Source organism: Triticum aestivum, chromosome 7D, assembly GCF_018294505.1.
Source record: "Triticum aestivum cultivar Chinese Spring chromosome 7D, IWGSC CS RefSeq v2.1, whole genome shotgun sequence".
NCBI lineage: Eukaryota > Viridiplantae > Streptophyta > Magnoliopsida > Poales > Poaceae > Triticum > Triticum aestivum.
Genome location: NC_057814.1, coordinates 493,763,886 through 493,835,974, shown reverse-complemented (window position 1 = coordinate 493,835,974; position 72,089 = coordinate 493,763,886). Strand labels below are relative to the sequence as shown.

General features: G+C 46.9%; 1 protein-coding gene and 2 long non-coding RNA genes across 9 annotated transcripts; 2 read left to right on the top strand and 1 right to left on the bottom strand.

The window, feature by feature from the left end:
• The first annotated feature begins 42,330 nt into the window (after positions 1-42,330).
• On the top strand, positions 42,331-44,290 carry LOC123167614 (uncharacterized). The gene is made up of 3 exons (XR_006484005.1): positions 42,331-42,987; positions 43,235-43,363; positions 43,593-44,290. It is a non-coding gene; the product is annotated as an uncharacterized lncRNA (long non-coding RNA).
• Positions 44,291-44,378: 88 nt separating this feature from the next.
• On the top strand, positions 44,379-46,186 carry LOC123167613 (alpha-amylase type A isozyme-like). 2 transcript variants are annotated; one of them, XM_044585453.1, is made up of 3 exons: positions 44,379-44,529; positions 44,835-45,598; positions 45,740-46,186. In XM_044585453.1, the coding sequence occupies exons 1-3, from the start codon at positions 44,442-44,444 to the stop codon at positions 46,163-46,165; spliced, it is 1,278 nt and encodes a 425-aa protein (XP_044441388.1). In that variant the 5' UTR covers positions 44,379-44,441; the 3' UTR covers positions 46,166-46,186. The 2 variants fall into 2 exon arrangements, with proteins under 2 accessions (XP_044441388.1, XP_044441387.1); XM_044585452.1 differs by having other exon boundaries at positions 44,835-45,649.
• Positions 46,187-52,362: 6,176 nt separating this feature from the next.
• On the bottom strand, positions 52,363-58,755 carry LOC123164791 (uncharacterized). Of its 6 annotated transcripts, none has more exons than XR_006482642.1 (3): positions 56,857-58,755; positions 56,545-56,623; positions 52,363-52,853 (listed from the first exon to the last, which is right to left on the bottom strand). It is a non-coding gene; the product is annotated as an uncharacterized lncRNA (long non-coding RNA). The 6 variants fall into 6 exon arrangements; XR_006482643.1 differs by having other exon boundaries at positions 56,564-56,623; XR_006482640.1 differs by having other exon boundaries at positions 58,352-58,755.
• Positions 58,756-72,089: the final 13,334 nt, after the last annotated feature.

Sequence of the window (72,089 nt, the reverse complement as noted above, 5' to 3'; positions counted from 1 at the left end):
CTCCGTTTCGCCCGGACACGCGTCCAAGCCAACGGAGCATGCAGCGCCATGTAGGCTGGCAAGCTGCTGAGTTGTCGTGGTGGTAGGGTCTTCACGAAGATCTGCATGCCACCACGTAGGTGATTGACTAGTTGGATTAGTACCCACGTACCGCCACGTGGGTACTTGCTTTAGTTGGTGGGTCGGCCGCTGAGCTGGGGCGGCGATGGGGTGGCTAGGCCTTGCCGCGGTCTTGCGTATATTCCCGGCAAGAGTCTTGCCGGGGCCTTGTGAGCGCCCTCGGCAAGAGCCTTGCCGGGGCCTTGCGGGCGTCTTCGGCAAGGAGCCTTGTCGGGGCCTCGTGGGCATCCTCATCAAGGAGCCTTGCAGTTGTCTTGTCTTATGGTTCTCATCTAGGCTTCGTAGGCCTTTTGTCTTCACAAAGATCTGCATGCCTCCACGTAGGCACCTCCTGAGCCTTGGTTCCAATGTTGTCAATGGTGTCGGAACTCTCAGGCTCAAGGGTGGCTGCTATGTTGGTGTTTGGATGAGCTGCCCCGGCAAGGCTCTTGCCGGGGCTGCCTAGGCCGCCCTAATGTCTCCTACGCAACCTTCTTCTTGTAGACGTTGTTGGGCCTCCAAGTGCAGAGGTTTGTAGGACAGTAGCAAATTTCCCTCAAGTGGATGACCTAAGGTTTATCAATCCGTGGGAGGCGTAGGATGAAGATGGTCTCTCTCAAGCAACCCTGCAACCAAATAGCAAAGAGTCTCTTGTGTCCCCAACACACCCAATACAATGGTAAATTGTATAGGTGCACTAGTTCGGCGAAGAGATGGTGATACAAGTGCAATATGGATGGTACATATAGGTTGTTTTAATCTGAAAATATAAAAACAGAAAGGTAACAAGTGGTAAAAGTGAGCGTAAACGGTATTGCAATGCGTTGAAACAAGGCCTAGGGTTCATACTTTCACTAGTGCAAGTTCTCTCAACAATAATAACATAATTGGATCATATAACTATCCCTCAACATGCAACAAAGAGTCACTCCAAAGTCACTAATAGTGGAGAACAAACGAAGAGATTATGGTAGGGTACGAAACCACCTCAAAGTTATTCTTTCCAATCAATCTGTTGGGCTATTCCTATAAGTGTCACAAACAGCCCTAGAGTTCATACTAGAATAACACCTTAAGACACAAATCAACCAAAACCCTAATGTCACCTAGATACTCCAATGTCACCTCAAGTATCTGTGGGTATGATTATACGATATGCATCACACAATCTCAGATTCATCTATTCAACCAACACATAGAACCTCAAAGAGTGCCCCAATGTTTCTACTGGGGAATCAAGACGAAAACGTGTGCCAACCCCTATGCATAGGTTCATGGGCGGAACCCCCAAGTTGATCACCAAAACATATATCAAGTGAATCACGTGATATTCCATTGTCACCACAGATACGCACGGCAAGACATACATCAAGTGTTCTCAAATCATTAAAGACTCAATCCGATAAGATTACTTCAAAGGGAAAACTCAATCCATTAGAAGAGAGTAGAGGGGGAGAAGCAACATAAGATCCAACTATAATAGCAAAGCTCCCGATACATCAAGATCGTGCCAAATCAAGAACACGAGAGAGAGAGAGAGAGAGAGAGAGAGAGATCAAGCACATAGCTACTGGTACATACCCTCAGCCCTGAGGGTGAAATACTCCCTCCTCGTCATGGAGAGCGCCGGGATGATGAAGATGGCCACCAGTGAGGGTTCCCCCCTCCGGCAGGGTGCCGAAACAGGGTCCCGATTGGTTTTTGGTGGCTACAGAGGCTTGCGGCGGCGGAACTCCCGATCTATTCTGTTCCCCGATCATTTTAGGGTATATGTATATACATAGGCGGAAGAAATACGTCAGGGGAGCCACGAGGGGCCCACGAGGGTGGAGGGCGCGCCCAGGGGGGTGGGCGCGCCCCCCTGCCTCGTGCCTCCCTCGTTGCTTTCCTGACGTGCACTCCAAGTCTCGACTCCGTTTCAACTCCGTTTGATGTTCCTTTTCTTCGAAACATTGAAACAAGGGAAAAAACAGAAACTGGCACTGGGCTTTGGGTCAATAGGTTAGTCCCAAAAATAATATAAAAGTGTTTAATAAAGCCAATAAACATCCAAAACAGATAATATAATAGCATGGAACAATCAAAAATTATATATACGTTGGAGACGTATCACGCCCTGGCAAGGGTCTTGTCGGGGAGATGCCCGTTTTGCTGCTCCGTCTTCTGCACCCCTGGTTGGAGCGCTGCTCTGGTATTCTTGTGCCTTTGCTTCCCTCTTCTGCCCTGCTGAGTGTGGTCGCAGGCGCGGCTCCGACTGCCCGTGCACAAGTAAAGGGGTACAAAGAGAGCCCCTACTTTTGTACACCGACAGGAGCCCCCGGGCCTGGGCCACACATAAGCGCAACGCGTTGTTGGGCTGGGCCCAGAACGGTGCATGGGCATGTGGGGCAGAGTTTTTACCGTAGTAACTTCCTCGTATGTTGCGCTTCCCCACGACCCGTGTTGAATGTGTGACGTGGGGGTCGTGCGTGGAGCGACCTCAGCATGCTTGCGTCACTCCGTGGTTTCGATAGTAAAGAGGCGGTACGCGTTCTCCTCACAAAGCTAGAGGAAACTGCAGAGGCGCGGCTCATTTACTAAGTAGACTTGGGTCGAGGCCATCATGGCACCCGCGCCCTACGATCACGGGGCGCGAAACAGCCGCTCCACTTGCCATCTGAGTCTTGGTTCGCCCGCCACGTGTCCTCCATGCGTCGGGAAGGGCAGGCGGTGGACACAGAACGCGTGGGCTTTAATGCCGGGGCGGGGGGCTGGGCGCCGCTGATTGGGGCCGCGGGTCGGCCCCGTCCCCTTGTGCCTCCGGTGGCTGGATTGGTTGATTGGGGCGGTCGCGTTCAGGCTCGTTCGGCCTCGTCCCTCTATATAAGGGGAGAGGGACAGCGCCTTCTTGCACCCATCTTCTCTCAATCTGATCTCTTTTCTTCCCTTTGTCATGGCGAGAGGGCGTGGTCGGGGCCATGCCCCTGCGGAGGCCACCAGGTCTTCCTCCCGCCAGAGGGCGGCGGTGGTCAAAGAAGAGCCGGACGCCCAAGATGAAGGCCACACTAGAGGCAGAGGCGCCGGTCGGGGACGCGGTCGGCGAGGTGGTTGAGGCAGAGGCGGGCGTGGACGGGGGACACCCGTGTCGTCATCATCCCCGTCTCCATCTCCTCCGCTGTCTCCTCCTGCTTCATCGAGCGGCCACGTCGGGGATACGGCGCTAGAGTTCATCCTGCAACTGCGCGGGCCACTGTGCAGTCGCCTTCGTCTTCCCAAAGCGTTTGCGATGGTGCTGGAGATCGACCGGCCACCAAGGCTAAGGCTTCACATGGAGGGGTGTTGGCATGGCGACATGCGGGTGAACACAGGGTTCCCCGCCCCTCACGTGATGCTTCTTCGTCGGGGCTGGAAGACCTTCGCACGTGCCCATTGCTTGATGGATGGGCACGTCCTCTACTTCAAGCTAGCGGAGAGCGACCTGCTCTCCGTTAAGGTCTTCGGGCGCTCGGGACACAGGCTAGGGTGCTGTGCCGGGAGCTTGACCAATGGCGAAGCTCCTCTTCCGGCGATAGTGACAAGGAGGACAGCGACAGCGACGACGAGGGTAGTGGGCGGAAGGATGACGGGTCCGACTAGGCGTCGGACATACCGTCCCTGGGCGATGCTGGCAGCACCATCATCTGCATCGCAAGCTCCTTGAACTTCTCGGGGTCGCCTCCTTGGGCGGTTGGCGTGGGAAGGCCAGGGAAGGCGAAGAAGGCGGGTGGCGGGCCGTCAAGTCGGAGTACGCGGGCACCGACGCCTTCTTCGCGTATTGTCGGCCCACTGCCTCATCTTTCGGCTCTTCTCCCGGCACCATCATCACCAGCCCTCTTCTGGACGGCCACCGGGATGTTCTTTTGGTGTCTTCTGCTGCTTTTGCCCTTCTGCCTTCTTGTTCTATTTCCTGAGGAGAGGGACAAGAAAGGGATTACAGGCACCTAATCTCTTTTTAGTTTTTAAGCCTACAGGCCTTAGTAAGATTTAAACCTTGTAACCCCCTTGCCCATGTATGCATTCTGTATGAATTGTACTTGTTAACAAAGTATTAATGAAGAGAAGGGTGTTTGTCGGGCTTCTCTTGCGTGTGGGCGAGGCCCGCACCAAGGAACAAGTCCTCGTCATGCACCCTGCGAACCAAAAAGGACGGGAAGGAACAGAGAGACGCATACTCGACCTCTATGCTAGGGGTTAGTCGCCGCTAAGCACTATCAACCCTAACAGAGAGAGACTCAACCTAGCATGCATGCTAAAACTTAGGGCACCAGCGCTTCATTTACTTATGCTCAGGGTCAGCGCCTGGCTTTGTACAAAGGGTTACATGCCTTGCCCGCAAGGCTTGTACAAAAAGGTGGTCTGCCGGGGGGCCCGGCAACCGCACCTTACGGGTAAAACTTGCGAAGATGTTCGATGTTCTAGGAATTGCTTACTGGAATACCATCTTCGGCCTCCAGGCGGACTGCGCCGGGCCTGGTGACTCGTATTACCCGATAAGGGCCTTCCCACTTTGGCGTCAACTTGTTGGAATTCTTGGCTGATTGAACGCGTCGAAGAACAAGGTCGCCTTCCTCAAAGCTTCGGGCATGAACCTTGCGGCTATGGTAGCGGCGCAAGGCTTGCTGGTAGCGTGCTGCTCGCACAGCCGCCCGAAGACGATCTTCCTCAAGTAGCGTTGCATCATCTTGCCGCAATTGCTCTTGCTCAAGCTCATCATAAGCGACTACTTGGGGTGACCCGTACGTGAGTTCTATGGGGAGAACTGCTTCTGCCCCATAAACGAGGGAGAAGGGTGTCTGGCTGGTGGCTCGATTTGGTGTCGTTCTGATTGACCAAAGAACCGCCGGCAATTCATCAATCCAGCGCCTTTGATACGTCTCCGACGTATCTATAATTTTTGATTGTTCCATGCTATATTATATTCTGTTTTGGACATTATTGGGCTTTATTATACACTTTTATTTATTTATGGGACTAACCTATTAACAGGAGGCCCAGCCGAGAATTGCTGTTTTTTGCCTATTTCAGAGTTTCGCAGAAAAAGAATATCAAACGGAGTCCAAACGGAATGAAACCTTCGGGAACGTGATTTTCGGAACGAACGTGATCCAGAGGACTTGGACCCTACGTCAAGACATCAACCAGGAGGGCACGAGGTAGGGGGCGCGCCTACCCCCCTGGGCGCACCCTCCACCCTCGTGGGCCCCCTGTTGCTCCACCGACGTACACCTTCCTCCTATATATACCTACGTACCCCCAAACTACCAGATACGGAGCCAAAAACCTAATTCCACCGCCGCAACCTTCTGTACTTGTGAGATCCCATCTTGGGGCCTATTCCGGAGCACCGCTGGAGGGGGCATCGATCACGGAGGGCTTCTACATCAACACCATAGCCTCTCCGATGATGTGTGAGTAGTTTACCTCAGACCTTCGGGTCCATAGTTATTAGCTAGATGGCTTCTTCTCTCTTTTTGGATCTCAATACAATGTTCTCCCCCTCTCTTGTGGAGATATATTCGATGTAATCTTCTTTTGCGGTGTGTTTGTTGAGACCGATGAATTGTGGGTTTATGATCAAGTTTATCTATGAACAATATTTGAATCTTCTCTGAATTCTTTTATGTATGATTGGTTATCTTTGCAAGTCTCTTCGAATTATCAGTTTGGTTTGGCCTACTAGATTGATCTTTCTTGCAATGGGAGAAGTGCTTAGCTTTGGTTTCAATCTTGTGGTGTCCTTTCCCAGTGACAGTAGGGGCAGCAAGGCACGTATTGTATTGTTGCCATCGAGGATAACAAGATGGGGTTTATATCATATTGCATGAGTTTATCCCTCTACATCATGTCATCTTGCATAAAGTGTTACTCTGTTCTATGAACTTAATACTCTAGATGCATGCTGGATAGCGGTCGATGTGTGGAGTAAAAGTAGTAGATGCAGGCAGGAGTCGGTCTACTTGTCTCGGACGTGATGCCTATATACATGATCATACCTAGATATTCTCATAACTATGCTCAATTCTGTCAATTGCTCAACAGTAATTTGTTCACCTACCGTAAATACTTATGCTCTCGAGAGAAGCCACTAGTGAAACCTATGGCCCCCACAATTTTTATGAACAAATTACAACATGGCGCTCCCACCCCCCACCACGGCGATGTCCCCATCTCCGACGATCTCCTTCCTCCTCCACTAATCTGTGGATCCTCTCCGATCATCTACTCCGGCGTCTTCTCTAGATCAAGGCAATACCCATCTTCTATGGGTTCTTCTGGTGGATCTACCCTTGGCTTGGATTTCTCCAAGGGTAGGGTTTTTTCAGATGAGGTTTTCAAATCTACTGGGCAAACGATTCATCCTTTGGGGCACAGAAGGCCTTTTATCTTAATTGTTTCATTCAGCCGCCATGCCTTCCCTCTCTCGGAGGATTCTGTGGCAGCGGCTTTGGAAGCGGCAATTGGAGGCTCGGCAATTGATATCCATGTTGATCACATCAAAGACAAGGTTTACTCTTTCCAAGTTTCTTGCAAGAAAGTTGGTTTTATTATTATGGACCTCCGTTCCTTTTCTTGTGATCTGTTCAAGTGCTATTTTCATTTGTGGGGTAATGGGGGCCCTAATTGGATTAGAGAGCTCAGGATCTGGAGGAAGGAATGTGATGCTGAATGGATTCTAGTTAGTCCAACTAAGCGTCGATCATCTTTAGTTCTTTTGGCCATGCATAAACCTCCTATTAGATCAGCTATCAAGTCTACTGCATCTGTTAAGAAAAAGCTTTCTTTTGCCACTTTTGAGCGATATTCTGCTTGCAAGGGATATAGATATCCGGCTACGCAAAGGTGTATTGACACTATTAGGGATGCTGGGTATGATCTTCCTGTTCATGAGCGTGTAGTCATACATCAATCCCCTCCCACGGATTTGCTTTGGATGGTGGCTCGTCCACCCATTGTTTTTGGTACAGTCACTCCTTTGCCGGAGTTGAGCCGGCCGGCATCATCTGCGCCGGTGGCTGATCCGGTTTTTGAGGAACTATCCCCCGTGCATGCTGGGATTACGCCCGCACGTTTCGCGGAGGCGGGTTTGCCTCCTATTCAAATCAATTGTCAGGTTTCTGACCCAGTTGCTTTGGAGGCCCACCAGGCCTCTAGCCCACCTATGCTGCTTAGCCCAATTTCTTCTGGGCCTTCCACGCCTCCGGGTCCGAGCCCTCTGGACCATTGTCAAGATATCCCCTCATCACAAGAGGCCACGAGGCAGTTTGAAGCTATGGTCGATGACATGGTGGACCGTGTGGTTACATGCACTATTTGCTCACAGAGGGGCCACTTGTCAACGGCATGTGGAATGCGAGCGGTCTGTTCGGCTTGCTCCCGCCCAGGTCACTCTAGCCGCGACTGTAATGATTTCACGCGCTCCAATGGATTGGTTTGGAAGCCAATTTCGGTGCAACAAAAAACGATTTTATCGGAATCTGCTACTTCTCATGGGAACAGAGCCAGAGTTATTGGGATAGACTGTCCAGTCCCATCGCCGCCGCCCCCATTACATCTTCCCTCTCCCCAAGCCAAAGAAAACCCCCGACAAGCTTCTGGCTCTTCCATGGCGAACTATGAGCTCGATCCTCAGCGCTTTGTGCCTGCTGGCCACCACATCATTGATGGCGGCGATCGTCGGCTTCCTCGCACCTTCTTCACGCCTGCTGCTCGTCCGCCCCGTCGTCATGAGGACTTCATGGTCGTAGAGGTGATGCCTACGCCTGAGGGGCCGCTCGGCCCGGTGCAGGAAGAGGTTGTCTAGTTTCTGCAAAATAAAGGTATTCTGGTCCGATTTGCTCAGCCGTGGTTTCATGGGGTGGGTTTGTTCCAAGTCAGGGATCCGACAGTTAGATACACCTTGATTCAGCATGCACCTTTTCCATTGGGCAACGATCGTTTTGTTAGATTTATGAAGCATGATGAGGGCGGAAATTTCAAGGGAACACATGGTTTTCGTAAGGGCTGGTTAATGTTCATTGGGATTCCTCTGGATTACCGCACTACAGAATACATCTCGCAGGCTGTAGGCACTTTAGAAAATTTTATTTCTTAGGACAGTGAGGATCCTTACCTTGTCCGGACTTTGGTTGAGGCTAGCTTTCCAGATACACCGTTGGTTCCAAGAGATGTTGTTTTTGGTGATTATGCGGAATGGGGAGGTGCTCAAGTGTCTTGGACTGCTGCATGCTATGTTCTTGGTGCGGATTTTGCAGATCAGATGCCAAACGACGAAGACCCAATGCCTCTGGATGGAAACCCCCATCCGTTGCCTGGTAATCTGGTACCGGATAACTTGCCGTTTGTTTTGCCACCATACCCAATGTTGGGATGGAATGATGCACCTGTCGTTCCTCCCCCTCCACCTGTGAATGTTGAAGCGCCTGGTTGGGGTAATGCCATGTGGGGAGATGAAGCAGAGGATGAGCAGGCCCTGCAGCCGGCTGCTCCTGAACAGGATCAAGTTTCTATTGTGATTGATCAGCCGGAGGGATCAGTTTCTGTGGACCAACAGGAGCAGGGCATTGATATCCAACAGCAACATGATTTGCCTCTCCCAGATCTTCAGCAGCATCCTGTCTTCGAGGGGAATCAGCTGGCAATTGTGCCTTACCAACCTCCTGTGATTCAGCAACATGAGATCTTTATCGGCATGGCACGCATTGTGGCTGGACGTCCTCTCCCTCCGGAGATGATTTGGAAGAGGTATTTCCAGAACCTCATGTTTGATTTTTCAGTTAAGGAGGTGCCAAGGTCTATCTTCTTCAAACCGATGGGCACAATCATTTATTCCAAGAGGTCTTGGTCCATTGCTTTTGATGAATCCAGAAAGATGTCTTATTTGACTGCTTCCTTGCCCATGGTTGCTGCTGTCAGAAGACCTGTCATGGTGAAGCGCCCAGTGGCCAGAGCTTTATTTGAGGAGCTGCCGGCTGATTCAGTTTCTGTTTCTGAAGAAGTTGCATCTGGTAATTCTGCTGTCTCTGTCTCTGCTGAGTCATCACCTGTGGTTTTCTCTGTGGATCAAACTACCGCGAGAAAGCGGAGAGAGAAGAAGAAGGCTGCTGTTGTTGATACGTCACTGAGACGTTGCACTCGGAGCGCGGCAAAGTTAGATGGCTTCAAAAATGTGGTTTTCGAGCAGCTCTCGCTTCAGCCATCAAAGAAGCGCCCCCGTGCCAAGCCCATGGAGGACAAGGCCCAGCCCACTTCTGCGGATGGCCCTGAAGATGCACAGCCTCTTGAACCACCGCATACCCCAATTCATGTTCTTCAGGCTGCGGGCGCGGAGCTGGAGATTGATCCTTCCCTTCTATCGGTGGACAAGCTTATGGCTAATCCACAGGAGGATTCTTCTGCATCTTCAGCTTAATGATTATGTTAGCTACTATGTCATGGCCTAGAGAGCCTGTTATGTTTGCTTTCTTTATTGTTGAACTGCGTCCGGCTCGGGAAGTGGCACATTGTGGTACTGAACTCTGTTATCTTTTGGGTGGTATGGCATTGTGTGTCATGCTATATCTGTTCTTCTATTCCTCGGTGATTAATGAATCGTGTGTCAACGTGTAGTTGGAAAATTTTATGTTGGAATGTTCGCGGTCTGAATTCTGATGCTAGACAGCGTTCTGTCAGGGAGAAAGTGACTGAAAGTCAGTGTTCTGTGGTTTGTCTTCAAGAAACTAAGCTCTCCTCATGCTCGCGTACAACTATGAAAAGCATCTGTCCCTATGGCTTTGATCATTTTGTTGAGTCCCCCTCTAGAGGTGCCTCTGGGGGTCTTTTAACTGCGTGGCGATCTGACGTGTTTCATGGCACTCTGCTAGAAGTTAAACCCTACGCTATTGTTATGCAGTTTACCTCTGTTCATAATAACGAACAGTGGTTTCTGGTTAATGTTTATGGCCCCTGTCAGGGTGAGTTGCGTGATGAGTTTGTTTCCTGGATCTACAATTTGGACATCGACCCGGGCCAGAAGTGGATGTTGATGGGGGATTTCAACTTTATTCGTTCCACTAAAAATAGGAACCTCCCTGGTGGCGATATCAATGATATGTTTATTTTCAATGAAATTATTGGCCATTTGGGACTCCTGGAACTTCCTTTAAAGGGAAGAAAGTTTACTTGGTCTAACATGCAGGACACGCCTCTTCTGGAACAACTAGACTGGGTTTTTACCTCCGCCAGTTGGATTAACCTATACCCCATGACGCAAGTGACTCCTTTGGCTAAGACTGTGTCTGATCATGTGCCTTGTCTGGTTAACATCAGTACATCAATTCCAAAGGCGCATATTTTCAGGTTTGAAAATTTTTGGGTCCATCAGGCTGGTTTTATGGATTGTGTGCAGGAGGTTTGGACTCGTCCTTCTCATAAGACCCATATTTCAGCAATTATTGTTGATAAATTAAAGGCTTTGCGGTTTGCATTGAAGAAATGGCAGAAAGGTTTATCACATATTAAAAGGTTAATTGAGAAATGCAACTAGGTAATTCTTTGGTTGGACAATCTTGAGGACATGAGGTCTCTTTCCAGACCTGAGAGCAATTTCAGGAAAGTCACTAAACTGCACCATGAGCATCTGCTGCACATGCAATATCTATACTGGAGGAAGAGATGTACCATCAGGTATATCAAAGTGGGAGAGGAAAACTCCAAGTTCTTTCAGGCCATGGCAACTGAGAGATATAGAAAGAATTCTATTGCTAGCATGTTGTTGTCTGATGGCTCTGTCATGTCAGATCATGAGGAAATGGCCAAAGAGTTCCTGTCTTCCTTCAAAAGCAGAATGGGGACGGTTCGGCCAATATCTTTGGATGAGAACATATTGTCTTTAATACCTAGGGTTCAGGGCTTGGAGGTGCTCACAAAACCTTTTGATCTAAAGGAAATTGAACAGGTTATTAAAGAAATGCCTACTGATAAGGCACCTGGGCCTGATGGCTTCAATGGACTTTTTTTTAAGTGTTGGCACATAATATCTGCTGATTTTATTTAGCTGGTACATGAGTTTCATGCTGGAACAGTTCAGTTAGAAAATCTCAATGATGCATACATTACTCTGATCCCAAAGAAACAGACACCCGAGAGTGTGGGAGACTTTAGGCCTATTTCACTCACTAGTGTTGGTCTGAAATTTCTTACAAAGCTTGCTGCTAACAGATTTCAACAGGAGATCATCAAATGTGTGCATAAAAATCAGTATGGTTTCATAAAATCAAGAACAATCCAGGATTGCCTTGCTTGGACCTTTGAATATATCCATCAGTGTAATCAGTCTAAATGGCCCATCCTTTTGCTTAAGTTAGAATTTGAAAAGGCTTTTGATTCTATCCAGCATGAGGCTATCATAAGGATTCTTGTTGCAAAAGGTTTTGACAAAAGATGGATTACATGGATTAAGCAGTTGTTGTCATCAGGCACTTCTTCTGTCTTGCTGAATGGAGTTCCCGGTAACCATTTTAAATGCAAATGTGGAGTTAAGCAAGGAGACCCAATCTCTCCCTTGCTCTTTGTTATTGCGGCTGACCTCTTGCAGACATTGATCAATGATCTTCTTCAGCAGGGTTTAATAAGCAGGCCACTGCCAACCCATGATCCTGATTTCCCTGTTGTCCAATATGCTGATGACACACTACTTTTCTTAAATGCTGACAAGGGTCAATTGGGGGCACTGAAATCAGTGTTATATTCTTTCTCAGAGGCAACTGGTCTTCAGATTAACTTCCATAAATCCTCCATGTATCCTATTAATGTGATTGACGAGGTTGCTACTGATCTTGCTGCCTTTTTTGGATGTAAGTTAGGCAAAATGCCTTTCACATATCTAGGTCTACCAGTGGGGAGTACCAGGCCCAAGATTGTGGATCTACTTCCCCTAGTGGATTGTATGGAGAGAAGATTGACAGCAAGTTCTTGGTTTTTGCCTCAAGGGAGTAGATTACAATTAGTAAACTCTGTCATTTCTTCTTTTCCTATCTTATTCCTTTGCAGCTTGTTAATTCCTCAGGGTATTTTGAAGCAGTTGGAAAGGATTCAGAGGCAGTGTTTATGGAGGAAATATGGTCAGGAGAGGGGCCATTCACTGACTGCCTGGCCACTTGTTTGCAGGCCTAAGTCGAAGGGGGGGCTTGGAATCTTAAACCTCGGTTTGCAAAATGAAGCTCTCCTTCTGAAACATCTAAATAAATTTTATAATAAGATGGATGTGCCTTGGGTTCAGTTAGTCTGGGATTCTTACTATTTCCAAAGGATTCCACATGATACTATTCTTTGTGGCTCTTTTTGGTGGAGAGATGTCTGCAAGTTGATGGATAATTTCAGAGCAGTTACTTCGGTTGATGTTCATAGTGGAGATACTGTGTTGTTCTGGTCTGATCATTGGCAAATTGGAAACAGTTATGTCCCTCTTCAAGATCGATTTCCTAGGCTCTATTCCTTTTGTCTCCACAAAAACCTCTCAGTCAGGGAAGTCTTTCAGGCTAGTAGTTTCCAAGACCTTTTTTACTTGCCTCTTTCTGAACAAGCCTTTCAGGATCTACAGCAGCTCTTGTCTTTAATGGGGTCTTTCCATATCGACAGTAGCTGTCATGACTCTTGGGGGTGGAGGCATGGCAAGAAGTCTGAATATACTGCAAAAAAGTTGTATGACTTTGTCTATCAGACAATGGTAGCAAACCCCATCCTGGGGTGGATTTGGAGGAGTTGATGTACAATGTCGACCAAGATGTTTGCTTGGCTTGTTATAATGGACAAGGTTAACACTAAGGACATGATCCAGAGGAGGCACTGGAGGATTAATGATGGGCCTGAATGTGTACTTTGTCGAACTGGGATACTGGAGGACAGAAACCACCTCTTTTTCCAGTGCAATTTAAGTGTTCGGGTGTGGATTTATCTGCAAATTATATGGAAAGACAGTGATGACATGGTGGAGATTGCAAGCCATGCTAGAAAGGATTTCAACAAACCTTTCTTTGGGGAGGTGGTATTCACTGCCTGGTGGAATATTTGGAAGGTCAAGAATGACAGAGCTTTCAGGAATATCAAACCATCTTTCAGGCCGTGGAGAAATGGCTTCATTCATGATCTCACTCTGCTCTCTCATAGAATCAAACGGAAGTATAGAAAGGCCTTACTTAAGTGGATTGATTTCCTACCTCCTTGAGGAGAGTTGGTTAAGTGTAACTTTGTAATTATTAGGTATAGTACATCCCTCCCTTGTATAGCCTTCTTTAGGTTCTTGTTTTATTCTTCTTTTTATTTTTCCTCAACTTGAGGAAGCACTGTATTGTTCCTGCTTTTATCATTAATAAAATGATGTGGGGTGTAAGCCCTACAGTCTTCAAGGTCAAAAAAAACCTATGGCCCCCGGGTCTATTTTCCATCATATTAATCTTCCAACACTTAGTTATTTTTATTGCCTTTTATTTTACTTTGCATCTTTATCATAAAAAATACCAAAAATATTATCTTATCATATCTATCAGATCTCACTCTCGTAACTGACCGTGTAGGGATTGACAACCCCTTATCGCGTTGGTTGCGAGGATTTATTTGTTTGTGCAGGTGCGAGGGACTCGTGCGTGGCCTCCTACTAGATTGATACCTTGGTTCTCAAAAACTGAGGGAAATACTTACGCTACTTTGCTGCATCACCCTTTCCTCTTCAAGGGAAAACCAACGCAGTGCTCAAGAGGTAGCAAGAAGGATTTCTGGCGCCGTTGTCGGGGAGGTCTACGCAAAAGTCAACATACCAAGTACCCATCACAAACCCTTATCTCCCGCATTACATTATTTGCCATTTGCCTCTCGTTTTCCTCTCCCCCACTTCACCCTTGCCGTTTTATTCGCCCTCTCTTTTCCGTTTGCCTCTTTTTGCCCGTCTCTTGTTTGCTCGTGTGTTGGATTGCTTGTTTGTCTCGATGGCTCTACCAAGATTTGGTGATCCTCACCTTAAAAGGCTAGAAGAGATCGAAGGCAACATTAGGAGTTTCATGGTCTTACAATTTGAACATAACAATTTCTTTAGAAACGAGCTTAAGGAACAAAAAAGCTTGAGTTATATGAATAAAGAGCTCGATGATATGTCTAAAGAATTTGATGGTTTGAGATCCCAAATTGCTCATCTTGAGAAGTTAACAGCTGAAATTTCGGATAAGCAGGCCACCTTAGTTAATAAGATGGCCGCTAAGCCGGATAACATTGAAAATAAAGATGAAGATCTAAAGGTTATTGATGTGTCCCCTATTAAATCTTTGTTTTGCAATATGAATCTTGATAATGATGGGACTGAATATGATCCACCTTTACCTAGAAGGCGTACCAAAAATTCGGAGTTCTTAGATCTTGATGCTAAAATCGATAAAAGTGGGATTGAAGAGATCAAAACATTAGATATTAATAAACCCACTATTTTGGATTTCAAGGAATTTAATTATGATAGTTGCTCTTTGATAGATTGTATTTCCTTGTTGCAATCCGTGCTAAATTCTCCTCATGCTTATAGTCAAAATAAAGCCTTTACCAAACATATCGTTGATGCTTTGATGCAATCTTATGAAGAAAAACTTGAGTTGGAAGTTTCTATCCCTAGAAAACTTTATGATGAATGGGAACCTACTATTAAAGTTAAAATTAAAGATCATGAATGCTATGCTTTATGTGATTTGGGTGCTAGTGTTTCCACGATTCCAAAGACTTTGTGCGATTTGCTAGGTTTCCGTGATTTTGATGATTGCTCTCTAAACTTGCACCTTGCGGATTCCACTATTAAGAAACCTATGGGAAGAATTGATGATGTTCTTATTGTTGCAAATAGGAACTATGTGCCTGTAGATTTTATTGTTCTTGATATAGATTGCAATCCTTCATGTCCTATTATTCTTGGTAGACCTTTCCTTAGAACGATTGGTGCAATTATTGATAGGAAGGAGGGAATATTAGATTCCAATTTCCGTTAAGGAAAGGCATGGAACACTGCCCTAGAAAGAAAATAAAATTACCTTATGAATCTATTTTGTCTGAATTTTTGGAGTTCCAGAAGTTTGTGTTAGTTACAGATTACTACAGACTGTTCTGTTTTTGACAGATTCTGTTTTTCGTGTGTCGTTTGCTTATTTTGATGAATCTATGGCTAGTAAAATAGTTTATAAACCATAGAGAAGTTGGAATACAGTAGGTTTAACACCAAAATAAATAAATAATGAGTTCATTACAGTACCTTGAAGTGGTCTTTTGTTTTCTTTTGCTAACGGAGCTCACGAGATTTTCTATTAAGTTTTGTGTTGTGAAGTTTTCAAGTTTTGGGTGAAAGATTTGATGGATTATGGAACAAGGAGTGGCAAGAGCCTAAGCTTGGGGATGCCCATGGAACCCCAAGATAATCTAAGGACACCTAAAAGCCAAAGCTTGGGGATGCCCCGGAAGGCATCCCCTCTTTCGTCTACTTCCATCGGTAACTTTACTTGGAGCTATATTTTTATTCACCACGTGATATGTGTTTTGCTTGGAGCGTCTTGTATGATTTGAGTCTTTTCTTTTTAGTTTACCACAATCATCTTTGCTGTACACACCTTTTGAGAGAGACACACTTGATTCGGAAATTGTTAGAATACTCTATGTGCTTCACTTATATCTTTTGAGTTATATAGTTTTTGCTCTAGTGCTTCACTTATATCTTTTAGAGCACGGTGGTGGATTTGTTTTATAGAAACTATTGTTGTCTCATGCTTCACTTAGATTATTTTGAGAGTCCTACAAAACAGCATGGTAGTTTGCTTTAACAATAATAGGCATTCAAGATTAGTAAAGAAAAAAATTCTTATAAGTGTGTTGAATACTATGAGAAGTTTGATGCTTGATAATTGTTTTGAGATATGAAGATGGTGATATTAGAGTCATGCTAGTTGAGTAGTTTTGAATTTGAGAAATACTTGTGTTAAAGTTTGTGATTCCCGTAGCATGCACGTATGGTGAACCGTTATGTGATGAAGTCGGAGCATGATTTATTTATTGATTGTCTTCCTTATGAGTGGCGGTCGGGGACGAGCGATGGTCTTTTCCTACCAATCTATCCCCCTAGGAGCATGCGCGTAATACTTTGCTTTGATAACTTGTAGATTTTTGCAATAAGTATATGAGTTCTTTATGACTAATGTTGAGTCCATGGATTATACGCACTTTTCTTCCTTCCACCATTGCTAGCCTCTCTAATACCGCGCATTTTTCGCCAGTATCATATACCCACCATATACCTTCCTCAAAACAGCCACCATACCTACCTATCATGGCATTTCCATAGCCATTCCGAGATATATTGCCATGCAACTTACCACCGTTCTGTTTACTATGACACGCTCCATCATTGTCATATTGCTTCGCATGATCATGCAGTTGACATTGTATTTGTGGCAAAGCCACCATTCATAATTCTTTCATACATGTCACTCTTGATTCATTGCATATCCCGGTACGCCGCCGGAGGCATTCACATAGAGTCATATTTTGTTCTAAGTATTGAGTTGTAATTGTTGAGTTGTAAGTAAATAAAAGTGTGATGATCATCATTTTTAGAGCATTGCTCCAAGTGAGGAAAGGATGATGGAGACTATGATTCCCCCATAAGTCGGGATGAGACTCCGGACGAAAAAAAAGAGGCTATAAAAAAAGGAAGAAAAGGCCCAAAAAAGAAAAAAATGAGAGAAAAAGAGAGAAGGGACAATGTTAATATCCTTTTACCACACTTGTGCTTCAAAGTAGCACCATGATCTTCATGATAGAGAGTCTCCTATGATATCACTTTCATATACTAGTGGGAATTTTTCATTATAGAACTTGGCTTGTATATTCCAATGATGGGCTTCCTCAAAATGCCCTAGGTCTTCGTGAGCAAGCGAGTTGGATGCACACCCACTTAGTTTCTTTTGTTGAGCTTTCATATATTTATAGCTCTAGTGCATCTGTTGCATGGCAATCCCTACTCACTCACATTGATATCTATTGATGGGCATCTCCATAGCCCGTTGATACGCCTAGTTGATGTGAGACTATCTTCTCCTTTTTGTCTTCTCAACAACCACCATTCTATTCCATATATAGTGCTATGTCCATGGCTCACGCTCATGTATTGCCGGAAGATTGAAAAAGTTTGAGAACATCAAAAGTATGAAACAATTGCTTGGCTTGTCATCGGGGTTGTGCATGATTTAAATACTTTGTGTGGTGAAGATAGAGCATAGCCAGACTATATGATTTTGTAGGGATAACTTTCTTTGGCCATGTTATTTTGAGAAGACATAATTGCTTAGTTAGTATGCTTGAAGTATTATCATTTTTATGTCAATATTGAACTTTTGTCTTGAATCTTTTGGATCTGAATATTCATACCACAATTAAGAAGAATTACATTGAAATTATGCCAAGTAGCATTCCACATCAAAAATTCTGTTTTTATCATTTACCTACTCGAGGACGAGCAGGAATTAAGCTTGGGGATGCTTGATACGTCTCCAACGTATCTATAATTTTTGATTGTTCCATGCTATATTATATTCTGTTTTGGACATTATTGGGATTTATTATACACTTTTATATTATTTTTGGGACTAACCTATTAACCGGAGGCCCAGCCCAGAATTGCTGTTTTTTGCCTATTTCAGAGTTTCGCAGAAAAAGAATATCAAACGGAGTCCAAACGGACGGAATGAAACCTTCGGGAACGTGATTTTTAGAATGAACGTGATCTAGAGGACTTGGACCCTACGTCAAGACATCAACCAGGAGGGCACGAGGTAGGGGGCGCGCCCTCCACCCTCGTGGGCCCCCTGTTGCTCCACCGACGTACTCCTTCCTCCTATATATACCTACGTACCCCCAAACTACCAGATACGGAGCCAAAAACCTAATTCCACCACCGCAACCTTCTGTACTTGTGAGATCCCATCTTGGGGCCTATTCCGGAGCTCCGCCGGAGGGGGCATCGATCACGGAGGGCTTCTACATCAACACCATAGCCTCTCCGATGATGTGTGAGTAGTTTACCTCAGACCTTCGGGTCCATAGTTATTAGCTAGATGGCTTCTTCTCTCTTTTTGGATCTTAATACAATGTTCTCCCCCTCTCTTGTGGAGATCTATTCGATGCATTCTTCTTTTGCGGTGTGTTTGTTGAGACCGATGAATTGTGGGTTTATGATCAAGTTTATCTATGAACAATATTTGAATCTTCTCTGAATTCTTTTATGTATGATTGGTTATCTTTGCAAGTCTCTTCGACTTATCAGTTTGGTTTGGCCTACTAGATTGATCTTTCTTGCAATGGGAGAAGTGCTTAGCTTTGGGTTCAATCTTGCGGTGTCCTTTCCCAGTGACAGTAGGGGCAGCAAGGCACGTATTGTATTGTTGCCATCGAGGATAACAAGATGGGGTTTATATCATATTGCATGAGTTTATCCCTCTACATCATGTCACCTTGCTTAAAGCGTTACTCTGTTCTTATGAACTTAATACTCTAGATGCATGCTGGATAGTGGTCGATGTGTGGAGTAAAAGTAGTAGATGCAGGCAGGAGTCGGTCTACTTGTGTCGGACGTGATGCCTATATACATGATCATACCTAGATATTCTCATAACTATGCTCAATTCTGTCAATTGCTCAACAGTAATTTGTTCACCTACCATAAATGCTTATACTCTTGAGAGAAGCCACTAGTGAAACCTATGGCCCCCGGGTCTATTTTCCATCATATTAATCTTCCAACACTTAGTTATTTTTATTGCCTTTTATTTTACTTTGCATCTTTATCATAAAAAATACCAAAAATTTTATCTTATCATATCTATCAGATCTCACTCTCGTAACTGACCATGTAGGGATTGACAACCCCTTATCGCGTTGGTTGCGAGGATTTATTTGTTTGTGTAGGTGCGAGGGACTCGTGTGTGGCCTCCTACTGGATTGATACCTTGGTTCTCAAAAACTGAGGGAAATACTTACGCTACTTTGCTGCATCACCCTTTCCTCTTCAAGGGAAAACCAACGCAGTGCTCAAGAGGTAGCAGCCTTCCGCACTTGTGTAGCCTGTCAAAAGTCCTTGTTCGGAGACCACGTAGTACTTCAGCATTTGCCCTCTTTGCTTGGCCATTGCTTCGTGGATGTGCAACAGAGGCAAAACAGACCTTGCTGCCGAGGTCTTGGATGTACTGCATGAAGGTGCGGCTTGTGAACTGCGTGCCGTTGTCGGTGATGACCCTGTTGGGCACACCAAAATGGCAGACTAGCCCCTTGAAGAACTTGACGGCTGACTGCGCTGTCACCTTCCTCACTGCTTCCACTTCCGGCCACTTTGTGAACTTGTCGATTGCAACATACAAGTACTCAAAGCCTCCGACGGCACAGAGAAAGGGGCCCAGTATGTTGAGCCCCCAGACCGAGAATGGCCAGGAAAGAGGGATTGTTTGGAGAGCTTGAGCTGGTTGATGAAGCTTCTTTGAATGGAACTCACACGCTTCACACTTGGTTACTAGTGCCGTTGCATCCTAGAGGGCAATGGGCCAGAAGAAACCTTGCCGGAATGCCTTGCCGGCAAGGGCCCTCGACCCTATGTGGGAGCCACATATGCCTCCGTGTATCTCTGCCAACAGCTCCAATCCTTCCTCCCGGGGGATGCACTTCAATTTCACATTGTTCGGCCTTTTTCTGTACAGAACGTCGTCGCCGAACCGATACATGGCAGACCGACGGGCTACTTTCTCCGCCTCTTCCTGCTCCTCAGGAAGCTCCCCTGTTTGGAGGAATCGAACGGTATGATGTGCCCATGCTGGAGCCTGAGGCTCGACGGAAAGGACCAAAGGCATCTCTTCTGCCATGGGAGCGGCTGTCTCTACGGCCAGGGCTTGACGCCTTGCCGGAGTCTGCTCCCCCATGGCAGGCTCAGTGTCCTCGGCAACATCTTTGCCGGTGGCTCTTGGGAGCTCGGCAGGAAAGTACTTGTCGGGGCCTGATTTCCTCCGCTTGTTCTGCTCTCTTGATGGTGCAACGGATGGTTGAGTTAATTGAAGCACAAAGGTACCTAGTTCCACAGGCAGTTTGAGGGCCGCGCGTTTCGACAAGTAGTCGGTGATGCCGTTCTCCACTCGGGGGACATGCTCCGCTTGTATACCGTCAAAACGCTCCTCCAGCTCCTCACTTCATCTATGTAGGCCTCCATCAACGGACTTTGATAATCCTTGTTAACTTGCTTGACGACAAGCTGTGAATCACCCCTAATGATGAGCTTCTTGATTCCGAGGTCTGCCGCGATCCTGAGACCGGCAAGCAACCCCTCGTATTCGGCAGTGTTGTTTGTTGACATCTCCCTGGGAAAGTGCATCTGGACTACATACTTGAGGTGCTCTCCAGTGGGTGCAACAAGCAGCCCACCAGCACCGGCGCCTTGCAGCGAGAAAGCCCCGTCAAAGTACATAATCCAGTTGTGACTTGTTTCCTTGCCGAGGAGAGTGGTCTCCTGGATCTCTTCGTCGGGCATTGAGGTCCATTCTGCAATGAACTCTGCCAAGACTCTACTCTGGATTGTCGAAGTGCTTTCAAACTTCAAACCAAAGCTCGACGGTTCCAAGGCCCATTCCACAATGCTCCCGGTTGCGTCTGGGTTATGCAATATCCGTTGCAACGGGAGGCGGGTGACGACGGTGATCTCGTGTGCTTGGAAGTAATGACGCAGCTTCCTCGAGGCCATAAGGAGGCCGAAGAGAAATTTCTGCACACCGGAGTACCTTGATCTAGCCCCCTGCAAAAAGGAGCTGACAAAGTAGACCGGGTGCTGCATCATCTTCTTCTTCTGCACTACTTCATTTGGTTGCGTTGCTTCCGCCCCGGTGGCGTCGGGCTCTACCGGGCGCTCTGCCTCGCCACTGGTCAGCCCTGCTGTTGCCATCACTTCCGCATTGACCTCCCTTTGCGCCACTAGCGCAGCACTAACCACTTGATTTGTTGCCGCTAGATACAGCAGCAATGGCTCTTGTGGTTTAGGTGCAACTAGTATTGGCGTAGAGGAGAGGTATTTCTTCAAATCCTGCAGCGCTGCCTCGGCCTCTGGGGTCCATTCCATTGGGCCTGCCTTTTTCAAGATTTTGAAAAAGGGGAGGGCGCGTTCAGCAGACTTGGAGATGAATCTGCTCATGGCGGCAACACAACCAGCAAGCCGACGCACATCCTTGATCCGCCTGGGAGCCTCAATCTGCTCAATGGCCTTGATCTTGTCTGGATTTGCCTCGATCCCACGCTGTGACACAAAGAAACCGAGAAGTTTGCCAGACGGAACGCTGAAGACACACTTCTCAGGGTTCAGCTTGAGGTTGATCTTGCGCAAATTTGCAAACGTCTCTTCTAAATCTTGTATGAGTGTTGCCCTCTCCTTGGTTTTGACCACTATGTCATCCATATAAGCTTCCATATTTCTATGTAGCTGAGGCTCAAAACCAATTTGGACTGCTCTTGCAAATGTTGAACCAGTGCTTTTCAACCCAAAAGGCATTCGTAAAAAACAATACGTACCACATGGGGTGATGAACGCAGTCTTCTCTTCGTCTTCTCTTGTCATGAAGATCTGGGGGTATCCTGAGTAAGCGTCAAGAAATGATAGCAAGTCACACCCGGCCATGGAGTCTACAATCAGGTCGATGCACGGCAAAGGGAAAGGGTCTTTTGGACAAGCCTTATTGATGTCCGTGTAATCAATACATAGCCTCCATTTCCCATTTGCCTTGCGCACCACTACCGGATTGGCCAACCACGTTGGGTGGAGCACTCCTCTGACCAAGCCTGCCGCTTCCAACTTTCTGATCTCCTCTATGATGAACTCTTGCCGCTCTAAAGCTTGCTTCCTGACCTTCTGCTTGACGGGTCGCGCATGAGGACAGACAGCAAGATGGTGCTCAATCACCTCCCTGGGAACGCCAGGGATGTCGGATGCTTGCCATGCAAACACATCGACATTCGCCCGCAGGAAGGTGACGAGCGCGCCTTCCTATTTGCTGTCGAGGGTGGCGCTTATAGTGAAAGTCACTCCCGTGCCATCCTCCTGGACGGACACCTTCTTGGTCTCTGGTGGTGCAGCTCTGGATTTCTTGCTCTTGCCAGTGGAGCTCTCTGGCACGTCCTCGACGGGAGCACAGCACTCCAAAGAGGTGCGCTTGCCGGAGTGGGTGCGAGAGGTCTTACCGGTCTTCTTCCCTCGCGGGGATTCAGTGGCAGGAGCAAGTGCCTTGGCGGCAGTTGCTGCAACTGCCTCCCGGTAGAGTTGGTCGGCTCAGATCAGCGCGTCTTTCTTGTCAGAGGAGACGGTGATGATGATCATCGGCCCAGGCATCTTCAGCGTGTCGTAGGCGTAATGTGAGGCCGCCATAAACTTGGCTAGTGCTGGGCGGCCGAGGATCCCATTGTAGGGCAAGGGGATCTCGGCGACATAAAAAACAATCCTCTCTGTCCTATAGTTCAGGTCACCTCCAAATGTCACGGGTAGCGTGACCTTACCCTTCGGCTGGCTTCTTCCCGGGCGAGATCAAGTTCAGACCGGCCCCGCCATCAACTAGCATTTTTGCCACCTTGAGGTTGCGTATTGTTGGGGGAACCAACAACGGCAAGCACCCGACCGCAGTTGTGCGATCAGGATAGTCCTCGATGTCAAAAATGATAGGCGTGCTGGACCACTTCAGTGGCTTTTGAGCATCGAACGATGGTTCCGCTGCTGTGATCTCACGCGCCCACCGCTTGAGCTGGCGGTGAGAGGTGTGCAGCGAGGCGCCACCGACGAAGCACATGGCCTCTGTAGCTTTCTGGAACTCATGCTCGCCGGACTCGTCGTCCTCGTCATGATCATCGTCTTCTTGCTTCTTGTCGCGGCCTCGAGCGGGCCTTTCTTGTTGATTATCTTTGCCGCGGCGACCAACCTGGCCGCCACGCTTCTTCCCAGATCCCTCAGCACCATCCTGGCCCTTATCCTTGTCCCGCCTTTCATATTCGGCTTTCTGCTTCTCTGCGAGCTGCTCGACTTGTTGGCAGTTCTGGAGGTCATGGCCCTTGGTGCGATGGATCATGCAGTACTGCTTGTCGGAGCCTCCTGGCTTGTCGGCAGCCGCCAAGGCCCGGCAGGCGGCGCACCCGGCAATTTCCTTGTCAGGGTCGTCTGCCTTGGTCTTCTTGGCAGCGCCGGCATCGTCGGAACCCTCGACAGCAAGCACGGCTTTTCCCTTGCGCTTCCTGTTGCGGCGTCGGCCTTTCCTTGCCAGGGTGATGGCGTCTTCGTCTGAGGAGTCGGTTTTCCGCACCGGCGTCCTCGCCGGGGTACTTCCTTCCCTCTTCAGCCCGAGCACATCTATCGGCTAGAACATAGAGTTCCGCCACATCCTTGACCTTGTTCATTGCCAGCTCTTCACGCATCTTGCGATTACGCACATTCTGATGGAATGCGCTGATGATAGCGGCGGGATGAACGTCCGGGATGTTGTATTGCACTCGGCTGAACCTCTGTATGTACTTGCGCAGGTTCTCGCCTTCTTTCTGGGGGATGATATGCAAGTCGCTTGCCTGGCCATGAGCTTGGTGGCCTCCCGTAAAGGCGCCAACAAACTCATGGCACAAATCCGACCAAAAAGTAATAGAATCCACTGGCAAGTGCATCAACCATGACATGATGTTGGGTTTAAGTGCCAACAGGAAGTAATTGGCAAGCACCTTGTCGTCGCGAGCTCCTGCAGCTTGCATCGCGATGGTGTAAATGCTAAGGAACTCTGACAGGTGGTCTTGCCGTTCTACTTCTCGCTGATGCCAGGCTTAAACGTGCGGTGAGTGGGCCACTGGAACTGCCGCAGCTCACGGGTAAAGGTTGGGCAACCCACCTCGTAAGGTAGGCCACCAGAGCCCCCTGGTGCTGGGTGGTCCATAGTGGGCCCCGCCCGCCTATCTGACTGATGGCGCGCGTCGTGCCGTCGCTCGATGGTGGTTCGAGCATCTTCATGGGCTCGCTCCCGAAGAACTTGGCGCTGATCGCGGTGGGTTCGTGGGTCGGACGACGCTATGGAAATTTTATCACAAGCGTTGTCCCGACGGACCGGCACCCGCGGTGACCAGCGTGGAGGAGGAGAATGCACCGTGGCTGCAGCACCTCCGGTCCTTCCACCACTGGCATGTGGTGGCTCGACAGAGCGTCGGCCTGAGGGCCCAGCTGGCTGCAGCTCATCTTGGTTGGCGACACCGACGAGGCTTCAGATGGTGGCTCTCCACTCGTCGAGCTTTTCCGCAGCAGCAGGGAAGTCGAGGAGCAGCTGTGCGCGCGCCAAAACTTCTGCTGGCGTGGGTGGCGGCGAGAGCTGCGTGGACCGTGACGCGCTCCGACTTCTAACCATGTTAGAAGGATCTCTATCACGGCCTTGCGGCTGCGCGCCATTTTCGTCAGTGCCTCGGCGTGCATGCTGGTCTGGTGTGTCCCGTGAGTGGTGCACAGGACTCTTCCCGCGGCGACGCCCGGGGTCGCTAGCATGGTGGCGCTGCTCATCGTGCACGGCCTGGGAAGAGCGCATTGCGGGCGCCGGCGCAGGCGTCCTGGAAGTCGCCGCGCCACCCTTGGAGGGCCTCGCACCGCCTGCGGGGGGCACGGCTCCTTCTTTGGATTTGGTGGCGTGCAGCTCGTTGCCTCGTGCGCGAACGACGCCGCTCGCCAGGCTTTGGCTGCCAGAGCGATGTGGGTGCTCGCGGGCCGTGCCTCGGCCTCCGTCCGCGACCGCCCCATTGCTCGCCCGCAGTGGTATGGGTCGTTCGGCCCCAGATGAACCGATCGCCGTGATCATCTTCTTCTTGGGAGCCATGGTGACGAAGAACTGCTATACTAACCGCTAGACCGGATTTTCACAACTGTGCCCCCTACCTGGTGCGCCAGAGATGTCGGTGGAAAACGACACCTATGGGGTCACAGGAATCCCTTCTAAAGTGGCGGGCGCGGGGTTGTGCAAAGAGCAGGTCTAGAAGCCAGCACAAGGATCATTTACCCAAGTTCGGGCCGCGAGGATGCGTAATACCCTATTTCTGCTTTGGTGTATATTTGAGTGTTCTTGAGCTCTTGAACTAGCTACGGTATGCGCGCTGTCCAAAAGATCCGAATCCTACCTCAGTACGCTGCGGGCCTCCTTTTATAGTCAAAAAGGGGTTGCCACAGTGGCACACAGGAGGTGGAAAGGTATACAGTGTACAAGCTTATCGCCTGTCATTACAGGACAAGGCGCATTAAATGCGCTACTTAGGTGTCCTCTCGCTTTATCGGGGATGGTAACGAGGCCCGTCCCATCCGTCGCCGCTCCATTTTGCCCTGACACGCGTCCAGGCCAACGGAGCATGCAGCGCCATGTAGGCTGGCAAGCTGTTGAGTTGTCGTGGTGGTAGGGTCTTCACGAAGATCTGCATGCCACCACGTAGGTGCTTGACTAGTTGGATTAGTACCCACGTACCGCCATGTGGTTACTTGCTTTAGTTGGAGGGTCGGCCGCTGAGCTGGGGCGGCGATGGGGCGGCTAGGCCTTGTCGCGGTCTTGCGTATATTCCCGGCAAGAGTCTTTTCGTGGTCTTGTGAGCGCCCTCGGCAAGAGCCTTGCCGGGGCCTTGCGGGCGTCTTCGGCAAGGAGCCTTGTCGGGGCCTCGTGGGCATCCTCATCAAGGAGCCTTGCGGTTGTCTTGTCTTCTGGTTCTCATCTAGGCTTCGTAGGCCTTTTTTCTTCACAAAGATCTGCATGCCTCCACGTAGGCACCTCCTGAGCCTTGGTTCCAATGTTGTCAATGGTGTTGGAACTCTCAGGCTCAAGGGTGGCTGCTATGTTGGTGTTTGGATGAGCTGCCCTGGCAAGGCTCTTGCCGGGGCTGCGTAGGCCGCCCCGGCAAGGGTCTTGTCGGGGAGAAGCCCGTTTTGCTGCTCTGTCTTCCGCACCCCTGGTTGGAGCGCTGCTCTGGTATTCTTGTGCCTTTGCTTCCCTCTTCTACCCTGCTGAGTGTGGTCGCAGGCGCGGCTCCGACTGCCCGTGCACAAGTAAAGGGGTACAAAGAGAGCCCCTACTTTTGTACACCAACATTTTATGATTTAGTTTTGCTTATTGAATGCTCAAATTGGAGAACTACTCCAATTTTGAATACTCAAATTGGAGAGCACTATGCAAGGCGTATGCATTTAATTAGTTGATAGCTATAGGGTTCCACTAAGTCCTAAGATGAGGATAATAATGTTTTTGTTTATATTTTGTTTTTGCAGAAATCAAGGAGCCGTCGTCCCCCTCACCGACCCCCTCCGACCTCGAGGTGAGACCAGCCAAATCTCCATGTCAATATGAGTTCTATAAGATATTTTGAAATGTTTTTGTTCATATTTTCAACCATTGAAATGGAATGACCATCAAGTTTGAATACTCATATGATGTAGATATAAACATGTATTTCTTGTGTTTCTCAAATAGGATATGTGCTTGCCCAAGTGGCTGGCTATGTTTGCAGGTAACGCCTCCGAGTGGCCTATTTTTTGCCGGAGTGTTGATTAATTTCTGTTCAGGCAAATTTCAGGCGCTCGATATGACCTTTTTTAGCAAAGGTCATGCCGGATTTTTCCATGAATTTTGGCATGACTTGTGCTAGAATATGTAGGAAATATCGAGTGGCCTGGATTTTCTAGAAAGATAATTAAACGACATTTCGTGTTAACTTTGAGCCTGTCGAGACTCCACCATATATGAGAGAAGAAGAATGCCGACTGTTCTCGTGGGGGTCGCTTCTCCTTCGTTCCCGTGTGCTAGACATTTTGGTTTAATGCACTCAGGGACGAGGGAAGGAGCGACCATCACCAACGGTCGAATATATACACCACATGAGATGAGAGTTTTCCAAAAAAAGACTCGACGGACCGATAGTCAACCCGTGATGAATAATAATGATCTAATTTAGTTTTTGTAGTACATATATTGAATTTTAGAAATTTAATCTTTGAATTATGAAGATAGGAAATGTCGTCGTCGGATGACGAAAGTCTCCCAGCAGAGTGCGACTGGTGCGGCGACGACCGGGGTCTATACGACGGGACTCACCTGGTAGAAGGTCGGCGCTTCAGCATTAAGCTTTAGGAGACCTTCGTTGTTGAAACGGTACGCAACGACGACAAGTGTTTTTTCATAATTAAGCATGACTTCTGCTTCTTCAACGTGTAAATATCATCTTTTACAATTCGACTATAGCTTATCCCATGCCATGCAAGACGCTATGTCTTGGAGAGGATGGATTTTAAAGATCATGAAAGTATGGAAACAAAGATAGTTCAGCTAAGGACCCATCATGGATATGATTTTGCTGTAAATCTATACAATTCTGAGAGCGTATCCCATTTTGGTTGCCCGAATTGGGAAGCACTTTGCAAGACGTATGATTTTCATGAGGGTATGCTTGTCACCATGGATCTTGGTGATCCTGACATCGACAAACACAATATGAACATTTGGGTCCTTGTTGATACGCTTCCAATTCTACCGCAATGTGAGTTTCTCAAACATAGTTATTAAGTAATTTATATTGTTTATTTCAAAATAGTTGACAGCTTATTTCCATTGATAGCTTATTTTCATTCTTCAAAGAATGTGCGGAAGATGGTAGACATAACCTACTACACCGATGGCGCTGAATTAACTTATCGGGAGAAAGATCATCTGACCTCATTTATTAATGATCTTGAGAATTACAATATCTATTATCAAACTCCTGCACATTATGGCATGGTAAGATTTTTTACTATTATGACATTCGTGCATCTTTTGCAGAAATTCTTCTAAAACTTAACTACATTGCTAACTACGAAGTTATTACTATGTTTTTCAACAGAAAATCCTGAAGGATTGTGTCCCTCATCTGATGTTTCCGAAAGGTTGCCTTGATGTTATGAGCTTATGGCCAGGTCATCCTACGCATCACTGATGTTCATACCGGATTTCTAAAACCGATGAAGACATGACAATCAAAGATTGGAAAAAATGTATGGTCAATCATAAGGAGCTACTTGGAAGCAACATTGTGCGAAGCGCAAGAATTGGAGACAGGATAATCTCCATTCTCCATAATGGGGAGTCAGGGCATATCTTGTTTTATGCTATTTTACCTAAGAGAAGTTAGTTAGGTCCTAGCTAATACTCATGATCATGTGCTAAGAACAATTAAGTAGGGTTGGTTAGATGACTATGATGATGATGAGTATGACTTGTTATTATGATAACGAGTAGAAGTTGTATGATGATGATGAGTATGACTTGTTACTATGATACCAATGATGAGTTATTTATTATTATGATGATGCATGATGTTAAGTTGTTATATGAGGATGAAGAGTTATTATATATATCAGTGGGTGAAATGAACATGGATTAGGTTCAGGTGGAGGCAACATGTGGTTCACATTGAAAGTACTACTAATCCAAACTAGATCAAGTTTGGATTAGTAATATACTTTCGACATGCACCACATGTTGCCTCCACTTGAACCTAATCCACATTCGTTTCACCCACTATTGTATATACTAACTAATCATGGTCATAAAATCATATGATGAAAGTACTGTATATAAAACCTATACAAATACAGCGAAAATAGGCTGCAATTTCAAAAATACAGGAAAAATAAGTAGTAGCGCTTTTCAAAAGAAACGCTACTGCTACTTACTACTATCAGCAGCGCTTTTCCACCATGAGCGCTACTGCTAACAAGTTAGCTGTAGCGCCTTACAGGTAGCGCTTGTGCAAGCGCTACTAGTAGCTATAAAACTAGAGCTACTACTAGGGTTTTCCCTAGTAGTGTCCTATTATTATTGTAAGAAGAATTACCATAGGAATTACCATAATTATTAGAGGAATTTCTAGGAAAAGTCCTAGAATTAAAATTACCTCCATAAGCATTGTTATTGAAATTGTTTCGCAAGACAAAATTCGCATCTACGGGATCACTATTTTGCTCAATCAAAGTAGACAAAGGCACATCATTAAGATCAATAGGAGCATTTTTACTAGCAACCATTTCATAAGAGCATCAACTTTTTCACTCAAAGTACTAATTTCTTCAACCGAATTAACTTTTTTACTAGTAGGTGCTCTTTCGGTATGCCATTGTGAATAATTTGACATGCTATTATCTAGCAATTTAGTAGCTTCACCCAAAGTAATCCATACAAATACCACCCTCGACGGAATCTAAAAGATTTCTAGAGACAAAATTCAATCCTGCATAAAAAATTTGTATGATCATCCAAAGATTTAAACCATGAGTAGGACAATTTCTTAGCATCAATTTCTTCTTTCCCAAGATTGTGCAACATGTTCATACTCAAGTTGCTTAAAATTCATGATCTGAGTTCTAAGGGAAATAATTTTCGCGGGAGGAAAATACTTAGTAATAAAAGCATCCTTGCACTTATCCCAAGAATCGATACTATTACAAGGAAAAGATGAAAACCAAATTTTTGCACAATCCCTCAAAGAGAAAGGAAATAATTTCAACTTCACAATATCATTGTCCACATCTTTTTTCTTTTGCATATCACACAATTCTACGAATGTGTTTAGATGGGACGCGGCATCCTCATTAGGAGTACCGGAAAATTGCTCTTTCATAACAAGATTCAACATAGCGGCATTAATATCACCAGTCTCCGCACTAGTGGCGGGAGGAGCAATCGGAGTACTAATAAAATTATTGTTATTAGTATTGGAAAAGTCACACAACTTGGTGTTTTCTTGAGACATTGTGACTACGCAAACAAGATTGCACACAAAGAAGAGATCTGGTGAAAAAAGGCAAACGAAAAAAGGAAAATATAACGGCAAATATTTTTGTGATTTTTGCAAAAAAAGTTTTAGAAGTGGGGGGTGAAAACGAGAGGCAATGGCAAATAATGTAAATTGCAAGGAGATGAGATTTGTGATTAGAAACCTGATAGATGTTGATGATGTCTCCCCGGCAACGGTGCTAGAAATTTCCTTTGACGTGGCTCCAACCGCGTTGGTTTTTTCCCCAAGGTGGAAGGGATGATGCAGTACAACTACGGTAGGTATTTCCCTCAGTTATGAAACCAAGGTTATCGAACCAGTAGGAGAACCAAGCAACACTATGTAAACGGTACCTGCACACAAAGAACAAATCCTCGCAACCCAACGCGTAAGAGGGGTTGTCAATCCCTCCCGGTAAAAGATAGATTAAATAGTATGAGTTTGGATAAATATATCTGGATAAAACACGAAATAAAATATGCAAATAAAACGTGCAGCAAGGTATTTTTGCGTTTTTGGAATAATATATCTCAAAACAAATGCGGTAAAAGATAGATCGGAAAGCAATATGATAAAAGATAGACCCGGGGGGCGTAGATTTCACTAGTGGCTTCTCTCGAGAAAATGGCATACGACGGGTAAACAAATTACTGTTGGGCAATTGATAGAAGATCCAATAATCATGACGATATCCAAGGCAATGATCATTGTATAGGCATGACGTCCAAGATTAGTAGACCGAAACGATTCTGCATCTACTACTATTACTCCACACATTGACCGCTATCCAGCATGCATCTAGTGTATTATGTTCGTGGAGAAACGGAGTAATGCAATAAGAACGTTGACATGATCTAGACAAGATCTATTCATGTAGGAATAGACCACATCTTGTTATCCTTAATAGCAACGATACGTACGTGCCTAGCTACCCCTTCTGTCACTGGGTGAGGACACCGTAAGATCGAACCCATCACAAAGCACATCTTCCCATGGCAAGAAAAATCGATCTAGTTGGCCTAACTAAACCAAAGATTCGAATAAGAAATGCGAGGCTATAAGTAATCATGCATATAAGAGATCAAAGAAGACTCAAATAATATTCATGGATAGAAACTGATGATAAACTCGATCTTCATCAGATCCCAACAAACACACCGCAAAAAGTCATTACATCAAATAGATCTCCAAGAGACCATTGTATTGAGAATGAAAAGAGAGAGAGAAAGCCATCTAGCTACTACCTACGGACCTGTAGGTCTATGGTGAACTACTCACGCATCATCGGAGAGGCACCAATGAGGATGATGAATCCCTCCGTGATGGTCTAGATTGGATCTCGTGGTTCTGGAACTTGCGGCGACTGGAATTGTGTTTCGTCTGCTCCCCTAGGGTTTCTGGAATTTCTAGGGATTTATAGAGCTAAGAGGCGGTGGAGAAGACCCCTGTGGGCCCCATAACCCATCAGTGCGCGCCAGGGGCCTCTGGCGCGCCCTGGTGTCCTGTGGGCCCCATAACCCATCAGTGCGCGCCAGGGGCCTCTGGCGCGCCCTGGTGTCCTGTGGGCCCCACAGGGCTCCCCCCAGGTGCTTCCTTGGCTCCCAAGTTGTCTTCTAGTCAAAAAAAGCTCCAAAAAGTTTAGTAGCATTTGGACTTTATTTGGCACTGATAGTGTGCGAAGTAAAAAAGCAAAAAAACAGCAACTGGCAGTGGGCACTATGTCGATAGGTTAAAAAATGATATAAAGTTGCTATAAAATGATTGTAAAACATCCAAGAATGATAATATAACAGCATGGAACAATAAAAAATTATAGATACGTTGGAGATCTATCACTTATTGCTTCACTTCGGTCCCACCAAGTTGATGCAATCGGCACCACCGAGATGATGGTTGCCCTAAGCCCTAGCACATCGGTCCCACCAAGTTGTTCCAGTCGGTCCCACTGAGATTCCTAAAGTTCACATTTTTGAACTGATCGGTGCCACCGAGTTTAACCATTTGGTCCCACCGAGATGAGTCAAATGTGTGTAATGGTTGGATTTTGTGTGGAGGATATATATACCCCTCCACCCCCTCTTCATTCGTGTTGAGAGCCATCAGAACATGCCTACACTTCCACCTTTCATTTTCTCAGAGAAAACCACCTACTCATGTGTTGAGATCAAGAGATTCCATTCCTACCATTTGAACCTTGATTTCTAGCCTTCCCCAAGTTGCTTTCCACTCGAATCACTCTTCCACCGTAGCCAAATCTGAGAGAGAGAGAGAGAGAGAGAGAGAGAGAGAGAGAGTTGAGTGTTGGGGAGACTATCATTTGAAGCATAAGAGCAAGGAGTTCATCATCAACACACCGTCTGTTACCTTTTGGAGAGTGGTGTCTCCTAGATTGGTTAGGTGTCGCTTGGGAGCCTCCGACATGTTGTGGAGTTGAACCAAGAAGTTTGTAAGGGCAAGGAGATTGCCTACTTCGTGAAGATCTACCCGAGTGAGGCAAGTCCTTCGTGGGCAATGGCCATGGTGGGATAGACAAGGTTGCTTCTTCGTGGATCCTTCGTGGGTGGAGTCCTCCGTGGACTCGCGCAGCCGTTACCCTTCATGGGTTGAAGTCTCCATCAATGTGTACGTATGATAGCACCACCTATTGAAACCACGTCAAAAATCTCCATGTCTCCATCGTGTTTGCCTCCTCCAAACCCTTCCCTTTACCTTCATATGCAATGTTTTACTTTCCGCTGCTATACTCTTAGAATTGCATGTGTAGGTTGATTGCTTGACTTGTGCTAATAGCTAAAATTTGCCCCACAACTAAAATTGGGAAAATAATATATTTTTATTTGGTCAAGTAGTCTAATCACCCCCTCTAGACATACTTTTGATCCTACATTGTGGTGGCGGCGGCGTTCGTGGCGGCAGCACTCCCCGGCTGCGGCAGCTGCTTCTCCCCTTCTTCTTCGACTCCGTCTGACCATCATCGTCTCAGGCATGTCCCCCCAACACCGAAGCTGGTGAGATATCCCCTTCTCCTCTGTTGTGCCGTTCGACAGGACCGTTTAGGTTCGATTGCGCCATTGCTAACCGCACATGGATGTCGCTTAGGTTGTGGACGAATGGATGAAGCTTGTAGTTCAGGCATTAGCGCTAAAAGTTGTGGTTCAGGCCTGGATCCAGTTGGTTCATAAGAGAGCTATTCATCGGAGTGAGAAACCTCTCATCTTGTATGGTCCGATGTAATCCAAGATTGGTAGAGGTTAGCGAATCTGAACTACATCTACAACTACAATGACACAGAGGCTCTGGGATGCTTCGAATGAAAAGAGCACCTTTCGCAAGGCTTGTGCAGACGTTCATGAGCAGGGGCTGCTAGAAGATATCATCCACACCTCTGTGGTAGAGCAAGTAGCCATGTTCCTCCATGATGTTGGTCATAACAAGAGGTTCAGGATTATACAAAACACCTTCAGGAGGTCAATGGAGACCATCTCCAGGTACTTCAAGCAAGTGTTGTATATTGTTGGGGCACTCAGAGGAGAGATGATCGTGTCACCAACCGGCCAGACTCCTACCAAGATTCACACTAGCCCAAGATGGTATCCATACTTTAAGGTGAGCACTAACCGTATGTAGATCATGCCTTGATATGCTCTTATTGTTCTACTGTAGCCATAACGCCATCTTGTAATGCCATTTCAGGATTGCATCGGGGCAATAGATGGTACTCATGTCACTACCAGAGTACCGATGTCACAATTTGCAACATATAGATTGAGGAAGCACTACACAAGCTAGAATGTGCTTATTGTTGTTGACTTCGATCTGAAGTTCACATATGTGCTGGCTAGCTATGAAGGATCAACACATGATGCTAACATTCTCAATGACAGCATGTGTAGACCTGATGGCATCAACATACCAGATCGCAAGTTCTACATAGGAGATGCTGGCTATGCATGCCGGCCAAGTGTTTTTCCACCCTTCAGGAAAACCAGGCACCATCTGAACAAGTTCTGTGGTAGGAACTATCCTAGGACTCCTCAGAACTATTCAATCTCAGACACTCTAGCCTTAGAGTAACAGTTGAGAGGGTATTTGGAGCTCCCAAGAATATGTTTAAGATCCTGAATCATAAGCCATTCCATCCTTACCCTACCCAGGTTAAGCTTGTTCTTCCATGTTGTATCGTTCATAACTGGATCCTACAATGGGGAACTGGCGAACTTGTATCAGAGGAGGAATATGTGACGCCAGATGATGTGATCAGCTCTGGCCTTGGTGTGGAGGTGTTTGACAACGAAGCGTGGAAGAACAAAAGGTTGGAGTGGGCTCAGGCAATGTGGGATAACAAAGGTCAAACAAGGATCTGAAGAAGAAGAAGAAGAAGAAGCAGAAGGGGCAGCAACACAAGAGAAGAATAAGAAGCAGCACAACAACAGCAGAAGAAGAGGAAGAGGATGGACTTCCACCTAGTTAGCATCATTGAACTTTCCTCTATTCAGCCATATTTTGGCTCTTAATAACTTGCACTGCCATTTGCTAGTAGATATGATAAACTACTATTTGTTTCTTAGTTAGGACAAGACGATGTTCAGTGTGTGGTAAGGTCACCACTAGTGAGAAGTGGTGATCACACCTTATGACGTCTGCAACCAATTAAACAACGTGCTCTTTGTCTAACAACAGGGACGCATGCAACCAAATAACGTGGTAGAAATTTTTCCTCATGCACGAAAACTAATGTAGGCAACCAAACTACATGCAAATGTTGTTTTTTAGCCTGCATTAGCTCAAACAGGCCCAACTGAAACAAGTATGCAAAATGCCATAAAATAAAGATATAAACCAAACACATCCCAAAGGTTCTAGTAAATATAAATGAAAAAAAGCTTAATACAAAGGTGTGGCGAGCTACGGAAGATGCCTAAGAGCATCTATAGCTGGGCGTCTCAAACCCGCCTCATACATCCTGGCGAGCCGCCCGGTCACTGTCCAGTCATGATTTTTTGACACAGGCGGCCCCTTCAAACGACCCTCAAACGCTCAGGTTGACCGACACCCCCTCATATCCAGCCGAAATATAGGATAGATATGGGGGCCCGGGTGCGCCTGGGCACGCCCGCCACGTCAGACCCGGCCCACGCTGGCCCACCCGGCCCCACATATATTCCTTCCCATCCGCTCGCCGGACCAAACCCTAGCCATTTGACTCCCCCTTTCACTCCCCTCCACCACCTGAACTCGTCTCCGGCTTCTTCCGGCCGTCTCCGGCATGGCGGACAGCGGGTCCGAGTCCTTCACCTCCAGATCCGTCGACCCCGAGCTCATCCCACGCGGCCCTGAGGAGGAGATGGTCGTCCGGCTTGCGCTCCGCCCCGCCCGGGAGGAGGCCCGTGCACGACAGCGCTCGAACTCCTTCAGTCGGGAATCCATTGCGTCCACCCAAATGGCGCATGGATCCGGCGCTAGGCCAGTCGTAGCTGCCTCGCCGGAGGCCGTGCGGTTCGTCTGGCGTCCGAACGCGCTGGCGGACACCCAACCCCTCCGTTGGCGCGCCGAGCATCGGGACGCACCATGGGCCTCGTCCGACGAGAACATGGCACGGCGTGGCCGCCGTGCAAGGCACCGGGCACGGGAGGCGGCGGTGGACATCGGCGAGTCGGAGTCGCCTTCTTCGACACCCGTATGGCGCATCAGTCCGGGCGCCGCAACCGCATCGTGGTGGACGTCGGCGGCTCATCCCAGGACGGATCCGTCATCGCTCTGACGTCCACCGTCACCCAACGGGTTTCGGGCTCCGACGAGGAAGAGTAGGGCATGGGGCACGGCCGACTCGTGCCCCATGCCCTACTCTACCTTGCCGGCGACCGGACCAACACTCTAAGGGGCGTAGCCAGCTGCCGGACATGGCCACGACGGAGCCGGGCAGGCGGGGAGCGAAACCGAACGAAGCTCCACTCAAAGATCACTGTGTTGCATCCAATAATATGGATTTAAGGTTTCTAATTTGAGATATCCAGATGTAAAATGCATTTTTGAAGACATGACCGGTCACTGTCTGCGGATGTTTGAAGGGTCGGATTTGTCCTCCTGTAGATGTTCTAACTTTTGTAGCTTCGACAGATACTAGCATCGCGTCCGGCCGTTAGGCGGGAGAAGGAGGTGACACGCTGGCGATGCCACCGGCGACCGTGGTCCAGACGTAAACAATCTCAATATATGTTGTTTGCTGACAATACGCACGTACCCTGATCAATTAATTATCCCTCGATCGTGTGCTGCGGAGCGTGAACAACATCGAAGTGTCACGATCACATTCGCTCGCGAAGTCACGCAACACTGACACCACGGTTAGCTCTTCCGATGCGTCGTCACGTACGTACACCCACCAAAACCTTGGAGATATCTGCAAACCATTCATCTACGGCTTCGTTCTCCGCCGTTGGTTTCTCAACCCAAAAAGGAGTATCCTCTGGTGTGCTAATATTTCTGTTGCTGCACCATATTAACAACAGACAACAGTTTATCTGCTCTGCGTGTACAGATACATTTTTGCATTGAGTTTCCTGTCATGGAAACATGAAAAATCTTGCACTATGTTCAATTGGAAAATCAGTTATCCAAAAAGGTACAGAAATCCTATTTGACGACGCTGGGCGAGGAGTGGCAAACGAACCCCTTTCGATAACAGTTTTTTTTTTAAACAGAGGCATAAGATTTGCCTCATATATTAAATGAGGAGGAGAAAGAGTTTGTTACAACACAGTGCCAAGAAACGGCATGGCAATTACTCTCGCAATAAGAAAGACCCTAATTTTTTCGCTCCGGCTTTAACCCAAAGGTTAGACTCTTCGATCACATTGTTTAGCAAAACATGCGGAGGGGCACTCTTGTGTCTAAACACCCTTGCATTACGCTCATTCCAGATCACCCATGAAACCAACATGGTTATCGAAGCCTTCGCTTTTCGGTTGGCGGTGCCCTCGGCGCTCAAACTCGCCCACCATTCCTTGATGGAGTCGTACCAGTGCCATGCGGACGTGTCCCCGTCGTGGATGCAGAGCTTCTGAATCACCATGTTCCAGAGCCTGAGGGTGAAGCGGCATCTGAAGAATAGATGGGGACCGCATTCCTGCACCCCTCTGCACAAGGGACAAGGGCCACAGTTTGGCCAGCCTCGCCTCTGAAATCTGTCTGCAGTCCAGATCCTATCTTGAAGCGCGAGCCAAGCAAAGAACTTGACTTTCGGAGGGGCCCAAACCTTCCAAACCATTTGGTCCATGGGGGAGAGGACCAAGCCCAAAAACTGCGCCCTGTACGCGGAGGCCGCGGAGTAGTTCCCGGAAGCCGTGTGCTTCCAAAGGATGTCATCGTCGGCAAGCTCATCAAGGTGGACCTCTTGGAGCAGCGTCCATAGGGTGAAGAATTGTGAAACATGCTCAATGGAGGCCGGTGTAGGTGGCCTGATTTTGAGAATCCACGCGCTCTCCTTGAGAGCCTCCCGCACCTTCCAGCACTTCCGCGAGGAAGCCTCATAAATGAGCGGAGCGATGTCTCTGGGCTTGCGACCCAGAAGCCAAGGAGAGTCCCAAAAAGGTGTCCGCGCACCATTGCCAACCGTGATGGTGGTACATGCGTAGAAAAAATTTAGGTCATCCTCATCACACGGGTTCCCACCTCCAACCCATAGCTTTGTGGGCTCCTTCCACTCATACCAAGGCCACCGCAGACGCAAGGCCTGCGCGAACTTGAAGGTGTTTAGGACCCCAAGCCCACCATAGTCAAGCGGCCTACTGACAGTGTCCCAATTGACCTTGCACTTTGCCCCAGTTGTCTTATCCGATCCCGACCAAAGGAATGCCCGCTCGAGTTTGTCAATGTTTTGCAGGATGGTGGTTTGTATGACAAGCGGCGTGATGAAGTAGATGACTTGGGAAGCGAGAACCGACTTGACGAGCGCCGCGCGTCCAATGGTGGTGATGTTTTGGCCCTCATATGTTGTCAATCTACTCGCCACTTTATCCACTAAGAATTGAAGATCAGCAAGCTTCAGCCTCCAAATCGACAGCGGTAGCCCCAAATAACGGAGCGGAAAGGCAGCCCTAACAGCCGGCAGCCCATGGGTTATGCGGTCCAAGTCGAGGTTGCCACATCTAATGGGCACCATTGAGCTCTTATGGAAGTTAGTGCACAGACCGGTGACGTCCCCGAATCCCCTCAGAATGGCCGCCAGGTTGTCCACATCTCTTTTGATGGGCGCAACAAACACAGCCGCATCGTCCGCGTAAAGAGAGGTACGCACGATGACCCCTCTCCCACGGATCTTGTGCAGAAGGCCTTTCCTAGTTGCCGTGTCGAGGATTTGCTTCAAAGGGTCGATGGCAATGACAAAAAGGAGAGGAGAGATGGGGTCCCCCTGCCGAAGCCCTTGGCCATGCTTGATGGGAGAGCCGGCTACCCCATTCAAGAGAACCCTCGAAGATGAGGAACAAAGGAGAGCCGCAATCCACTCCCGAAATTTGCTAGGGAAGCCACGCCTCCGCAGGAGGTCAAGCAAATACTCCCACTTGACGGAGTCAAAGGCCTTGCGAATATCCAGCTTGAACAGGAGAGAAGGGGTCTTGCTCTTGTGCAGGCGACGAGCAAGGTTCCTAACAGACATGAAGTTGTCATGGATACTCCGCGTTTTGATGAAGGCACTTTGGGCGTTGGAGACGAGGGCGGACATGTGCGGTCCAAGCCTACTAGAGAGCACTTTGGCGATGAGCTTGGCGACCGCATGAATGAGACTAATAGGCCTGAAGTCAACGATGCTCTCCGCCCCATCCTTCTTGGGAAGCAACACAATATTCGCAGAGTTGAGCCAGTGGAGGTTTGTTGTGTGTAGGGAGTCGAAGCGCTGGATCACCGCCATGAGGTCGAGCTTGACGATGGCCCAACACTTCTTGAAGAACAGGCCGGTGAAGCCATCCGGCCCCGGGGCCTTGTCGCTAGGCATGCTATTTATTGCCTTGAGGACCTCCTCCTCAGTGAAGGGTGCATCAAGCTCGTGCAGGTCATGCGACTCCAGATTGAGCTCCTCCCAATTGAAGTCCGTCGTACTGCCGTTTCCTCTTTTCATGACATGCGAGAAGTGGTCATGGATTATCTTCTCCTTGGCCTTGTGTTCGGTTACCCACCCTTGATCGTTCATGATGCGGTGGATGTGGTTTTTTCTCCTCCGCGCGTTGACTCGACGGTGAAAGAACTTGGTGTTGGCATCTCCTTCTTTGATGTTAGCGATTCGGGCACACTGCTTTTTGCGTGCTTTCTCAAGCACGGCCAAGCTTATCACCCTTCTCTTAAGGCGAGCACGAAGGTCACGCTCCTCAGGGGAGAGAAGCCTGCTCTTCTGGGCAATGTCGAGGCGAAGGATAACCAATAGGGAGGCGTGAAGATGGACCTTAGCCTTGGAGAAGAGGCCTCTACTCCACTCCGAGAGCCGCATGGCCGTCTTCTTTAGCTTGTGGAAAAGCAGAATGTAAGGGTCGGTGTGCTCAACTGGCTCTGCCCAGGCCTTTTGGACCACTTCGGTGAATCCGGGCATAGACGCCCAAAAATTCTCGAATCTAAAGGTCCTAGGCCTCCGCGGCCCCTTATCCTCGGCAAGCAGAAGGGGGCAATGGTCAGAGAGAGACGAAGATAGCGCATGGAGAACGTGATCATCAAAGGTTGTGTCCCACTCCGCATTGCAAAAGAAAGAGTCAAGCTTGCACAAGGTAGGATTTGACCTCTCATTGCTCCAGGTGAACCTCATGTTCTGGAGATGGATTTCTTCGAGCTCACACTCATGGAGAGAAGCCCGGAACCGGTTGATTCGGTTGCAATTTACGTTCCGCTTGTTCTTGTCCCTAGCTCGGTAAATCTGGTTGAAATCCCCGAAGGCTAACCAAGCCACCCCCGCAGGTGGCTTCTGTGCAACAAGCTCAGCAAAGAACACATCTTTGAGCGAGTGGTCGGTAGGGCCGTAGATGGTGGTTAGCTTGAAGCTCACGCCCGAGTCACGGACCCGAATCATGGCCGAGAGGCAGAAGGTAGCAACGGTGATGTCGGACAGTTCCACCAAGAGATCATCCCAAAGGAGCAGGATACCCCCATGGTGCCATTTGCCGGACGCTACGCAAAGCTGGGCAGTCTATGGCCCCCCAAAAAAGCCGCTGTGAACGGGTCGATATTGTCGAGCTTCGTCTCTTGGAGGCACACAACATGGCAAGAGGAGGAAGCGATAGTGGCGTTGACTGTCGACCGCCTATCAGGGCAATTGAGGCCCCTGACATTCCAGCTCAAAAAATTGATCGGTTGTGTCGACATGATCTAACCATGATAGCCCTTGACCAAAGCCACATAACATGTGCCAAGATAGTGGAGTTTGAATCAACAGCATACAGACTACAGAAAGATACAAAAGCCAACTCCAACGCAGTTTTAACTCTGAGACGAGAGCAAACAGTGGCAGTTTTAAATGAAAAATTGTCTTCTCTAACAGAAACTATGATGTTGGTCTGAAAAAACTGTCATTCCCTCACAACTTAAAATGCCAACGAAATCGTTCGCAAATGTCACCCCCTCTTGGCGAACATTCGCCAACTAAGGGGTCCAAAAAATAAGGGCAACGCTGGATTTCGATCCCAACTTGGATAGTGCTATCTTTTCCCATGGAATTTGTGCCAGCCCGGATTGACTTGACCATCATCTGTTGCACCTTTTATCGTAACAGAGTCTGGTATCCATGCAGTGCCTCCAGCAACACTCCACGGGGACGTAGCTCGTGTTAAATACTGCCATGGCGTCGACTGCCTATAAATACCAAGCACGTCGAACACTTGTAGCCATCAATCACCAGCCTAGCCAATCATCCAGGAATAAGTATTTAGGGAGAACATGAGCGTTCTCAGAGGTTAGCGAATGTCGGCCGTCGGATCGTTTTCTTGATGCGTTTAGGACCGTCGGATCTCGCTCATGAAAGACCTTGGCCGTTGGATCGAAGAAATAAGTATCTAGGGAGAACATGAGCGTTCTCAGAGCTTAGCGAATGTCGGCCGTCGGATCGTTTCTTGATGCGTTTAGGACCGTCGGATCTCGCTCGTGAAAGACCTTGGCCGTTGGATCGAAAAAAGTTACTGCTACAATGAATAGTTACCATCTCCTTCATGCCACCGCGCGTAAATAGCCTGCCCCGCCGGGGGCATTTTCGTCATTTCACTCACAGGGATATAAAAGCCAGCCGCTCCTGTGGAGACGACCTAGCCGCTGCCTTCCTCGTCCCGCACTCGCCCCCTCCTCTCCCACTCGTCACCCCTCTCCTCTTCCCCCCGCCTCGCCTCTCTCTCCCCCTCCAAACCCTAGGCCCGCGCCCGCCTCCCTTCCCCGCCGACGGCCGCCACCGCCGCCGCTTGCCCAGGCACCCATCCTCGAGCTCAGGCCGCTCATCTAGAGAGAAGGAGATGGGGGTTGCAGGCGACGAGGCTGACGCGCCGTCGTCCCGTCTTCTGCGAGATCGACGAGAGCCAATCCCACGCCGCCGCCATCTCCTTCACCCAGCTGGCCGCCGCCTCGACCTCCTCCTTCTCTTCCGTGGTGACCTCTCCTCCTCCGCGGTGCTCAGCAGAGGCAGCACGAGCAGCCGCCGCACTACGCGAGAGAGCGTCCTCCTAGGCCGCATCTGAGAGGAACCAGGACTTCGTGGCGAGGTGAGCCACGGCGGCGGTGCCCACGCGCCTGTGCTAGCGCCCGCGGCTGCCCCGTCCTTGACCATCACCCACCCCCTCTGGCAGGGAGAGGCGTGGTGGCGTTAAGGAGAGCTCTGCCGCCGTGGTGTCGCTTCTTCCTCCGGTCCACCGCGGCACTCCGGCCGTCATCCTCGTGTTCGTCCTCTCTCTCTCTCTCTTTCTCTTTAATCCTCATCATAATTTTCTTACTGCTGATCCGGTTTCATGTATGCCCACAAGGTGTTTGACAAAAATCCAAGTACTCTGCACAGAAGATTAGCCATCACATATAATACATTACATAGATTAAAAACATATATTTAGAAATGGTCTGGATTTGGCCCAAGGATGTGTCCTTGCTATCTGGAAATGAAGTTTTGTTCTCATCCAAGTGCTATTGGAGACGAGCCGGTGGCAGGGTAGTGTGATTAACCTTTCTACATATGCATATTGTTGGTCTGCTTCTTTTGGGCTTACACTGACTATATGTTTTGCCCGGTCAACTTAGAACAACTTTTTTGTGCCTCTCAGATTCCTACAGCAGAAATGATGCCCTTTCCAAGCATTAGTTGTTAGTCTTAATCAATTTGTATAATTTTGGCAGCAACCGCGGGTGGCCTCCTCTGTTGTTCCCTGTTCGATCTGGCGCTTGCAAGGTATTTTGAAGAACTCTTTTAATGGGGCATGGTATGATGTGCTATGGAAGTAAAGGATTTTGTTTGAGGCCTCCCCTTATATCTAGGGGAAATAAATCATTGTTATGCATTATTCTTAGTGGCCATGCCTCTGCAAATCAACTTATTCTAGATGCTGGTGTCGTGATGGTGGTTCACCCCTTACATGTTGGATAATTCTATATTTTCTAGAGAGAGAGAGAGAGAGAGGATCACGATCTTGCTTGTGTCCTGTAATCAGATTTAAATGACACTCTATTTATAGTAGATAGGCACATGCTTATTGTTGTCTTGCTAGACGTGCGTGGCAGATGCCAGTGTGTTTATCTGTACATATAGCGGCCTCTTCGATTTTTTCTTCCTCTAGGAGATGATGCTAAAAATGATCACATTTATGAAGTTATGCTCTGCTTTGGCTCATGTTTTTATCTTAATCCAAGTAATTGGTTCTCTCTTTTGTCGACGAGGTCCATCATGGTGGCGCTCTAGACGAGGCGTGCTGAACCTGGACCGGCCTCTTCTCGGCAAGCACGGATCGCAGGGTCGTCTTCCTCTCTGGCCTCTTCCACACCGTCATGGATGACGCGTACTAGGTGAAATGTTGTCTTCTCCAAAATATTCTTTTGTGATAATTAATTTTATAGTAAGTGCTATTGCCTGAATGCTTTTAGTTTCCACCCTCAGAGAGACATTTTATCTTGAGAATATTATGTGTCATTGAGAGATTGTATTGTCACTGCAACTTTAAATAAATTCACTTTGAACTACATAACCTTTTCCTCTTTATTTCAAACAGCGTGATCATGTTTTCAAAACACCATTTTGTATGCCCTTGTGTAGGTTGATCTTCTGATTTCATTTTGCTCAGATATGGGCTTGGGCTCGGTCATTTTAGTTGGTCATGATGATGGCGGCTTGCTGGCCCTGAGGACTGTAGAAAAGTTACGCGCTTCTGGAGATTCTAGGAAGGTACAGTATTGTGATATTGCCGCACCTGGCAATCATTGACATCGTGTGGTTGTTTTGTGCTTCGTGGTGATACTAAAATCTTTAGGATGCCCTCACTGGTCAACATGGTTAACTTCAGATGCATGTTATAGAAAGTTGGATTTATTTTACATTTCACTTTAAACTTTCTACATTCATTTTCTATATCAGCTACAAGATATGTCACCATGCTAAAAATTCCTCCCTGCAGCTTCCGACCGTCATTACAACTGTCAGAAGGAAGGCTTCTATCATCTACTTAGAACCAAGTATTTCAATCATGTGGCCTTCAGCTTTGCTTACACTCGTGTAACATATGAATTCAACCTTGATCATACTGCTCCTTATAAACCAGTGGATCACTTTTTGCTATGCCCTCCTGTTAAATGTTGTCATTGTACTGTGCTCTCCTTATCAAATGTCAGTTTTGTTCCTTGCTTCCATCTGCCCATCATTTTCACACGTAATGTATGGCAAACCATGCCCTCCTATCCCCTTTTTTTAATGAATGTTGTGATCATGCAAAATATGTATCCTCTCTACATTCTCTTCTCCGTTATGATCATACAAAAGAGCTATCATGTCTGCCAATGGCAGATATGTTGGTTTCTATGTATAAATTTAGCTGTCTCTTCATTCACCATCTGATTTAAAATTATGTATTCACAGAGATACTTAATACGAAAATTAATAGTTTTTTTTCAAACGATTAGCATTTTTTGTTGCCCGCCGTCTGGCGGGCAACGCGCGGCAAGCCGCGCCCCCTATCTAGTTCATCCAGAGAAGAAGAGTGCAGGGAACAGTGTGAGATCGACAGCAGCGCGCGCGATGGGGAAGAACGGCAGCCACCTGTGCTGCTTCTCTCTGCTGCTGCTGCTCGCCGGGTTTGCGTCCGGCCATCAAGTCCTCTTTCAGGTACGCACGCTCATGGTTCCTTTTTGATTCATGTATTTAAGGAGCTTAATTAACCGTGGGAGCATAATGGATGTATGTTCATGCCATAATCTTGTTGCAGGGGTTCAACTGGGAGTCGTGGAAGCAGAGTGGCGGATGGTACAACATGATGATGGGCAAGGTCGACGACATCGCCGCCGCCGGAGTAACTCACGTCTGGCTGCCGCCGCCCTCGCATTCCATCTCCACCCAAGGTCTCCTCCTCCAGTCTCTCCCTCCCTCTTCCCACTAAATCATTCGTGTCTCAACATCTAGAGGCAACCAAAAAAAGGGAAGGAATCATAGAAGCGTGGCGGTGACAACATGCTAAGTTCGATTGTGATTGCAAACTCATTAATTATTTCGTTCAGCACGATGTTTCGACAGCTACCAAAAGCATTTTTCTACTCTATTTTTCGATGAAATTGTACCAGCTGCGGTATAAAGAAAAAAATGTGCAAATACGATCACGAACACGAAGTATACAGTATACAAACTAAACCGATCGACTTGGGTGCAGGTTACATGCCTGGTCGGCTGTACGACATCGACGCGTCCAAGTACGGCAACGCGGCGGAGCTCAAGTCGCTCATCCGCGCGCTCCACGGCAAGGGCGTGCAGGCGATCGCCGACATCGTCATCAACCACCGCTGCGCCGACTACAAGGACAGCCGCGGCATCTACTGCATCTTCGAGGGCGGCACCTCCGACGGCCGCCTCGACTGGGGCCCCCACATGATCTGCCGCGACGACACCACCTACTCCGACGGCACCACCAACCTCGACACCGGCGCCGACTTCGCCGCCGCGCCCGACATCGACCACCTCAACGACCGCGTCCAGCGCGAGCTCAAGGAGTGGCTCCTCTGGCTCAAGAGCGACCTCGGCTTCGACGCGTGGCGGCTCGACTTCGCCAGGGGCTACTCGCCGGAGATGGCCAAGGTGTACATCGAAGGCACGTCCCCGAGCCTCGCCGTAGCCGAGGTGTGGGACAACATGGCCACCGGCGGCGACGGCAAGCCCAACTACGACCAGGACGCGCACCGGCAGAATCTGGTGAACTGGGTGGACAAGGTGGGCGGCGCGGCGTCGGCGGGCATGGTGTTCGACTTCACGACCAAGGGGATATTGAACGCCGCGGTGGAGGGCGAGCTGTGGCGGCTGATCGACCCGCAGGGGAAGGCCCCCGGCGTGATGGGGTGGTGGCCGGCCAAGGCCGTCACCTGCGTCGACAACCACGACACAGGCTCCACGCAGGCCATGTGGCCATTCCCCTCCGACAAGGTCATGCAGGGCTACGCGTACATCCTCACCCACCCCGGCACCCCATGCATCGTAAACAAACCAACTTTGGAACCCACCCCACCCCATGATTCATGACCACTCATTCAGGAAACTAAAATCTGTTGTCTCGATGATTCGCAGTTCTACGACCATTTCTTCACCTGGGGTTTCAAGGATGAGATCGCGGCGCTGATGGCGATCAGGAAGCGCAACGGCATCACGGCGATGAGCGCACTCAAGATCCTCATGCACGAAGGAGACGCCTACGTCGCCGAGATCGACGGCAAGGTGGTGGTGAAGATCGGGTCCAGATACGACGTCGGGGCGGTGATCCCGGTTGGGTTCGCAACGTCGGCGCACGGCAACGGCTACGCCGTCTGGTGCCGCGGCAACAGTACAACGGAGCTGAAGCCTCCACTGATCCACAATTCGACCGACCATGAATTTTCTGAAGCAAATGATTCACTTCTGCAGTTCTGCTATAGACACGCAGATATTATTAACTATGTATACGTCTGCCCAAAATTGATGAGCTCTACGAATTGCTCACACGACTGTAGTAAATAAAGCACTGAGGATATGAAGAGGTATAAGAGGCAATTACGCCATTTGCCATGTGCATGATAAGACGCTGAGTTGGGTATGGCTAGTCAAGTGACATAACATGCAAGAGAGAAGAAAACAACTGACATAACATGCAAGAGAGAAGAAAACAATTGAAAGGAAAAAAAATTGTATGGATTTTAATATAAGATCTCACGGATATAGCATCGACTGTGCTGAGGTATCTGTTGGATGCTCATGCATAAATTTGTTTTGGAACAAGAAGATTCAGTCTCGTCGCCATGTCGGGGAGGGGGGGGGGGGGGCTAGCCGCCGGCCGTGGCAACCTCTCCCTTCTTTATCCTCTGCTCGCCGCTGCCGCCAGGACCTCTTGTCCTCCTGCTCAGTGGTGAATGAGTGGGCTGGCGGAGGGCGCAACGGTGCGATGGCAGGCGGCGTGGCGGGGTCGCAAGAGTCTGCCATGGGCGTGGAAGGCATCGCAAAGCTAGATCTTGCCCATGGTGGCAGCGGCTAGGGATGGGCACGACCCGGATCTAGCATCTGGCTTGCCGCGGGTGGCGTGAGTGGGTTGGTCTTGGTGGCTGTGCTACTTGGGCAGCACCATACTAGCAGCCAGTGGATGCGGTGTGGCTGGCTGGCACGTGAGTCTCGGTGGCCGGCCGTGGGTGGCGGTGTGAGTCTGTTGTGGTGATGGCGGCGTGAACCTGGCAAGAGTGCTCCGGTAGGCAGCGCTCTTCCTTCTCCTATGTCCAAGGCGCCGACGGCGGTTGACCTAGGGCTCGCGCTCAGGCGGACTAGAACTCGGCCCGAGGCGGGTCAGAGCGATCGCTCTGGGTGGGTAAGGTTGGGCTCGGACTGAGTGGTGGTTACGGGCGATGATGTTCCTCTCCTCATGGGCGGCGGCGGTGGTCGTGGAATTAGTGCACTGATGGACGGATCGACACCGAAGGCCACAAACGTGGCGTCATGCGAGCTTGCCTGGTACAAGGCCAGAGGGCTATGGTCAGGGCTTGTTTGGCGGCGTCCGTCAGCCTTCTCTCGTTCGTGTCCCCCCAGGTCCATCGGGATTGGCCGGGGACGCACGTGTGGGCGCTTCCTACAGTGGAGGCGTTGACTCAAACTCGGTGGTTGCCGGGCTAGGAGTGGATGGAAGTGCATCTGCTCCTCCTACCGTGATTGGTTTGCTATGATGTGGCAGTTTTTGGTGTCTCTGGACATGGATACTGGGGAAGCGGTTCCCGGGTGCTGATCCGCATGGTTGGCTCTCCGACAAGCACTATGACATAAGTGGCGGCTATATCTTTTTGTAGGATCGAAGGTATGTCTAAAGAGGGGATTGAAAGTATGACTTTGAGGTTTTGGACGCTTGGGATGCGAAAGAGTGGATGCCTATGGCGTCGGACACGCTTCTTGCCTGGACCTCCCACATGCCTCAAGCAATAGCCCGGAAAGATTTCAATTCGATGATGTTGTTGGTGTTCCGGACTATGTGGAAACATCGCAATGACACCTTCTACGGCTTTAGTGCTACGGAGGATCTTGGACGAGAGTAAGTCTTGGGCTGTGGCCGGCTTGTTTAGAGGTGATTTGTCACCACACTTTGCGGAACTAGCTAGGCAGGTTTTTTTTTCTTTTTAGGCAAACTAGCTAGGCAGGTGAGTAGCAAGTAGTTGTTATATCGTACATGTGGAGGCAGTCGGCCTTTGTAAAACTCTGGACAGGCGTCTTGCCCTCTCTTATCAATAGACAATACACATGCTTGTGCGTGTTATAAAAAAAGATTAATTGTCAAAATAAAAGGACTATTTTTTAATTTTAATTCTTGGCTGATTTAGCTTTACTACCTAGCAAGTCAAATAACACCCTACACGTACAAGTTTAGAGTATAGGCAATGGAAAGTAAAGACATTGCAAGTGACAGTAATGTAGAGAGATGGGTTTAGAGATACACAAACACAATGGTGACATGGAGGACTTTTGACCCGTGGTTCAGATAGGTGGATCTCCGTGGATCCAATCTTCATTCATGTCTCTATGAATTGGATCCTTCTGATTTGTGCTTTTTTCATCGGCGGCAGTTGTTATTCTGGTGCGCTGGTTCTGTTGGTCTTAGCATGACGACTTTCTGTCTGTCTATGACAAATTTGTCCTGCTATGATGAGGGAGGGACGATGACGGCCGCACCTTCGGCTCACTCTTGTGCATGTAGTTGTCGCTAGGTGGTCTACGGATCTGCATGTATTTGTTTTTCGACCTAATGTTTCTTGTGCAACCATCAGATAATGAATAGATAGATTTTTTTTCTACTAAAAACTTCAGTTATTTCGGTATCATGTAAACACATAATGAACCCATTTGAAACCACGACTGTATCCATGACAGTCTCAACGGGTACCGGCGTTGAGACCTCACACCTTCCAACACAGTATATTAAAATTGTAGTATCCATTGATCAATCAGGGAGGAACATCGACCAGGCGACCAACCTCCGTCGAGTTTGGCCATGGCCTCCTGCCAAAGCGGCAAGTAGATAGCCAACGCACTTGGCGATGACCATTTGTGCTCTTTGTTCACCTGCCAGACCGGCCGTTTGTTGATCAGCGACGCGGCACTCTTTCTAGACAGCGTGGCGACAGCCTGGGAGGCTCTGGGCTTCCTCTTTGAACATCTCGAGCTGGCAAAGTGACAAGATACTCACTCCGTTCACGAATAAATGTACATCTAACTTTTGTCCTAAGTCAAAGTTTTCAAAATTTTGACCAACTATATAGAAAAAAGTAGTAACGTATATGCCATCAAATTGGTATATTATGAAAGTGCATTTCCAAATGTATCTACTGGTACTAATTTAGTGTCATAAACGTTGCTATTTATTCATATAAAGTTGATCGAAGTTTGAAACTTTGACTTAAAGCAAAAGCTAGAATATCAATGATTAAGAGAGCGTGTTACCATCCAGCTGCAGGCCGGGCTGATGTGGGCCTCTCATGATCTTCTTGAGACCTTATTTCCACTACTTCTAGCTGGCAAGTTCGGTTGCTTGTAATAAGCACGCATGTAGCTAGGTAATCTGGGAACTGTCAGCAAGGCATCTCCTATTCGGCGTGTAGGTCGCTCGTGAGGGGCGTGCCTATGTCTCGTGTTCACTGAGTCGAGCTTCCAAGTCACTGAAGTGACTCCCAGTGCGCGCGAGCATATGGACCGGCCCAGTTCATGGTAGTACACTGCCTCGTTCTCTTTACTATTTTTTTATATTTTTATTTCATCTTTTAATTCCATGTTTACTTTTTTTACAGTTTCAAATATTCTAAACATATATATAAATATACTTTACATAATGTTTTGAAAATATTAATTATGCATTTGAAAAATGTTGGATGTGTATAAAATAAGTTAACCATGTATCAAAAAATGATGAAATATTTTGATCATGTATATAAAAATATTAATCAAGCATTTGAAAAAAATATTAAACAAGTATTTAAAAATGTTAACCAAGCATTAGGAAAATTTCAAATGTGTATAGAAACAATGTTGACCATGCATTACAAAATAATGATTTTTTATCATTGTATATAAAAATGTTAATCCAACATTTGAAAATATGTCAAGATTTCAAAAATGTTAATCGAGCATTTGGAAAATGTTAAATGTGTACAAAAAAAATATTGACCATCCATTCAAAAATATGTTAATCTTGCATTTGAAAACATGTTGATAAAGCATTTGAAAAATATTAAATGTGCATCGACAAAATATTGGCCAAATATTAGAAAAATGATAATCATTTATTTGAAAAATGTTAATCAAGCATTTAAAAAAATTAAAGGTGTGTATAAGAAATTTTTTGACTATGCATTAAAAAATGTTAATCAAGCACTTGAAAAATGTTTTCAAAAATTTGTATAGAAAAAATGTGGACTATGTATTACAAAAATTTTAAATTTGTATTGGAAAAATATTAAATGTGTAGTAGAAAATTGTTGTTGACATATACAAAAAATGTAGAATGAAAAACCAAAAGAAACAAAGAAAACCAAAAAAGAAATAAAATAAACCAAAAGAAAACCGAAGAAATAAATCAAAAAAAGGACAAGGAAAAAAAGATAACCCGAATAAAATAGAAGAAAATGGAGAAAGAAATAAAAAAAACAGAAAACTAGTGTAAAACCAGCTCTTTTTCTTCTAGTAGGTTGCGCCCAAGTTACTTAACACGGATTTGATATTGCCTCGGTAACTATCAGTGTGTCGAAGCAACCAGGAGGTCCCAGTGGCAGTTCATTCCGCCACGCGCTACCTTTTTTTACTCATTTTTTCAAAAAAGAAAATCGCTAGTGGACTGGCCCGATTATTCCAGACGATTCAGCGAGTGATCCATAACTCTCGCTGAATGCGAGACATAGCTATGGTAGCTCGCGAGCGACTACACGTACCCCTAGGCTCCCCCGTTGCGTACATGGGCCGGCCCACTAGAACCTTACCAAACTGGTTTTTCTTATTTATTTTTTCTTGTTATTTCATTCGCTTTTTTCTCCCTTTCTTTTTAATTATTCCTTTATCTTTTATATTTATATTTATGTTTTTATTTTATTTATGTTTATATTTATGTTTTTATTTTATTTATCATTTTTCTTCCCATATTTTGTGAAATTTTTCTAAAATCCATGACCTTTTTTCAGATTGGATGAACATTTTTTGAAATTCGATTTTTTTAAATCAGAGGAGAACATTTTTTGAATTCAAAATATGTTCACTGAATTTGTTTGTTTATTTTTTTATTGAAATTGAAGTCATTTATTAGATTCATTGAAATTTTGCTAAATCATGAATATTTTTTAAATTCACGAATATTTTTAAAATTGTTATCATTTTCAAATGTGTGAACATTTTCTGAAACTTGAATAATTTTTAAATCATAAATAATTTTTTGAATTCGGGATCATTTCTAAAATTTACGAACATGTTTTACAAATTCGTGAATATTTTTTAAATAGTGAACATTTTTTGGATTTCACGAACATTGTTTTTTGGAATTGTGTATATTTTTCGAATATTTTGCAAATTACGGAAAAATTAATGAGCATATTGTTTAAAATCATGATATATTTTTAATCCGTGAACATTTATCAGTTCCTGAACATTTTTCAAATCATTAATATTTTTTTGAATTCATGAACATTTTTTCACAATTCACAAATTTTTTAAATTCTTAATTAATTTTAAAATGGAAAAAACTATAAACAGAAAAAAGAGAAAAAGAAACAAAAATAAAGGGTCTTCCCGCCCCACCCATGGGCCAGCTCATGATAGCGCGCGTGGGAGCAGGGGGTGCGCGCTTCCCTCCTTTCTAGCGCGTAGGTCACCATATAGGAGCCCCCCGTTAGCAATGTCCCCAGCTGAAAAAATTAACGTGGATGGGGCTGTAGCCAGAGATGGCTCCCGAGGTTCAATTAGTGCAGTTGCACGCAGCTTATCAAGAGTGTACTTGGGTTCTTCTGGAGTGATGTTTGAATCAGTGAGTGGTCCTGAAATTCTGGAGACAGTGGCCTGTCGAGAGGGGGTCTGTCCCTGGCAACGAATTTACAATTCACCAAGATTAAACTTGCGACTAATTGTAAGGGTGTGGTAAGTGACGTGACGAATGGATCTGAAGGACCGAATGCGACCATACTCCATGAGATCAACCAACGAGCTTTAGCTTTTACTTCTTGCTCTTTTGCTCATGAAGGGCGCTGTTCAAATATGGAGGCTCATGGCTTAGCGAAACATACTCTTTCTCTATCTCAAGGGCGTCATGTGTGGTTTTTGAATCCACATGGCATTAATGTAATTCCTATAAACCTTTTATTCAAGCAATAAAGTGAGTATGTTTCCCCTAAAGAAAAGAACTATGTAGCATGCATGTAGCTCAAAAAAAAACACGCATGTAGCTATGGAATGAGAGTTTCTTAAAAGAAAAAGAAAAAGGTATGGAATGAGAAAACCGGGAAGGCGTGGAAATGAGATGCTTTTGCCTGGTGACCATGGGATGGATGGATTTGAACGGGACGAGATGGTCCTTGAAGCATGAGGTTCAGTTGTCTGTGGCTTGCAATTGTTGACCAAGGAAATAAACTTCCAAGGACGAAGCTTCGTTGCAGGCCCTGGGATTGGCCAAGCCAGACCCACTACATGTTATAGTGCATCAAAATGCTCATCTATTGCGTGCTACAGCGCATGCACCCAGTACAAGTGGTCAAGTGGCCACTGCTGTCAAGAATCAATCAGCATTCGGCAACAGCAACATGATACTAAGAGTTTGACACGGTGTGCTCTACCATTGTTCATTGTTTCTGAAATAGCTCACCATTCAGACAGACCAATGGCTAACTGCATGAAATAATCTTGCTCTGCTCTGTATATACCTTGTTTTTCAAAAAGAAAAGGAAACAGCTATGGGCATACTAACAAATAAGGTCGTCGTCGGTACATGAATGAAATGGTATTATCCCCATAACTTCATGGAGAAATAAGACATTCGAGAAAGGTCAGCGGTTCGGAGTGGATGTAATGATGCCTTGAACAGTTAAGTGTTCAGAGTGCCATATACTGTTTCTTCTTCACATGTTGCTACTTGCTAGTGTTGGTTCTTCAACTTGCTGCGGTGTCTACCACATGCGCTTATCTCTTTGAATCAGATGAGATGTGGTCCCTGCAAAGTGGTTCAACAAGTTGAATGAGGTAATGTGACAACACAACATGTATACAACAAGCGGATCAGGTACCCCCCCCCCCCCCCCCCAAAATGGTAGCTACAGCCTACTTATAGTATTTCGTATTAAAAATGCATACATGTATAGAATGCTGAAAAAAGTTTGCATGATTTTTCTCGTGGCAGCAGCTGGGTTAAGTTGACCCGCTTGCAGCGGCGTCGCCGCCTATTCGCCTGCCTTGTCTTCCCTCACGTTGCCTCTCCTGTAGTCCTAGGCCTCCTTAGTTGAATAGCAGAGCCGAGGCCGAGCAAGCAGACATACGTGCAGAGCAGCCATGGCTACTCTCCACGTGTTCCTCAGCCTCCTCCTCCTCATCTCCGTGCAAACTATTCCTCCTACCGCAGCCACAGAAAACGATACTCTGGCGCCAGGCCAGTCATTTGCCGTCGGCGACAAGCTCGTTTCCAGCACCGGCAAGTTCGCGCTTGGCTTCTTCCAGCCCGGCGCCGGCAACGTTAGTAAGTCATCTACCTCTCCCGGTTGGTACCTTGCCATATGGTTCAATAAGATCAATGTCATTACCCCGGTCTGGGTCGCCAACCCGGAGAGGCCGATCGCCGGACTCGACCTGAGAGCAACACAGCTCCAAATTTCAGAAGATGGCAACCTTGTCATCTTAAACAACGCCACCCAGTCCGTCGTCTGGTCCAGCCACATCACCAGCAGTAACAAAACCAACACCACCTCCACCAGCAGCAGCGGCAAGGCCATCCTTTTGGGCAGTGGAAACCTCGTCATAGAAAGCCCGTCAAGTGAGGTGCTGTGGCAGAGCTTCGACGACCCAACCGACGTGGCGCTCCCCGGCGCCAAGATCGGCTGGAACAAGGTCACCGGCCTGAACCGCGTCGGCATCTCGTGGAAGAGCCGGGTCGACCCGGATCTCGGCTCCTTCAGCGTGGGGCTGGAAACCAATGGCACCAGGATGGTGATGGTGGGGCACCGAGGCTACCCTTCCCAAGTGTACTGGTCGTGGTCGCCCGAAGAGTCGCCGATGCAGATGCCAGCACTCCGAGCGCTGCTGAAGATAAACCCACAGACCAGAGGGTTGGTCGTCCCGGAATCCGTGGACAACAGCGAGGAGGAGTACTACATGTACACCTCACCGGACGAGGCCTCCTCCACGTTCCTCTCCCTCGACACGTCTGGTCAGACCAAGCTGAACGTGTGGTCGCAGGCCAACCAGGCATGGCAGACCATCTACGTCCAGCCCATCGATCTCTGCCGCCCATACGCCACCTGCGGACCGTTCACCGTCTGCACCGGCAGCGCGCAGCCGCCCTGCGAGTGCATGGAGAGCTTCTCCAGGACGTCGCCTCAGGATTGGGAGCTGGGTGATCGGACAGGAGGGTGCTCCAGACGCACTCCGCTGGATTGCAATGGCAACAGGAGTTCGACAGACGTGTTCCACCCCATAGCTCGTGTCACATTGCCCTACGGCCCCCGGAGCTCACAGGATGCTCCTGCAACTCGGGGCGAATGCGAATCGGCCTGTCTCAGCAACTGCTCCTGCACTGCTTACTCCTACGAAGACAGCAAATGCTCTGTTTGGCATGGGGAGTTGTTCAGTGTAAACAAGGATGATGGCATCGAGATCCGCTCTGAATATACTCTGTACATTCGCCTTGCCGCCAGAGATTTCCCAAGTTCCACAAGAGATAAAAGAAAACCAGTACTAACCGGAGTTGTTATTGCTGCAAGCGTTATCGGTTTTGGGTTGCTAATGCTCATGCTGCTACTAGTGATCTCAAGGAACAGATTCAGCTGGTGTGGTGTGTCCTCAAATGCCACCAATGAAGGTAGTGTTGGCGTTGTTGCCTTTGGATACGCCAACTTGGGCCGTGCTACAAAAAACTTCACAGAGAAGCTGGGAGCCGGAGGTTTTGGTACTGTATTCAAGGGAGCTTTAAGTGACCAGACTAGTGTAACAGTGAAAAGGCTTGAAGGTGCGAGTCAGGGAGAGAAGCAATTCAGGGCAGAGGTAAGTGCACTTGGACTGATCCAGCACATCAACCAGGTGAAATTGGTTGGTTTCTGCTGTCATGGTGAAGAGGCTACTTGTATATGAACACATGTGCAATGGTTCTCTCGATTCCTATCTGTTCGAGAGCAATGGTACAGTCCTCGACTGGAGCACCAGATATCAAATAGCCATCGGAGTTGCTAGAGGTTTGTCCTACTTGCATCAGAGTTGCCACGAATGCATCATACACTGTGATATCAAGCCAGAAAATGTACTCCTCAATGAAGCATTTGTCCCGAAAATTGCGGACTTTGGATTGGCATCGGTCATAGGAAGGGATTTTAGCCGGGTTCTAACTACATTCAGGGGTACAATGGGGTATCTTGCCCCGGAGTGGCTTAGCGGGGTTGCTATTACATCAAAAGTCGATGTTTACAGTTTTGGCATGGTACTGATGGAAATCATATCAGGAAGAAGGAATGCATCTGTGGTACACACTAGCGGCAGCGACCATGTCGCTTATTTCCCTGTGCAAGCCATCAACAAGCTTCACGAGGGAGATGTGCAGAGCTTGGTGGATCCACAATTATATGGCGACTTCAGCTTGGATGAGGTTGAAAGAGTTTGCAATGTAGCATGTTGGTGTATCCAGGATAATGAGTTGGACCGGCCAACGATGGGTGAAGTGGTCCGAGTTCTTGAGGGTGTAAAGGAGCTCGATATGCCCCCAATGCCAAGGCTTCTTGCGGCTATGACAGCAGAATGCTCTGATGTCGCTTCCATGTAATAATTCTAGTTACTTCTAATGTCTATGCTACTTTTATTTGCTTCAGCAAATTTTATGGTTCTGGTTTGGATCGTGTAACAGCACAAAGATCAAAAGATATAAAATAATATAATAAATAATTTCTTTCTTGCATCTTATAGTTCATTTGATCTCTTACTGGAATTCTAAGTCACTTAGTGAATAATTTCCTAAAAAATAAACAATAATTTCAAAAATACAACTATTGCTTAAAAAGACACAAGTATGCAAATTAAATGCTGGATGCTAAAGGCTATCTGAACTAAAAAATATCATTATTTATAAACTAGTCATCAACCCGTACACCTGCACACTGGGTAATTTAGTGAAAATTAAAATCATCTGTCGGAATATGTTCACATTTGAAATGCGACAAAAATCTATGCATACACATTTGAAAGATAAGAAACATGTAGGAGTTGGCACATCTATCGGTCTGAAATGCATGTATTTTGTTCAGCTATTTCTTTTTACTAGAATGTTGCTTCTATTTATGGTGTTTAAAGGTTTCAACTATATTTATTACTTTTAGTTGTCGTTCTATTGGGGAACTTCAGTTTATTTAGCATCATTTTGGTATGGATATTTTTTTTATTTGAGGTAAAGCTCCAATATTAACTAGAGGAACAGCAAATGAGGAAATAAATAGTCTTGAAAAAACAGTAGGACATAGTCTTAAATGTTAATCACTCAAGCAGGGTGAACATGGCTATTCAATCTAAACTCAACAGCAAAGATGACAGAACGAAGCATGAATATACCTTTTCCAAGAGAAGTTACCTGAACACATTTTGACCTTAGGGAATAGACCATGTGAAAAATTCATTAAGCATGAAAGAGCTATAAAAAAAAGCATGCCATTCACCTTTAGAAAGAGCAGCTACCTGAACAGATTATGGCCTTAGGAAAGAGCACATCCACTCGGCTCGTTCAGCAAGAAGCACCTATAAAAACAGCAAGTAAGCCATTGAATGTATTATACTTTGACAGATAACATGATTTCTAAGATGAACTTCAAAGAAAAAGCCTTTGGTTCCCTTTCTTTCTGCATCCATCAGCATCTTTTGATAACAAAATACACATTACCGAAAAAGGCTTTCGTCCGGCTTTATATATAAAGCAACAACCAACAACCGATCAATACAACCCACAACACAACACACGAACACACACTCACCCTAGGCCGGATACATAGGTGCCAAAGGCCTACAACAACAACACCCCGAAGGACATGAAGTAGACGCTAAAGAGCCACCGGAGCTCTTCCGGGAGAACCCGCGAAGAGGTGAAGTTGAATGACGATGAACTGAGAGCTCCAAGACAGTGCCTTCAAGAAGGACAGAACAAAACGCCGCCACCGGCCGATCCAAAGATCTAGATTTTCATCCGGAGCATGACAAAGGGAAAGGAGTAACCACAACGAAGACTTCAGGAAGATGACGACGTCCACTGGCGCCGCCTCCATCGGCCTGGCCAAGCCACAGGGTTTTCACCCCGGCAGCAAACTCCGTCTTCACCACAACAGATCGTCAAAACGCCAGCCACCACACCGCCCACACGGCCATGGTCGCTAACCGCCCGCACCTGAGCCACAAGGTCAGCCCACGAGCACCGCAGCACCTACCACCCGGGCCGCCGCCCAGGTAACAAGACACACCATAGATCCTCCATCGCTGCATGAGATGCACCGACCGGCAACAAGGCCGCAGCGACCAAAACAACCAGATCGATCGGGGAGCCAGCAGGTCGGAGAAGAGGTGAAGCGGGAGCGGACCAAGTCGATGTCCGCACCCCTGCCGGTAACAGGCAGCCCGACTGCATCGGCACCACCCGTCACCTCTCCAAAGTCGCACCCTGCAACGCCCAACCACAGCTCCCGGCCTGGATCTGCATCTGGTAGGAACTGGACACTCGCCCAACGACGCGAGGCGCCGGAAAGACCACATCCTGTTGCCGCTAGAGGACCAAGGGGCATCCACACGAGCAGCTCGCCAATGGCCAGACGCCGGAGCATGTCCCACCGTCGCAACGAACCGCCCCGCACCACCACCGTGGACTGCCACCACGCCGTCGCGGCCCACACCGATGCAGCAACCCAGAAGTATCAGTCTCTCAGAGGCATGTCAGTTTCCGAACTTCATTAATGCAGAATCAAATTAAAGCAGATGCTCATTGCCGGTTAAATTGGACAAACTTTTGTGCCAAACTCTCACATCCTAAAGTAAATGTAAGCATAACATTGTCAGTTGGATATCATTATATAAGAACACCAAATATGCAGCAACCGAATTTGAGAAATTTATATACCGCAGTATACATAATAAATGCTTAGCATTGGATCTGTGGTTTTGACCTATAAGCCACTTCCCCTTTTTCTCAAGTAGAGATGACAATCTAAAGATTAAAAAGTACAACTACGTTGACTATCCAAGCACATTCATGGAGTAACTGTGTCAGTTGATGGCATATTTTAGTGTTGAGCTTCAGGCCAAAACCAAGTCTGATTTCTCGAACCTTTTCACTTTGTTATTTTCACCTAACAATAGCTCATGATGGACTCGAAATTATAATGACTTGTCAATCCTTAAATTTTGTCAATCCTTAAATTTGAACGAAATCACATAAAAAACGATAGGTAACAACTTGTAACTGCTAAAATCAGCAGCTCTCACCTGCTCGCCTCTGCAGCCTCCTGTGCTACAGAATCCACCTTGATTTAAGTATTAATTTGAACTCTGATGCCCAGGACCATCACGGATCAGAGGGCAAAAAAAAAAAGTCTTTCACATACACAGGCTGCGTGCGTGCGGTGGCGGCTCTTGCCTTCTTGGTGCCGTCTGCCGGAGAGACGGAGGGCCTGGCGGCCGGCCGGTGGAGGGAACCTACCAGACGGCGAACCCTAGATGGCCTGCTGGCGATGGAGTCGGACCGCCGGAAGCAACTCAAGCAGGGCACGTTGATAGAGAGGGTGAACGGCGGCCGCTTTACCGGAGGCGAGCAGATCGAGGGAATGCGCGCTTGGAGAGGGGAAGGGCTGAGTTTTTTTTTTTTCAGCTGGTACTGGTTCGTGGACACCTTTTTTTAGCGCCGGTTCGTGGACACATGGACCTATATTACTGGACCGCACGTTAAGTTGAGAAAAAGCATTCGGCCCTGCACGACCCAGCCAGGCCCTACTGCTACAGGACTCAACCCTACTCCCTCCGTCCTTCAAAGAGTGTACTTCCAACTTTATTGAAGGATCAAACTATCTTAAAGTTTGACCAAGTTTGTGCAAAAATATATTAATATTTATGAAATCAAATAGGTACATAATGAAAATATATTTTATCATTAATCTAATGCTACTAATTTGATGGCATAAATATTGATGTCTAATTGTAGAAATACGGTCAAACACTAAGAAAGTTGGAAGTACATTTTTTAAAGGACGAAAGGAGTAGACAGGTTTTAATTATTTATTTGCAACCCTAGACACATTTTTTCTCTTGATTTCCAACCCTAGGCACTCAACCTCTAGTCGTTCGTCGCCGCAGCTAGGTGGACAGTCACGCGCGGAGCTTGCAACGTCGCTGCATGGGAGCCGACGTCGCCGACGCACGGCGAGCGGCTGTCGCCGCCGGACGGGGATCTCGTGCCGCCGGAGCTTGGCGGCCACTGCAGCCACCTCCTGGTACACACGGTCGCCAGTCGCCACTAGCTCGGGGAGGTAAGGGACTTCGCAAGTAATTAAGTTCGGTTGCTTGTATAAGCAGGCCTGTAGATGTAGCTATGTAATGTGGTGTTTTTGCTTGGTGACCATGGGATGGATGGACTTGAATGGCTTGAGATGGTCCCTTGGTTCAGTTGGCTTTTTTTTCGACAGTACGCAAATTGTGTACCTTAGCTTTATAGAAGGAGAAAAGGACAAACATACAACAATATCTATCACTCGTTGCGAACAACGAGCGTAGCAACACCACTGACAACACACACGCACACACACGCACACACACACGCGCGCACACACACACACAACTACGACGCCAATGAGCCTACCCAAAACCGCGAACCTCGCCGCGTGCGACCAACACCGGTCATCTCCGAAGAACAGCAACTACATCTTCCTTGGATAAACCAGCGACGACCGTACATAGCGCCGGGGAAGGGCGATCTGGGCAGTCGCAAACACCGAAGGAGCGCAACAAAGGGCCTCTCGTCTCCCAGCACAATGCTCTCAACAGAGGAACGGCATCAAAGACACCGCCATCATACTGATCCTGCGAATCAAGGCTTTCGCCCCGGAGACAATTGCCGCCACCGCGCAACGAGGCAAATGGCAACACACACGGCGACGCCTCCAAGAAGGGAATGACATCCACAAATACCATCGATGCCGGCCCGACCAAAGCCGAACATGATTTTCATCCGTAGCGCTGCACATCTCCACGCCGCCAAGATCATGGCCAGCCCTGGTGCTGGTTCCGTTCACTAAGCAAGACAGCCGCCGGAACGTGGAGCGATGGAGGTGGCATCGATTGGCTGCTCCTTCGCGAGGAGCACTGTAATCGCTACGCTGACTCCGAGAAGGACCTGAACAGATAGCACGCTATTCATTGTCTAGAGAAGTAACAAGTAGTAACAGGTAAGAACATATAGTATGGCAAAATTGAACAGCTTATAATAGGTCAAGCATGCACTTCATCATTGAACAGCTTATAACCTTCAATGTGGCACAATTATTACAGCAGTAATAGGCAAGAAAGAATGTAAACTATATAAACATCTCTATGTAGTGTGACTCTCATTTTCAATTTTTATTTATTTATCAAAAGGAGGATAGCTTATCACTAAAAAACAAATTTTCAAACTTGCATAGACATAGGTTGGAATGCACCACATCTAAGGTTCTTCGACCACCAACTACTAAGACACTTCTCGAAACAGTTTTTGCCTTGCACCACATCTAAGGTAATGTATTGGACCTAGCCCGCAGCCAAAAAAAGTTGCATGTACTCTAATTCATGGCTTTTCCAACATCTAAGGTAAATGGAACTGTTCAACATCTGAGGTCTGTGTACGCTCATTCATGCAAGTTATGTAAGTTACGCTCATTCATCTGAGTATGACATTATGAGGGCAAAATAAAAGGGAATTTGTTCAAGCATCATTTGAAAAAACAAAACAAAAAATATTTGTCACCATTGCGGCCAAGAGCGCACCCTTCACATCAGCGCACGAGTCGCAGCAACCCGAGGTTCTCAGCTAGGGGAGCCACCTATATATAAGGGACATGCTCACATCATGCATGTCCATAAGTACAAACACTTATGAAAGGAAAATAGAAATAGTAGGTGTGTACTCTTTCCAGTTCCCAAAGACGACAGACCATGTAGCCGATGACACTTCCAAGAGCCATCCATAGTGAAAATAGAGCCTGACCGACGTTTGAGCTCCGGTTTGCTAATGCTGCAACAAACACATGAGAATATTACTAGGGAACGGGAAATCAAACAATTAGCTCTAAGGCTAGTCATAGTGAGAATAACTTACGTAATAACATAGCGCATTTTAAGAAAATTTTGCTTATGTGACATATAGTTAATGAGGAGAGAGGTGTTTAGAGTAACATAATATGTTACCGTAACATAGCGCTTCCTGAGAAAGGATGAGTCTACAAGCTAATAAATGAAACCATCTATGACACTAGTACTATGTTACTTTGCACTGTGAAGGTAGTAACTTAGACTAGGATCATATACATGACACTAGTATAAGTTACTCCCCACTATCTCCCACAAAAAAAACAAAAAAAAGTTACTCCCCACTATGACCAGCCTAAGCCTAACACTACCCCACTAGATCCCATATGTCCCTATTGCGTGTGATACGCCAACAGGAGCAAACGGTACTTCGGTCTTTTTTGTAATAAAGAAGGAAAGGTATAAAAGAAACGACCAGTTGCAATTTCAGAGCCACCATGGCAAAAGCCTCCACAAAGAAGAGTTTCTTTTGACGAAAAGATTCGGTAGCTCCTACTGATGCTCGTCCCCATGGGCCCTAGCTCGCCCACGCCCTTGTGCGCTCCGACAAGGCCGAGCACCAGCACGCCCTCGCCCCAGCCCGCTCCGGCGAGCCCCGCCATCACTAGTAGAAAACAGGGCATTGGTTCGGCCCTCGTAATACCATTAATCCCGGTTCGCTCATGAATCGGGACCAAAGGAGGCAACTGTCCCGGTTCGTGAGCCCAGGGGGCCGGCCGGGCCACGTGGGCCATTTGTCCCGGTTCGTCTGGACCTTTTGGTCCCGGTTCCACGCATGAACCGAGACCAATGCGCCTCGCCCCTGGCCCATGACCATTAGTCCCGGTTTGTGCCACAAACCGGGACTAAAGGGTTGGTCCTCGTTGCGGTCAGAGTTTAGTCCCACCTCGCCAACCGAAGGGCGCTCACACCGGTTTATAAGCCCGTCCCTCTCTGCCTTGTTGAGCTCCTCTCAAAGTGAAAATATATGCCCTTATACAGAGAATTTGACCTAAATTCAAAGTAAATTTCTTTGAAATTCATAGAAATTTATTATGAATTTATGTTGATTCTCTCTATAGGCGCATCTATGCTCATTTTTTTATGTTGGGGTTGGCGATCTTTACAGACTTTTTGTGTGTTGAATATGCACCATTCAAAATCAGTCTCTGCTTTGAATGGTTCATTTTGAACACACAATAAGTTCAAGAAAATGAAATCCCTTTGTAATAGATGAGCTTTCGTCCGAAACCCTGATACTTCAAAAAGATTGTCCATTTTGTTCACGAAGTGCATCCAACTTTTGCCGTAACCCTCTCAACTTTTTAGCGCATGCTATGTGGGTGAAATGATGATACCATGCCAACTTTCAACCTTTTCAGAGCTCATTTGTAGGGCTTTTCAATTTCAGGGTCATTTAGCTCAAAACAATCCGTCACTGCATGAAAAATAACAAATGAAGTCAAAAAGGGTTGAAAATTGATGATGTGGCTTTGAATGGTGCATTTTGAAAACACAAAAAGTCTGGAGTTCAAATAAGTTCAAGAAAATGAAATCCCTTTGTAACAGATGAGTTTTCTTCCGAAACCCTGATACTTCGAAAGAGATTGTCCATTTTGTTCACGAAGTGCATCCACCTTTTGCCGGGACCCTCTCAACTTTTTAGCACATGCTATGTGGGTGAAATGATGATACCATGCCAACTTTCAACCTTTTCAGAGTTTATTTGTAGGGTTTTTCAATTTCAGGTTCATTTGAAATGCTTTTCAATTTTAGGGTCTTATTGTTAGAAATATGCCCTAGAGGCAATAATAAATTGGTTATTATTATATTTCCTTGTTCATGATAATCGTTTATTATCCATGCTAAAATTGTATTGATAGGAAACTCAGATACATGTGTGGATACATAGACAACACCATGTCCCTAGTAAGCCTCTAGTTGACTAGCTCGTTGATCAATAGATGGTTACGGTTTCCTGACCATGGACATTGGATGTCGTTGATAATGGGATCACTGAAGGAAATATGCCCTAGAGGCAATAATAAAGTATTATTTATTTCCTTATATCATGATAAATGTTTATTATTCATGCTAGAATTGTATTAACCGGAAACATAATACATGTGTGAATACATAGACAAACAGAGTGTCACTAGTATGCCTCTACTTGACTAGCTCGTTAATCAAAGATGGTTATGTTTCCTAGCCATAGACATGAGTTGTCATTTGATTAACGAGATCACCTCATTAGGAGAATGACGTGATTGACTTGACCCATTCCGTTAGCTTAGCACTCGATCGTTTAGTATGTTGCTATTGCTTTCTTCATGACTTATACATGTTCCTATGACTATGAGATTATGCAACTCCCGTTTACCGAAGGAACACTTTGTGTGCTACCAAACGTCACAACGTAAATGGGTGATTATAAAGGTGCTCTACAGGTGTCTCCAAAGGTACTTGTTGGGTTGGCGTATTTCGAGATTAGGATTTGTCACTCCGATTGTCGGAGAGGTATCTCTGGGCCCACTCGGTAATGCACATCACTATAAGCCTTGCAAGCATTGTGACTAATAAGTTAGTTGCGGGATGATGTGTTACGGAACGAGTAAAGAGACTTGCCGGTAACGAGATTGAACTAGGTATCGAGATACCGACGATCGAATCTCGGGCAAGTAACATACCGGTGACAAAGAGAACAACGTATGTTGTTATGCAGTCTGACCGATAAAGATCTTCGTAGAATATGTGGGAGCCAATATGGGCATCCAAGTCCCGCTATTGGTTATTGACCGGAGACGTGTCTCGGTCATGTCTACATAGTTCTTGAACCCGTAGGGTCCGCACGCTTAATGTTACGATGACAGTTTTATTGAGTTTTGATGTACCGAAGGAGTTCGGAGTCCCGGATGAGATCGGGGACATGACGAGGAGTCTCGAAATGGCCGAGACGTAAAAATCGATATATTGGACGACTATATTCGGACTTCGGAAAGGTTCCGAGTGATTCGGGTATTTTTCGGAGTACCGGAGAGTTACGGGAATTCGTATTGGGCCTTAATGGGCCATACGGGAAAGGAGAGAAAGGCCTCAAAAGGTGGCCGCGCCCCTCCCCATGATCTGGTCCGAATTGGACTAGGGAAGGGGGGCGCCCCTTCCTTCTTTCTCCTTCCCCCTTCCCTTCTCCTACTCCCACAAGGAAAGGAGGAGTCCTACTCCCGGTGAGAGTAGGACTCCCCCCTTTGGCGCGCCTCTTCCCTTGGCCGGCTGCCTCCTCCTTGCTCCTTTATATACGGGGGCAGGGGGCACCCCATAGACACAACAATTGATCCTTGAGATCTCTTAGCCGTGTGCGGTGCCCCCCTCCACCATATTACACCTCGATAATACCGTTACGGAGCTTAGGCGAAGCCCTGCGTCGGTGGAACATCATCATCGTCACCACGCCGTCGTGCTGACGAAACTCTCCCTCAACACTCGGCTGGATCGGAGTTCGAGGGACGTCATCGAGCTGAACGTGTGTAGAACTCGGAGGTGCCGTGCGTTCGGTACTTGATCGGTCGGATCGTGAAGACGTACGACTACATCAACCGCGTTGTAATAACGTTTCCGCTGTCGGTCTACGAGGGTACGTGGACAACACTCTCCCCTCTCGTTGCTATGCATCACCATGATCTTGCGTGTGCGTAGGATTTTTTTTGAAATTACTACGTTCCCCAACAATCACATCATTAGGAGAATGATGTGATGGACAAGACCCAATCCCAAGCCTAGCACAAGATCGTGTAGTTCGTTTGCTAAGAGCTTTTCTAATGTCAAGTATCATTTCCTTAGACCATGAGATTGTGCAACTCCCGGATACCGTAGGAATGCTCTGGGTGTATCAAACGTCACAACGTAACTAGGTGGCTATAAAGGTGCACTACAGGTATCTCCAAAAGTGTCTGTTGGGTTGGCACGAATCAAGACTGGGATTTGTCACTCCGTGTAAACGGAGAGGTATCTCTGGGCCCACTCGGTAGGACATCATCATAATGTGCACAATGTGACCAAGGAGTTGATCACGGGATGATGTGTTACGGAACGAGTAAAGAGACTTGCCGGTAACGAGATTGAACAAGGTATCGGGATACCGACGATCGAATCTCGGGCAAGTACTATACCGGTAGACAAAGGGAATTGTATACGGGATTGATTGAATCCTCGACATCGTGGTTCATCCGATGAGATCATCGTGGAACATGTGGGAGCCAACATGGGTATCCATATCCCGCTGTTGGTTATTGACCGGAGAGTCGTCTCGGTCATGTCTGCATGTCTCCCGAACCCGTAGGGTCTACACACTTAAGGTTCGGTGACGCTAGGGTTGTAGATATATTAGTATGCGGAAACCCGAAAGTTGTTCGGAGTCCCGGATGAGATCCCGGACGTCACGAGGAGTTCCGGAATGGTCCGGAGGTGAAGAATTATATATAGGAAGTCCAGTTTCAGCCACCGGGAAAGTTTCGGGGGTTATCGGTATTGTACCGGGACCACCGGAAGGGTCCCGGGGGTCCACCGGGTGGGGCCACCTATCCCGGAGGGCCCCATGGGCTGAAGTGGGAGGGGAACCAGCCCCTGGTGGGCTGGTGCGCCCCCCATGGGCCTCCCCTGCGCCTAGGGTTGGAAACCCTGGGGGTGGGGGGCGCCCCACCTGACTTGGGGGGCAAGTTCCCCCCCTTGGCCGCCGCCCCCCCTGGAGATTGCATCTCCCAAGGGCCGGCGCCCCCCAGGGCCCCTATATATAGTGGGGAGAAGGGAGGGCAGCAGCACCCTAGCCCCTGGCGCCTCCCTCTCCCTCCCGTGACACCTCTCCCTCCCGCTTGCGCTTGGCGAAGCCTTGCCGGGATCCCCGCTACTTCCACCACCACGCCGTCGTGCTGCTGGATCTCCATCAACCTCTCCTTCCCCCTTGCTGGATCAAGAAGGAGGAGACGTCGCTGCTCCGTACGTGTGTTGAACGCGGAGGTGCCGTCCGTTCGGCGCTCGGTCATCGGTGATTTGGATCACGACGAGTACGACTCCATCAACCCCGTTCACTTGAACGCTTCCGCTCGCGATCTACAAGGGTATGTAGATGCACTCCCCTTCCCCTCGGTGCTAGATTACTCCATAGATTGATCTTGGTGATGCGTAGAAAATTTTGAATTTCTGCTACGTTCCCCATCAGTGGCATCATGAGCCAGGTCTATGCGTAGTTTCTATGCACGAGTAGAACACAAAGTAGTTGTGGGCGTCGATTTTGTCAATTTACTTGCCGTTACTAGTCTTATCTTGATTCGGCGGCATCGTGGGATGAAGCGGCCCGGACCGACCTTACACGTACACCTACGTGAGACAGGTTCCACCGACTGACATGCACTAGTTGCATAAGGTGGCTAGCGGGTGTCTGTCTCTCCCACCTTAGTCGGATCGGATTCGATGAAAAGGGTCCATATGAAGGGTAAATAGAAATTGGCATATCACGCTGTGGCTTTTGCGTAGGTAAGAAACGTTCTTGCTAGAATCCCATAGCAGCCACGTAAAACATGCAACAACAATTAGAGGACGTCTAACTTGTTTTTGCAGGGTATGCTATGTGATGTGATATGGCCAAAAGGATGTGATGAATGATATATGTGATGTATGAGATTGATCATGTTCTTGTAATAGGAATCACGACTTGCATGTCGATGAGTATGACAACCGGCAGGAGCCATAGGAGTTGTCTTAATTTATTGTATGACCTGCGTGTCAATGAAAACGCCATGTAATTACTTTACTTTATTGCTAACCGTTAGCCATAATAGTAGAAGTAATAGTTGGCGAGACAACTTCATGAAGACACGATGATGGAGATCATGATGATGGAGATCATGGTGTCATGCCGGTGACAAAGGTGATCATGCCGCGCCTCAAAGATGGAGATCAAAGGCACAAGATGATATTGGCCATATCACGTCACTTTATGATTTGCATGTGATGTTTGTCATGTTTACATCTTATTTGCCTAGAACGACGGTAGAATAAATAAGATGACCCCTCACTAAAATTTCAAGAGACGTGTTCCCCCTAACCGTGCACCGTTGCGAAGGTTCGTTGTTTCGAAGCACCACGTGATGATCGGGTGTGATAGATTCTAACGTTCGAATACAACGGGTGTTGACGAGCCTAGCATGTACGGACATGGCCTCGGAACACATGCGAAACACTTAGGTTGACTTGACGAGCCTAGCATGTACAGACATGGCCTCGGAACACAAGAGATCGAAAGGTCGAACATGAGTCGTATAGTAGATGCGATCAACGTGGAGATGTTCACCGATGATGACTAGTCCGTCTCATGTGATGATCGGACACGGACTAGTTTGACTCGGATCATGTATCACTTAGATGACTAGAGGGATGTCTATCTGAGTGGGAGTTCATTAAATAATCAGATGAACTTAATTATCATGAACATAGTCAAAAGGTCTTTGCAAATTATGTCATAGCTTACGCTTTAGTTCTACTGTTTAAGATATGTTCCTAGAGAAAATTTAGTTGAAAGTTGATAGTAGCAATTATGCGGACTGGGTCCGTAAACTGAGGATTGTCCTCATTGCTGCACAGAAGGCTTATGTCCTTAATGCACCGCTCGGTGTGCTGAACCTCGAGCGTCATCTGTAGATGTTACGAAACATCTGACATACACGTTTTGATGACTACGTGATAGTTCAGTGTGTGATGCTAACGGTTTAAAATTGTGGCGACAAGACGGTTTTGAAACGTCGCAGAACATATGAGATGTTCCAAAGACTGAAATTGGGATTTCAGACTAATGCCCACGTCAAGAGGTATGAGACCTCTGACAAGTTTCTTAAGCCTGCAAACTAAGGGAGAAAAGCTCAATCGTTGAGCATGTGCTCAGATTGTCTGAGTACTACAATCACTTGAATCGAGTGGGAGTTAATCTTCCAGATGAGATAGTGATGGTTCTCCATAGTCACTGCCACCAAGCTATTAGAGCTTCGTGATGAACTATAACATATCAGGGATAGACATGATGATCCTTGAGCAACTCGCGATGTTTGACACCGCGAAAGTAGAAATCAAGAAGGAGCATCAATTGTTGATGGTTAGTAAAACCACTAGTTTCTAGAAGGGCAAGGGCAAAAGGGATACTTCATGAAACAGCAAATCATTTGCTGCTCTAGTGAAGAATCCCAAGGTTGAACCCAAACCCGAGACTAAGTGCTTCTATAATGAGGGGAACGGTCACTGAAGCAGAACTACCCTAGATACTTGGTAGATAAGAAGGCAGGCAAGGTCGACAGAAGTATATTGGATATACATTATATGGATGTATACTTTACTAGTACTCCTAGCAGCACCAGGGTATTAGATACCGGTTTAGTTGCTAAGTGTTAGTAACTCGAAATAAAAGCTGCGGAATAAACGGAGACTAGCTAAAGGTGAGATGACGATATGTGTTGGAACTGTTTCCAAGGTTGATGTGATCAAGCATCGCATGCTCCCTCTACCATCGAGATTGGTGTTAAACCTAAATAACTGTTATTTGGTGTTTGCGTTGAGCATAAACATGATTGGATTATGTTTATCGCAATACGGTTATTCATTTAAGGAGAATAATGGTTACTCTGTTTATTTGAATAATACCTTCAATGGTCTTGCACCTAAAATGAATCTCGATCGCAGTGATACACATGTTCGTGCCAAAAGATATAAAATAGTAATAATAGTACCACATACTTGTGGCACTGCCATTTGAGTCATATTGGTATAGAACGCATGAAGAAGCTCCATGTAGATGGATCTTTGGACTCACTCATTTTTGAAAAGATTGAGACATGCGAACCATGTCTATTGGTATATATGCATGAAGAAACTCCATGCAGATGGATCGTTTGGACTCACTTGATTTTGAATCACTTGAGACATGCAAATCATACCACATGGGCAAGATGACTGAAAGGCCTCGTTTTCAGTAAGATGGAACAAGAGAGAAACTTGTTGGAAGTAATACATTTGATGTGTGCAGTCCAATGAGTGTTGAGGCACGCAGTGGATATCGATATGTTCTTACTTCACAGATGATTTGAGTAGATGCTGAGAATATTTACTTGATGAAACACAAGTCTGAATTATTGAAAGGTTCAAGTAATTTCAGACTGAAGTTGAAGATCGTCGTGACAAGAGGATAAAATGTCTATGATTTGATCATAGAGATATCTGAGTTACAAGTTTGGCACACAATTAAGACATTGTGTAAAGTGTTTCACAATTAATACCGCCTGGAACACCACAGTGTGATGGTGTGTCCGAACATCATAACTGCACCCTATTGGATATGGTGCATACCATGATGTCTCTTTACCACTATCGTTTATGGGTTAGGCATTAGAGACAACCGCATTCACTTTAAAAAGGGGCACCACGCAATTCCGTTGAAGACGACACCGTTTAGAGAAACCTAAGTTGTCGTTTCTTAAAAGTTTGGGGCTGCGATGCTTATGTGAAAAAGTTTCAGGCTGATAAGCTCGAACCCAAAGCGGATAAATGCATCTTCATACCCAAAACAGTTGGGTATACCTCCTATTTCAGATTTGGAAGCAAAAGTAATTGGTTCTAGAAACGGGTCCTTTCTCGAGAAAAAGTTTCTCTCGAAAGAATTGAGTGGGAGGATGGTGGAGACTTGATGAGGTTATTGAACCATGACTTCAACTAGTGTGTAGCAGGGCACAGGAAGTTGTTCCTGTGGCACCTACACCAATTGAAGTGGAAGCTTATGATAGTGATCATGAAACTGCGGATCAAGTAACTACCAAACCTCGTAGGTCGATAAGGATGCGTACTACTTCAGAGTGGTACGTAATCCTGTCTTGGAAGTCATGTTGCTAGACAACAATGAACCTACGAGCTATGGAGAAGCGATGGTGGGCCCGGATTCCGACGAATGGCTCGAGGCCATGAAATCCGAGAGAGGATCCATGTATAAAAGCAAAGTATAGACTTTGGAAGAAATACTTGATGGTCGTAAGGCTGTTGGGTGCAGATGGATTTTAAAAGGAAGACAGACAATGATGGTAAGTGTCACCATTAAGAAAGCTCGGCTTGTCGTTAAGATGTTTTCCGACAAGTTCAAGGAGTTGACTACGATGAGACTTTCTCACTCGTAGCGATGCTAAGAGTCTGTTGGAATTGTATTAGCAGTTACTGCATTATTTATGAAATCTTGCAGATAGGATGTCAAAATATTGTTTCCTCGGCGATTTTCTAGAGGAAAGGTTGCATGTGATACAACCAGAAGGTTTTGTCAATCCTGAAAGATGCTAACAAGTATGCAATGCTCCAGCAATCCTTCTAAGGACTGGAGTAAGCATCTCAGAGTTGGAATGTACGCTTTGATGAGATGATCAAAGATTTTGGGTTTATACAAAGTTTATGAGAAACTTGTATTTCCAAAGAAGTGAGTGGGAGCACTATAGAATTTTTGATGAGTATATGTTGTTAACATATTGTTGATCAGAAATGATGTAGAATTTCTGGAAAGCATAGAGGGTTATTTGAAAAGTGTTTTTCAATGGAAAACCTGGATTAAGCTACTTGAACATTGTGCATCAAGATCTATAAGGATAGATCAAAAACGCTTAATAGTACTTTCAAATGAATACATACCGTGACAAGTTTTTGAAGGAGTTCAAAATAGATCAGCAAAGAAGGAGTTCTTGGCTGTGTTACAAGGTGTGAGTATTGAGTAAGACTCAAGACCTGACCACGGCAGAAGAGAGAGAAAGGACGAAGGTCGTCCCCTATGCTTTAGACGTAGGCTGTACAGTATGCTATGCTGTGTACCGCACCTGAAGTGTGCCTTGCCATGAGTCAGTCAAGGGGTACAAGAGTGATCCAGGAATGGATCACATGACAGCGGTCGAACTTATCCTTAGTAACTAGTGGACTAAGGAATTTTCTCGATTATGGAGGTGGTAAAAGAGTTCATCGTAAAGGGTTACGTCGATGCAAACTTTGACACTAATCCGGATGACTCTGAGTAGTAAACCGGATTCATATAGTAGAGCAGTTATTTGAAATAGCTCCAAGTAGCGCGTGGTAGCTGCATCTACAAGATGACATAGAGATTTGTAAAGCACACACGGATTTGGAAAGTTCAGACCCGTTGACTAAAAACCTCTCTCACAAGCGAGATATGAACAAACCCCATGGGTGTTGGATTCATTACAATCACATGGTGATGTGAACTAGATTATTGACTCTAGTAAACTCTTGGGTATTAATCACATGGCGATGTGAACTAGATTATTGACTCTAGTGCAAGTGGGAGACTGTTAGAAATATGCCCTAGAGGCAATAATAAATTGGTTATTATTATATTTCCTTGTTCATGATAATCGTTTATTATCCATGCTAAAATTGTATTGATAGGAAACTCAGATACATGTGTGGATACATAGACAACACCATGTCCCTAGTAAGCCTCTAGTTGACTAGCTCGTTGATCAATAGATGGTTACGGTTTCCTGACCATGGACATTGGATGTCGTTAATAACGGGATCACATCATTAGGAGAATGATGTGATGGACAAGACCCAATCCCAAGCCTAGCACAAGATCGTGTAGTTCGCTTGCTAAGAGCTTTTCTAATGTCAAGTATCATTTCCTTAGACCATGAGATTGTGCAACTCCCGAATACCGTAGGAATGCTTTGCGTGTATCAAACGTCACAACGTAACTGGGTGGCTATAAAGGTGCACTACAGGTATCTCCGAAAGTGTCTGTTGGGTTGGCACGAATCGAGACTGGGATTTGTCACTCCGTGTAAACGGAGAGGTATCTCTGGGCCCACTCGGTAGGACATCATCATAATGT

Excerpts from the sequence above, each read along its gene's own strand:
- LOC123167613 (XM_044585452.1), top strand. The coding sequence starts at position 44,442 with ATGATGATGGGCAAGGTCGACGACATCGCCGCCGCCGGAGTAACTCAC. Across the intron at positions 44,530-44,834 it reads GCATTCCATCTCCACCCAAG|GTTACATGCCTGGTCGGCTG; the intron begins GTCTCCTCCTCC and ends ACTTGGGTGCAG. Across the intron at positions 45,650-45,739 it reads ACCCCGGCACCCCATGCATC|TTCTACGACCATTTCTTCAC; the intron begins GTAAACAAACCA and ends GATGATTCGCAG.